The 72,089-nt window shown below is 42.8% G+C and overlaps 1 protein-coding gene, 1 non-coding gene and 1 pseudogene across 2 annotated transcripts; 1 reads left to right on the forward strand and 2 right to left on the reverse strand.

Moving 5' to 3' along the window:
* Positions 1 to 24,924: 24,924 nt before the first annotated feature.
* On the reverse strand, positions 24,925 to 25,110 carry LOC115893809. The gene has a single exon (XR_004053857.1). It is a non-coding gene; the product is annotated as a U2 spliceosomal RNA (small nuclear RNA).
* Positions 25,111 to 28,631: 3,521 nt separating this feature from the next.
* POU2AF1 (POU class 2 homeobox associating factor 1) lies at positions 28,632 to 54,211 on the forward strand. The gene is made up of 5 exons (XM_010382319.2): positions 28,632 to 29,046; positions 49,455 to 49,585; positions 50,389 to 50,431; positions 50,516 to 50,781; positions 53,632 to 54,211. The coding sequence occupies exons 1-5, from the start codon at positions 29,031 to 29,033 to the stop codon at positions 53,944 to 53,946; spliced, it is 771 nt and encodes a 256-aa protein (XP_010380621.1). The 5' UTR covers positions 28,632 to 29,030; the 3' UTR covers positions 53,947 to 54,211.
* Positions 39,619 to 39,716, reverse strand: LOC115893818 (annotated as a pseudogene).
* Positions 54,212 to 72,089: the final 17,878 nt, after the last annotated feature.

Consider the following 72,089-nt stretch of genomic DNA (forward strand, 5'->3'; position numbering starts at 1 on the left):
AGTGTCTTAGTCTGTTTGTGTTACTATAAAGGAATACCTTGAGATTAGGTAGTTTATAAAGAAAAGAATATTCTTTGGCTCATGGTTCTGCAGGCTGTAAAAGAAGCATGGTGCTGGTGTCTGCTTGGCTTCTGGTGAGGGCTTTAGTGCTGCATCGAGACAGGCAGAGAAGGTCAAAGAGGAAGTGGGCACGTGGGAAGACAGACCAAACCTCAGGGACATCCTGGCTTTATAAGAATCCACTCTCATGGGAACTAATCCATTTTCCCAAGAACTAATCCAGTTTCTCAAGAGCAAGAACTCACCCATTGCCTTGAGAATGGCATCAAGCCATCGCACCACAAGCGATTCCCCCATGACTCACCAGCTCCTATTAGGCCCTGCCTTCAACACCACCACAGTGGGGATGAAATTTCAACATGCATTTCAGTGGAGACAAACAAATTATATCTAAACCATAGCACCTAGCCAGCTCCTTTTCCAGCTCCCCTCATCTCCTAAAGGGGTGATTTTTAAATTTTTTCTCCTCTACCACGTCTTCTCTCCCTCTCAGAGGAAATATATGCAGTCAGATGGGAGCTTCTTTGATTTTCTTTAACCACAAACATCTGCATAAACACCATTCCTATCTCTTCCTCCTTCTGAAATGGCGTTATCCCACTTTTTCCCTTGGCTAACTCCAATTCTCACTTCTTCTTTTCAACTCGACTCAGAGGCCACTGCATCTGACCCACATCCACCCTCCATTAGCAGATTGGCTGCTGTCTTGTTTCTTCCCACAGCACCTTTCCATGGTGTTACTACAGAATATTGTATTAATAACTAATCATTTTCATAATAGCATATATATGTTAGATATGTTATATGCTACATATGTAGTATATTTATATACTATATACTTATACGGCATAACTAGATATAGTATATATGCTATATGGTATTATAGTATATACTATATATTTAATAGTCTATAATAATACTGTATGATAATTATAGTAATGATAACCTTTATTAAATGCTTACCATGTGCCAGACACTTTTTTATGAACTTTATATGCATTAATTCACTTAATCCTCTCAAGGTAAGTGTGATTGTTACCCAAATTTTATAGATAAGCAACTAAGGGACAGAGAAAGTAGGTAACTTGCCTAGTGATCTGTAGTAAGAGCAAGAGTAGGATGTGAAATGAGGTAGGCAGGCTCCAGCATTAGAGACTATTGTACACGGGACTTTGCTACCCACCCCTGGGATGTGAGTTTTATGAGGTGCACTGCCTGGGTCTGACTCATCCCACCAATGCCTTGTTCCAGGTCTGCAGTTACTTGTGGAATGCCTGTACGAAGGAGATGCCATCAGGAGAATGTACTAGCTTTTCAGTGGCTAATAGCCCCGGGAGGGAGGATGCCGGCTTCCCAGTGCCTCCTTCCCAAAGCCCTGGCCTCCAGCTCATTTCTGGTCCAACTAAGTGGGCTATATCTGAACCTGGCAGCAGTCAGGAGATGTTTTTTCCCCCAGGGAATAGTGCCTATAGTGTACAAGGCATACTGTGATGGGAAAAAATGATGACTAAGATGATTAAAACAAGAAAATTCGAGTCTCATTTTCCAAGGGATTCTTCTTGAAAAGTGAGCAGAGTTAAGACACTGGGCACAAGCATGGATTCAACTATTTGGTGGTCAGCCAGCAAAGAGAGATGGTGCTCAGTATCCTATCCAGTGGGCCAGCAGGGCCCTGCTGAGCCATCCACTCATCCCCCACTCCAGGCATGCAGAAGCTGACAGTCACCTGAAGGTCATCATAATCAAAAGACATTAGTGTGTAGCCAGGCACAGTGGTGTGTGCCTGTAGTCTCAGCTACTCAGGAGGCTGACATGGGAGAATGATCACTTGAGCCCAGTTTAGAGACCCTGTCTCTAAAACAAAAACAAAAGAACACTAGTGTGTAGTGAAATGGTCATATGATTGTTGGTTGTTAGCAAGTCACTTACGTCTTCTAATCTTAAATTACGTCTTCTCTGAAGTAAGGGCACTCATAAAACCTATTCCACAGATTTGTTGGGAGAAAGTAAAGCATCATACATTATGAAGGGCAGTAAAGATATGTTATATCTGCAGAATGCTGTAATAATAATTACTAAGTAAGGATGCTAGTAATAATAATATCTAATCTCTATATAGCACTTGCTATATGCCAGAAACTCTTCTAAGTGTTTTATACATATTTAATCCTTACAACAATCTTATAGGATAAGTACTATCATTTATTTTACAAGTGAAAAAACTAAGGCGCAGGGAGGTTCAGTAGATTGTCCAAAGTTACACAGCTAGCAAGTAGCATAGTCGACATTTGAAATCAGGCTTTGAGTCTGTGCTAACTGCCACGCTATACTCCCTCTTTATGAAGAATGTGAGCATGTACATTTTACGAAGCATCATTTCATGTAGCCCTCCCTCCCCACTCCCTCAACTCTCCGGCAGTGACAACATTGGCTTATTGTTCATACTGAGATCAATCCACCCCTGAAAAAGTATCTGGAGTCTGCTACACATTCCAAATCCTGCCAAAGCTTGTCTAGTGTTCCAGAAAATGATAAAAAGGGTCAGTTTTGTTCTCAGTGAGAGGCTAGGTAACCTCTGCAAACTCTCTGTGTTCTCATGGTTCTGACTTTTTTTTTTTTTTTTTTTTTTTTTGAGATGGAGTCTTGCTCTTGTCACCCAGGCTGGAGTAGCAATGGCATGATCTCGGCTCACCACACTCTCTGTTTCTCAGGTTCAAGCAATTCTCTTGCCTCAGCCTCCTGAGTAGCTGGGATTACAGGCACCCACCACCAGGCCCGGCTAATTTTTGCATTTTTAGTAGAGACGGGGTTTCGTCATGTTGACCTGGCTTGCCTTGAACTCCTGACCTCATGATCCACCCGCCTCGGCCTCCCAAAGTGCTGGGATTTACAGGCCTGAGCCACTGTGTCTGGCTGGTTCTGACATCTTAATATCCAGCAGAGTCCTCAGTAGCTGAATCTGACTGCAATGGAGGTGACTCCAGAAATCAGACTACAAATATGCATTAGGCACTCACACTATGACCAGCATAGTGCTGGGATGTGGGGGATGATGTATAGGAAGCAGGATTGTGGTGTGTATCCACAAAGAGTTAGCAATCCAGTTGGAAAGATCCAACAGATGAAACCACAGAATATGATAACAAGATAACATGAAGTGACAATGTGATGATTGAAACTGTTCAATATTGAGAATGAGACCATGAGAGATAAAGGGAACATGCTGCTAATTGTATACCATTCAGTTCCTGGTCTTTATATCAAAGCTCCAAGTTTTCATGTCTCCCAGCATGAATGACCTGTCCTTTCTTCCTAGAGAAACAATTCCAAGAAAAAGGACATTCTTCACTCAGCAGCTCCTGCCATATTCACTGAGATGTGTTTTTGTGTTTTCCTATGTATTTCTTCATCAGAGATGGTAGATAAGTCAATCTGGGGTCTGTTACCCTTCGAGTAATACCTGAATAAGTGAGGAGAGCAGAGGGCACTTGGGTCAAGTTGTTATGTCAGATGATTCCCTGCACCCTGTTTCGTGGTGTGCCCTCACCTCTCTAGGGACCTAGAAACTGCTTCCTAACCACAGATGCTTAGGTTGCTTCAGGTAAGGCATCATCTTAATTCTTTGACGGGCGGCAGCCCTTTCTCCTCTAGCTGGATGACATTGGGTAAGCTGCTTACTGTCTTTTGAATTTTAGTTTTCTTCATCTATAAAATGGATGTATTAGTCCATTTTCATGCTGCTGATAAAGACATACCTGAGGCTGGACAATTTACAAAAGAAAGAGGTTTAATGGACTCACAGCTCCATGTACTGGGGAGGTGTCACAATCATGGCAGAAGGTGAAAGGCACGTCTTACATGGTGGCAGACAAGAGAAGAGAACTTGTGCAGGGAAACTCCCCTTTATAAAATCATCAGATTTCATGAGACTTATTCACTATCATGAGAACACCATGGGAAAGACCTGCCCCCATGATTCAATTACCTCCCACTGGGTACCCTCCCACAACATGTGGGAATTCAAGATGAGATTTGGGTGGGGACACAGCCAAACCATATCAATGGATATATGAAAGTGTATGTGAGGACAAGCTGAAATAATCAATACAGATTCCTTACCATCCTGACTGGTACATAATAGTTTTTTCTAAAATGATATTTTTGTTATTAGTTCTACTACTAATATCCTCACATTGCTACCACCATTATCATCACCATCATCATTACCACCAACATCATCAACATCATCAATACCATCATCACTGTCATCATCTAACGAGTACATCCCATGTCCCATTTCCTTAGGACCTATTCAAATGACTTGTTGGTTAATCTGATAAATACCAAGCTCTCTTTGAGTGACAATGCCTTAATTTGTCACCCCACTCAGGAATATCTTTTTTTTTTTTTTTTTTGAGACGGAGTCTCGCTCTGCCACCCAGGCTGGAGTGCTGTGGCCAGATCTCAGCTCACTGCAAGCTCCGCCTCCCGGGTTCACGCCATTCTCCTGCCTCAGCCTCCCGAGTAGCTGGGACTACAGGCGCCCGCCACCTTGCCCGGCTAATTTTTTTGTATTTTTTAGTAGAGACGGGGTTTCACCGTGTTAGCCAGGATGGTCTCGATCTCCTGACCTCGTGATCCACCCGTCTCGGCCTCCCAAAGTGCTGGGATTACAGGCTTGAGCCACCGCGCCCGGCCAGGAATATCTTTATTCAAGTTTGCAGGGGGCAAGAGAGTGACTTACTGAAAATTAATGCTGACAATTGTAGGCCCCATGGTGGGAGAGAAAGGAAGTTAGTTTTGGCCAAATGGACTTTTGGATGCTTCCCAGATCCCCTCCTCTGCAGCTGTCAGTTCTGGCCCAGAGATAAATTGCTTCACTGGGTTTTCTCCATTGTCCCACAATGCAGGTAAAGGAGACCTTAGTCCACAAACAACATTTCCCCTTTCTCCATTAATTACAGTGTCATGGTGAAGGGAGAACTTCATTTTAATTTCAGTCCTACATAACGCAGTGCCTGGAGGAAAACAACAGAAGTGTTTGAGGTTGAGATTCTGAAGCATAAAAAGCACAGGTTAATTACCTTTGGCTTCACAGGCAGATTTCTGTGTACACAATTGTGTTTCATCTTTGTAACCTGAGGCTCTACTTTGAGGGTTTCTCAAATAGAGAAATTACCCATGCTCTGTCCAGAGTCATGCGCGAGTTAAGAGCTCACAGGATGATGGGCATAAATACCGCTGGAGCAGCCCTATGACTCTTGGGGCTCCCGTAAGAGAAGTCCTTCTCTGGAGAGAGATCGATTTGGCAATTCAGAAGGCTAAAGGGACTCATTCTGAAATTTTTGCTTTGGGGCTCCCACTTAATGTTCCACTCTGCAAAGTAGTGTTCAGTTCCACTGAAATTCTTCACCAAGTCAACACAAATTTCAATGTGGAAATGAGTGTGTAGAGACATTTCTGATGTATTATTATTATTATTATTATTATTATTATTATTATTATTTTGCTCTTGGCTGAAAACACAGTCAGACCTTTGTGCAGAATGTGGATTCTGAAAGGCCATTGAATGCCGGTTGGGAGAATCTTTAAGGCATCTCAGGGGAACAGTTAGCACAAATACAGCACATGCCAACTTGCCTTGAGGCTAGGAAGGCTGAAGCTTTCTCTGTAGCACTCCCACTCTTCCTACATACTAACCCTGAGAGGATCTGGAAGGCACATCCCCTTGGCTGGTACAGGAGGCTTATTCCATTCATCCGTCGAACAAATATTTGTTGAGCGTCTGTTAGTGCCAAACCTATTCTAGGTGCCAAGGATATAGCAGTGAACAAAAATAGGCAACAATCCTTCCTGACATAGAATTCCCTTTTCCTCAGGTTGGTTGAATATTGGTATTTTGTTCTCTCTGACTGTATGTGTGTGTGAATTATGTAAATGTATCTTAGATTTTATATATAGATCTTAGATTTCTTAGATTGATATAAAATAACATGTAATAAAATGTAAATATATTGACATATTGTATTAGTCTGTAATCACGCTGCTAATAAAGACATACCTGAGACTGGATAATTTATGAAGGAAAGATGTTTAATTGACTCACAGTTCCACATGGCTGGGGAGGCCTCACAATCATGGCAGAAGGTGAATGAGCAACAAAATCACATCTTATGTGGCAGCAGGCAAGAGGGCACGTGCAGGGGAACTCCCCTTTACAAAACCATTAGATCTCCTGAGACTTATTCACTATCACGAGAACAGCATGGGAAAAACCCGCCTCCGTGATTCCATTACTTCCCATCGGGTTCCTCCCAAGACATGTAGGGATTATTACAATTCAATGTGAGATTTTGGTGGAGACACAGAGCCAAACCATTATCACATATAAATAATATATGAATAAAAATATGTAATTATACATTCTTAGATTGTGTGTTCCAAGAAGGCAGGGGTTGAATTCATCCAATTATCTTTGTACAAGCCCAGAATGATACCATTCATTCATTCATTCACTCAATACATACTTTCTGAGTGCCTACTGTGAGTTAGGTGATGGCGATACAGTGATGGGCAGAAAACCCCTCACAGAGATTCTAGTCTAATTTAGTAAACATGAGAACAAAGATAGTGAGGCCATGGTATTTGTTGACATTTAATTTAAGTTTATGATGCACAAATCTTAAATCTTACATCCAAAGAGTCACGTTGTATTCATTGCTAGTTGACACATTTTTTTTGCATGAATGACATTGCCCACCCTATGTACAACCTGGTTTTTAAAAATCTTTTTCTTTTGAAATATTTTTAGGTTTGCAGAAGGGTTGCAAAAATAAAGCACAGAGGATTCATATGCTCCCTTCTCCCTGCTTTCTTCCCCCCCCTCCTTTTTTTTTTTTGAGACGGAGCCTCGCTCTGTCGCCCAGGCTGGAGTGCAGTGGCGCAATCTCGGCTCACTGCAAGCTCCGCCTCCCGGGTTTACGCCATTCTCCTGCCTCAACCTCCCGAGTAGCTGGGACTACAGGCGCCCGCCATCTCGCCCGGCTAGTTTTTTGTATTTTTTAGTAGAGACGGGGTTTCACCGTGTAGGCCAGGATGGTCTCGATCTCCTGACCTCGTGATCCACCCGTCTCGGCCTCCCAAAGTGCTGGGATGACAGGCTTGAGCCACCGCGCCCAGCCGGGCTATGGTTTTTTAGAAAGACTACTATAGAGGTGAAGAGGGCTTCTCACTACATCCTGCCAAGGCTATGTGATATGAACATGACTAGTCACAGGTGACGTTAACATTGGTCACTTGGTTAAGGTGGTGTCTGCTAGGTCTCTCCATGGTGAGGTTATTTCTTCCCCTTCATACACTCTTTGTTAGAAGCTAGTCATTAACCAGCCCGCATGGGAGTGGGAGAGATTAACCTCTATCTCCTAGAGGAATCCTTCTTTCTTCTTGAGTTTTCCTCACTTGTGTGTCTTGTCTTTGGGGATAAGGGCTTTAAGAATCATAAGATTATTTTCCTTTGAAGTGATGTTAAAGTTATGCTATATTAAAGTTTAGACATTTAATCTGTTTGTACTGCACTTTGTTTAAAACATTCTTCATCATTTAACATGAGCTTGTGCAATACAGACAAAGAAGGAGGGAGGGAGAGAGATGAATTTTCATTGGAGGGTTCTAAAGTTCTTGTTGTTTGTAAACTAACTCAAGTACTACAGATGCAATACCCTTTCCTCAGTTGAGAGCAGTTTTAGGAACTGCCTATTGTATTTTAAGATAAGAGACTCAATAGTAGTTCAATTCACATAACTGTAGAATCACAGAACATTAGGCCTGGGCACAATCATCTGCTCTGGTCTCCTCCCTTTACAGATGAGGAAACTGAGGCACAGAGAGGAAGCATGACTTTTCCGAGGTTGCCCAGCCAGTCAGTGGGAGGCTGGGTCTCCTGCTTCTCAGGGTTCTTTTGCTGTAAATTCCTGTCTGACCTCCCCAGTAACAGAGGGGATTTACACCGTCTCCCCTCACTCCACGCTCACCCCACCTTCACCCATCCCGCCTCTCTCCAGGGCCTCCCTTTTCTCTCGGTAGATCAGGAATAAGGCCTCTATCCAGACCATACTTAGGATAATGCAGGATTGCAAATACCGCCACACCTCAGTCCCACTCAGCTCACACCCACTACCCTGAGGGCAGAAGGACCTCTCAGGCTTCAGCCACTTCCCTGCATCCCATCCCACCAACCTCAGCTGTGGCCTGCAAGTCCCACACCTCTTCTAGCCAGGCTCTGGTATAGGATGGAGACGCTGTGGTTTAAAAGTGGAAGCTCTCTAGTAAATTTGGAGTTCACTCTCAGAGACTGCTGTCCCGGAAACAAGGAGGTCAATTTCCTTAGAAGACCACACCCGCTTAAAGCCATGGAGGGACTAAGCAAGTAGGTCTTACCTTCTCAGGAGGCAATATGACTCACAGTTTGCATTTGGGAGAGGAAACAGGAAAAACATTGCCCCCTTCCTCCTACCACCCACTTCCCCTGGGGCTAGAAAGTGAAGGGGTAAACATCTGGCTGAATTTGCCCTGCTCAGGAGATACGTCATTTCTCCCCATGAAAGGAATGAAGCTTAAAATCCCATTGGGCTCCTAGGTTCAAAGGGAGTCCAATGATCAAATTCACATGCGAATGCTTTCCAGTGCTTCCCTGGACAATGAAGTTTACAGGAGGTCAGGGGAAGAGCTTTCTCATGCCAGAGGCTAAGTGGTATCCAGAGGTTCAGTCAAAATATCTGACTGGAGTTTTCACATTGCCCATTTGGACAGTCTTGGCCACAGCTGGGGATCCTACAGGAAGCACAGCTAAAGGTAATAAAAGCCTCCAAGGAAGCGGCTGCAATTGCGGCTTCAAGGGCACCTCCTGCATGGGGCTTCCACAGATTGGGCGACCCACGTGGTGATGTGAGTAAAGGTGAGGTTTGGGTGCCTCAGTTTCCCTCTGGGGTTGTGCCTCATCTACATATCCCTCTTGGTGTAGGATCTTCAGTTTTCATGCCTTTTCGTCCCATTAAGATCTCTCAGGAAAGCTCAAGAACTCTTTTATGCTAGCATGTAAATCACTGGCTCTGCCTCAAAATATTAGACCTTTACAGGGATCATTGCTTTTAAACAGGGATAAACATGGTTCTCAACCTTGGCCTTGCAGCAATATCACTTATGATACATTTATCAAATACAAAAGACTGGGCCCCACTCAAACTCTATAATGTTAAAACAAAAACAAAACTCCACAGGTGAATCTCACTCACCACCAGGCCTCACAGCCATCCCTAGTTTAAGTGAGAAGGTGTCATTGTGTGATTCCCGACCAGCAGCATCACCTTCATCTGGAGCACAGAAATGCAAATTTTCACCCCGTCTCTACTAAAAATACAAAAAATTAGCTGGGTGTGCCCGCGGGCGCCTGTAGTCCTAGCTACTCGGGAGGCTGAGGTGGGAGAATGGCGTGAACCTGGGAGGCAGAGCTTGCAGTGAGCTGAGATGGCGCCACTGCACTCCAGCCTGGGCGACAGAGCGAGACTCTGTCTCAAAAAAAAAAAAAAAAAAGAAAAAGAAAAAAGAAAAAAAGTACGCAAATTTTCAGCCTGAACAAGACCTCCTGAATCAGAAACTCTGGAGGTGAGGCCTAGCAATCTGATGCATGCCAAAGTTTGAAAACCACTGCCTTAGGCTAAAGGACCAAGGTCTAACTGGGGCATTTTAGTTAAGATTTGGAGCAATGTGGTTGGAACGCAGGGGTGTCCTCTGAAACCACACTTGGTCAATGGTTGGCTGCTCTGCAAACACATAGAGCTATCTCTGATTGCTTGTCAATCTATTGAAGCTGTCTCAGACTTGCAGATGATCAGCGATGTTGGAACCTTTTCTTTCGGTAGGAAAGACAGTGATGATTGACCTAAAGCGGCAGCAACACAGTGGCTAATTAGTGGTGGTGATGGTGGTCATGACTACCCTCTTCTTTCCACTGATGCCCCACAAGCCACAGACTGTAAGTGACGGTGGTAGACAGGGCAGAAGCAGAGGATAAGGTGGTGGTAGGGGAAGTTAATGACTTTATTTAAGATAAATTATACTGAATTAGAGATCATGGAACTCTTGCACACAGTATTTCTTTAACTGTACATTTATCTTAAAAACAGTGATCCCAAAGCATCACTTGAAGTGTAGTATCTTTATGGCCTGAAAGCACCGTAAATAAGAAGGATTTCCTGAACGTTCGGCTGAAATGTGGTGACATTTCAATTCTATTCAATTAAGCACTATTCTTAGTATTGGGATACATCAATGAACAAGAGACACTGTCTATAACCTCAGGATGTAGGAGGGAAAACAAATCAGCGAGAAGATAACCCCCCTTACCGCCCCCTGCCCTTAAAGAGGAGACACAGATGCCCTGTCAACACCTACCACTTGGCTTGATCTGACATCTGGGGCTTAGATGAGTCCTTTCTGGGTAAGTGATGTTTAATCTGAAAACTGAAAATTGAACAGGAATCAGGCAAAGGGATGGAGGAAAGTAAAGGAAAAGGTGGGGAGAAGAACATTCTAGACAGAGAGAAGCGCTGGTGTGAAGGTCTGGAGTAGAGAGAAACCCTGGTGTGGAAATGTAAAGAACTGCAAGCTGAATATGCTGTATCCTAGAAAGTATGGGGGGAATATGTTAGGAAATGAGGTTAGAAAGGCAGCCATCCCAGCTCCCAGAGGGCCTAGGAAGTTAGATGAAGGATTTAGATTAGGGCCTAAGGGCAATTGGAAGGGCAATTGAAGGATTTAAAGCCATGGAAGAAGATGAGAGATTTGCATAAAATATAAATCTCTTGGCTGCATTTGGAAAGTGGATTGGGGGAGAAATTGTGGGTATTTGGAGACAGTCAGGAGACGGGTGTCATGCGGATTAAATTTACAAATGTTTGCTTAGGGAAAATATGAAATGAGCTAAGAAATTAGAAGATTAAAATATGTGCTTCATCTTATGCTCTTTTTCAGCCCTAGTTTCGTTTCTTTGAATGAAACAGCTCTATGAGAGCTCTCTTCAGAGTTCGTATGTTCTCAACACTGTTCCTAGCCAGCGGCATGAATAAATCAACCTATACTAATTGAAAATTAGCTGTGGGCAAACAGTTTGAAACACTGCTGGGCACCATGGGGGATTCCAGGAAGGCTTGGTCCTTGCCTGTGAGAAACTAACAATTGAGTAATGAAAATAAACAGAAACTCTTAACTCTTAACTGCTCATTGAAGATTCAAGCACCATGTGAATAATTATCAAAAAGTGAGGAACTGAATCCTAAACACTGTAAAAGGAGGATTAGAAATGATTTCAGGGAAGTGTAGGTATTGGGCACCTACATCCTTCCTTTGAAGGATGCTGGGAGGTGGGCGGACCCATATGATTGAGAACACACTGAGGGTGGGAGTAGTGTGAGCTTAGGCCTTGTGGTTGCATCCCCATTTGGGGTTACATTTGTCTTGATTTTCAGGGAAGGTTGACTGACCCTCAGACACCATAGAAAAGTACACTAGCTTTTGCCAAAAAACAAGGGGGTAGTGAAATGTTCTCATCTTAATTAGTGGTCACTTTTCTGCCACACCTGCTGGAACTGCAGCAGAATGGGGACATGTGGGTAGACTTGGTTGGGAAGGGAAATGGGGCTGACTTGGGAGAGGCCTGGAAAGGGCAGAGGGGACAGGTAGTGCTGTGGAAAGGGCAGAGGGGACAGGGAGTGCTGTGGGCCTTCCATAACCCTGGCTGATCACCCTGGAAATCAAGGTGACTGGGTTTCAGAATGTTACCTAGTGCCACGACAGTTTACAAGTTACATATAACAGGAGGGACCATCCTAAAAACTCTGTCCCCAAAGCCCCAACTCTTTGCCCCTTAGCATGGAGCCAATCTGTTCTTATGTAGGATTTCAACTGCTCTGAAGGGGACATTGGTTCTGAATTGCTCTCAAGTCTCAAGTATCATTTGCTACTTGATGGCCACCTGCCACCATCCTGGGCAGGGGCTGAGGAGAAGGTTGAAGGGCACAGGGACTGAAACTGTCCTGCAACAGCAGCGTCAGGTCTGGGCTGGGCTGGGAGAAGACAGGCATGCCTCCAGGGTGGCTTCTGCGAGATACCTGTACTGGCTGGGGGACCAGGTTGAGGGACTGTGCAAAGTGATCAAGGTGATGTAGGAGGCGTGCCTCTAAGTTTGGCTGGAAGACATTTGTCTGCAGGGTGAGTTCAAGGGGACATTGCCTAGGGCAGAGTATCTCCAACTCTGTATGTTCTCTGGAGATGCTTGTGCGGCTGCCTGGACTGAGGGCTACGGAAGCCAAAGGAGTGGGAAGACCCCAAAGACAGCCTATGGGCCCCACCTGCTCCCTTTTCACTGAAGTTGGGGCTTTTCTATCTGCTTTATATTTTGAAGAAATGCTTAATAATTTATTTGAAAAAGAAAAGGATGCTGGTGACAGAAACCAGTTGAAAATCTTTGTCATTTGAACAGCCTTTTCACAACATGCTCTTTTGGTCCCATGCCTACCATGCTTGAAGGTATGTCCCTAAAATAGGGGAGGTCCTTGATCTCTCGGACACCAACAGGGGTGACAGTACTGAACCCAGGGCCTGCTCAGTGTGTACATACTCTGCTGGAGTGCTGGGATGCAAGGCTCTGCTGGGGTTGCCGGGAGCAGGGATGGGAGCAGGAGCCAGTGAACTGCCAGCAAGAGGAAGAACAATGGGCTAGTGTGAGTGCTGCCTGAGGGGGCCTGTGGAGGTGACAGTCCACCGGGGCTGCGGAGGCGTGTTTGTCCAGGCAGGAAGCCACATGGGACCTCAGGCCGGTCTCCCCTGGCACAGCTCCTGACCACACCTGCAGCAGAGCCCCTGGGTGCCTTCAGGATGAAGAAGCTGTTGCTGGATGGCCAAACCCACCTGGCCTGGGCCAATTTCTTCCTTACTTCCTGGTTGTGGTCGAGGACTGCCCTCTCTGCTCCAGGAAAATTTCTCCACTATCTTCAGGCCATTTGGCCTTCCTCCTTAGTCACCTCATGGATTCACTATCCAGGAGCCAGATTCCCTGAGCTGAGAGGACTAAGTTCTAATGAAATGGCTTCTGAGGGGGAGAGGACTCATGGATAGGACACCTCATAGATTCTCCATCTATATACGTGGAATGAATGATTTTATGAGCATCTCAGGCTTTTCCACTCTATTGAGACTATTAGACCAACAAAGATAGGGCCATATCTTGGTAAGTGGCAGTCGTTTTTATCACCAGATGATGACTTTCTTGTGTCAGTTACTTGAAGACGAGGTCTGCCTCTCAAACCAGGCACAGGGCTGGCCACAAGTGTCTGAAGAGGAGGCCAAGGTGGGCCGATATAGAGATCAACAGTAGAAATGAGGAGGCTGTGGAGGTGGACCAGACATTAATTTTCACACTGGGTATGTGTATTAGTTTCATGCTGTTGATAAAGCTATACCCAAGACTGGGTATCTTATAAAGAAAAAGAGGTTTAATGGACTCACAGTTCCATATGACTGCAGGGGCCTCACAATCATGGTGGAGGGCAAAAGGCGTGTCTTACGTGGCAGCAGACAAGAGAGAATGAGAACCAAGCAAAAGGGATTTCCCCTAATAAAACCATCAGATCTTGTGAGACTTATTCAGTGCCACAAGAATAGTATGGGAGAAACTGCCCTCATGATTCAATTACCTCCCACCGGGTCTCTCCCACACCATGTGGGAATTATAGGAGCTTCAATTCATGATGAGATTTGGGTGGGGACACAGCCAAACCATATCAGTATGGAAAGGGCAAGAACTTTGAGCCACAGGAATGGGCTGGCTACAGCAAGTTCAGAAAGCTGGACTCATCAACTTAACCTCTTCCCCATGCCTAGTGTCCCCTGGGTTATACCTAGCATGCTCTCTCTTGTTCAGTGCTTAGTAATACAATGGCCGTTTCTTGGTGAGGCTTCATGTTGTGCCTTTTCATGCAGTATCTGAGTTGATCCTTGTGACAGCCTGGTGAGGAACTCTTGTATCTATATCGTACAGGTGATGAAATCAAGACACAAAACATTAAGTGCTTTTGCTCAAGGTAACAGTTTTAAGAGGTAGACCTGAGATTTGAACCCAGATCTATTTCATTCCAGAGATCAAAGTCTTCATTGCTGTTTGCTATGGAGTTTCTTAGACAGTACCAGTTTGTCTTAACTGTGCGGAGTATTTCTAAGAGCAGAGTTCGAGTTCACATTTGCATGAAGCTTCTCAAAGGGTAGTGGAGCTCCCAGAGTTCAATCAGCATAAAGTGGAGCTTGGGGACAGGTCATGTCACTTGGTCAGTCATCCTTCCCTCCTAGAGCATCTCCCTCTCCTCCTCACGCTAGACCTTCGACACTCTGGTTTTGCTTTAGTAACTGGGGAGTTTTTCCTCCTGGCTTTTCTCTGCAACCTCTTCCCATCTGTCCCCAAAGCTGAGAGTGGCTAAAGAGGAAATCATGATTGTGCATCCTGTATTTGGGTCTAGAGTAGTAGATATCAAAGTATACAGTTCTTTGGGCAACCAGCATCCTGGAGACCTGAACTCAGCTACCTCCGGGCTTCAGTGTGTCCTTCGCAGGCAACCGTGGGTTCTGTGCACCATAGTCAGCCGCTGCTGCTGCTGCTTGAGGGTGTGGAGGGCTGCAAGGAACAGGTGTTTCAATGCTGCCCTTTGCTTTGGTTGCTCTAATCAGTCCAAGCTGACATCCAAGCCTCTGAGAGATGAGTGAATATGACCATCTAGATTAGATAAAGTGATTCATTGTAATTTACAAACTGTGATTTAGTAATCTGGTTCCTCGACTCAGAGTAATAAGAGATCCATGATAACAGTGGATTTGGAGGAAACTTGGGGGAGATCCAGACAGCATCAGGCCGCAGTGCTATCCCTCCTAGCAATCTTTGCCCTCATTTTGATGTGTATGTTCGTGAATCTAGGTCATTACTCTGTGATGTATTCTCACACCTCTCTGTAGTTCAGGCAGTACCATAAGACTCCTCTCAGGGCCCAGGCTCAAGCCTATCCATGGGATTGCAAGAATGGCTATCCCTTTTGGGTGCTTACTATTTGCCAGGCACTGTTGTAGTGTTTTACACACACTCAATAATCTAACCCTCACAAGAATTCTATAACGTACATACTCAGAGAAGACAAGGTTGGTGAAGGCAGGATCAAACCCAAGCATTTGACTTGCAGGTCTGGGCTCTTAGCTAGCAAACTATGTTACCACTGTGCTGGCTGGAATGTCTATTCTCCCAAAAACTCAGAGCCAAGCAGTGAGGGATGAAGGAGCCAGCCGAGGTCCTGCTTTCTGAACAAGATAGCTAGGTGTTATAGAAGAGAACCAGATAAGGCAGTGGTTCTCACATGTGATCCCTGAACCGGCAGCCTCAGCCTCACCTCAGAATTTGTTAGAAATGCAAGTCCTCTGGTCCTGTCCTGGACCTACCAAATCAGAAACCCTGGGAATGGTGTTTTGGATGCATGACAAAGTTTGAAAATCACTAGAGGCCAGGCATGGTGGCTCACGCCTATAATTCTAGCACTTTGGGAGGCCAAGGCGGGCGGATCACAAGGTCAGGAGATCAAGACCGTTCTGGCTAACCTGGTGAAACCTCATCTCTACTAAGAATACAAAAAATTAGCTGGGCGTGGTGGCGGGCACCTGTAGTCCCAGATACTTGGGAGGCTGAGGCAGGAGAATGGCCTTAACCTGGGAGGCGGAGCTTGCGGTGAGCTGAGATCGTGCCACTGTACTCTAGCCTGGGTGACAGAGCAAGACTCTGTCTCAGAAAAGAAAAAAAAAAAAAAGAAAAGAAAAAGAAAATCACTGGAAAAGGGAAGCTGGAGGCTAGGTTCTAGGTCTATCTCTGCCCTTGCCTACCTAGGTAACCATAGGCAGGTAATTTCGTCTCTCTGGTCCTATTTCTTCATTTTAAAAATGAAGTGTTCACTCTAGATTTAGTCACTTTTCATTAATTCAGCAAACATTTATTGAGTGCTTACTGTGTGACTGATTCCGAGAATGCAGAGACATGAAGCTTTCAGAATGGAACAGAATGAGAGCCAGGTGGCTTGGGATCATCTGTGGTTACCACTCCAGGTTCAACCCTAGTTAATTCTTGCTGAAATAATTGTTAGAAAGACTCTCTCTAACCTCCCACCCTTTCTCCTAACTCTAATTTATCTTCACACTGTTGCCAAAGCCACTTTTAAAAGAAGCGTGACTCTGACCCTGTCACTCCTCAGTGAAAAACCTTCCACGGCTGCCTATTGCCCATATTTTCCCAATGGAACACAAATGGAACACAATTAGAAAGACATTTCCAAGGATCACAAGCAGCTTGGAACACCATTTCAAGGACCAGAGAGATGCAACACAATTCCAAACTACTTGTGATCCTTGGAAAGGCGAGAGGCATCAGACATAACTCTGCCTGTGCCACCCAGGCCTGTAGGATGGTGAGGAGAAAGAAGTCCTGGCCAGCAGAGGTTCTAGGTTCTGTGGAACCTGAGTCCAGTGGCTAAAAAAAGAAAATAAAGACTAGGATTCTCATGCAACATTTGGCAAAACTCTATACTTCCTTGAGGCTCCCACGACATTTCTCCTAGATAAACCTGGCTAAATTCCTGCCTGTATTTCAAAACCTATAAAAAATTTGGAGCAACAGAAAATGGGTATGTTGGCTCAAGACTCAAGACTCTCAAAAGTATGAGTTTGGAGTCTATTGAAGCAACTGGGGCCATTGTCTTCAACAATCACCATGAATAGGATCCCTGGGGCTTGATGACTGTAGTTAACCTAGGTGGGCTGGAGAACTTACTCTCCAAATTCAGATGCAGCCACTGATGTCTATATGGTTGTCTATCCCTGAAAAAGAGTAAAGGAGCTGTTGTCAACTAATCAATGAGACTTTATTGAGCATGTACTCTACTACTATCATTATGCCAAATTTGCTGGTTACAAAAGAAAGCTAAGTTGCCTCCTTGCACCAGAAGTCTGCCAAATTTTCTGCAATCCAGGGCTTGACATCATGTTATAAATTGGGCCATCCAAACTCTAGCTGAGGTGGGTCTGAGTCAGCTTAGCAATCTGCCTGGAACTTTGCTTTGGAGTCTGTGCATCTGCCTGTGAAGTCTACCTCGGCTGGTGTAAAATGGTTGCCTTGTTTTGGGAAGGTAAGTAGTCTGAGTTGCATCATGAGATGTTCAAGTGGGACTGGAAGGCTTCGAAGAAAGAGGGAGAGCCAAGATGCTCAGAGTCCTGTTGGACTCTTAAAAAACCTTCTGTCTCTGTTGCAGAGTCGAAAGCCCACCAGAGCCTTAGTGCCTACTTCCTGTGGCATGACTGTGCTTAAAGCTCCCTGAGCTCAGTTCCTACTTCATTATTGTGAGGGCAGTAGCTGGTGCTCAATTGATATTTCTTGAATTTGTTGCATGTAGAATATCTAGGTTGGATGCCATTGGTGGTTTTTATCTGTATCCCTTAGCTGGGTTTTTAGAAATGCTTTTCTGAATGTGCCCAAGATGTTGATTTTGAAAGATACTTTATGATCCACTGCTTTCCTTGTTCTGATGGGAAGATATTTGTTCTGGCTGCCTCTCCTCTACCTCTCCCCATTTCCACTGGAATGTAAGCTCTAAGAAGTCAGGAGGCTTACTTTCCTTGTTCACTGCTCCATCCTCAATGCCAAATACAGACTGGATGACAGTGGGATGACATTCAGCAAATATTTGCTGAATGAATGAATGAATGCATGAGTGAATGAATGGATGGATGGATGAATGAATGATCAGCTGTCTGTGTGTGTGTGTGTTGTGGGGAATAATGTGATGTGGTGATTATAAGTTATGGAGTCAGATTGCCCAGATTATAATCCTGGCTCTTTTCCTTAAAAACTGTGTCTTTTAGTCAAGTTTCTTAACCTCACTCTGTTTCCTCATATGTAAAATGAGGCTAATACTTCAAAGCATTGTTATGAGGATTAAATGAACTAATATGTGTAAAGTATTTGGAACAGTTCCTTGCATATGCTCAATGCTCCAGAAGTCTTAGCTATCATTGGCTCTGTGAGCTGGAAGACACACATGGAACTCCTGGAGTTGTTTTATCTCCCTTCTGCCTCCCTCCACTTTTGTTTTTTTATGGTGTGATTGTGTCTATTTATGGGACACATTAATTAAGAGAGAGTTTTTTAAAAGAAAAAAGTATTCATGCCAATCAGTTTATATTTATTGTGTGCCTGTTACATTTATTACTTTTTTCTAAAAAAAAATTAGTATTTTCTCCCACAGATAGTGATAGCAACACTGGGCTCAAGTCAAAATCTTTCACATTCCTTATTAATGAAAAAATAGTAATAACAGTACTAGCTACCATTTATAGAGTCTTTTTTATATTCTGGGCATTGTGCACTTTGGTGGACCAGGGATCATGGATACCCAGGTATTGATCGAATGTCAGACTTTGTCTCTGGGTTCACTGAGGCCAGGCTTAGCTTACATTGTTCTTTAGTCTCACTCCAGTGTTACTATGGCCAAAAAAACACCTCATGTAGAGTTAATCCTTAATTGAATTGACTGCTCTATCTTTGGAAGCAGATTTCTTTTTTTTCTTTTAGACCTTCAAAATGTCTAAAATTTTGAGTTGTCATTATCTCTTTCTCAACGTTTCCTCTTTTTTCTTCCTACACTGACATTTCTATTTATATCTCCTTTTCATTTTCTCTGTCTCTTCATTCATTCATTTATTCAAGTTGCTTTCCCACCAAATTATAGAAGTGGTAGTTGAAAAACAGCAGCACAGCTGCCAGCCCTATAGCTCCACCCGTGACCAAAAGTTGCCCAGGAGCATGGCATGCATGCAAATAGACTTGTCTTCACATGTTGGATCCTTTTTTCTTTTTATAGGAAACTATACCTTTGATTCATAAGGAAATGAACTTTGGTTTTATTGTAATTCCTATTTTCATGGTGTTTCAGCACAAATCATGAAATACACCTGGTGAAACTCCTGAGTCACTGGAGGGCTTGAAGTTTCAGGAAGAGGAAGAGGAGGAGGTTCCTGTGTGGCATCTTCAGAAAGAAGGATGTTTGGCAAGTATTACCTCGATCACTCGACAAACTCCTTTCACTTTACTTCTTTGAGCCTTTAGCTTAAGGGGAACAGGGCATGGTCAGTAATTGATTAAACTACCAGCATCCCCAATATATGGTTTTTGCAAGGCTCTGGCCCCTTGTGGGCTTTTAAATGCTGCACAGAGAAGAAGTGAGGCTGAGAGCTTTGAGTCCTGGACAGGCAGAGTGTGTGCCAGGTCATAGGGTCACTGGATCACTATTCCTTGGGAGAACCATAGGAATGCAATTGTTTCTGGGTGTGGAGCGTTCATGAAGCCAAGCTCCCTGTTGTGTGTGGGAAATGATGGTTATGTGTTTAGCTAGACAAAAGATGTTCCATGCTACTCTTAAGCTGGAGGCTTTTGTTTTTCTTGGTAGTCAGGGCGTTCTAGGGGCATTCCAATGAAGAATACTTGAAACGGGATAGATAGAAAAGGAGATCTTGAGAATAAAGGAAGGACTAATATTTGGTTGTCTAGTGTTGTGCTTCCAAAATCCCAAAGCAATGTCACCTGAATTTTTTTCTTTTTTTTAAAAACACCTCCAAACCAGTCAACGAACCAAGCAACCAAGCAACCAAGCAACCAAGCAACAGAGTCATGGCCACTCCAGATCTACTGAGTCAGGTTCTCTAGAGGTGGGGCCCAATGAATATCTCTTCATAGTAAGTGTCCCATGTAATTTAGATGGAAACCATTCTCTAGGAATTCTTGTGGGACTTTCAGTTATAAGAAAAATATATCAGGTTTTTCATACCAGCAATAACTTGCTTGAGCATAGGGACTTTCTTACCTTATCATCCCTAACATTATTTCCAGCACAAAGTTTGTGCTCAATAAGTATTTGTAGAAGTATCATGGAAAATATTTCTTGAAGGTGGCCACTGCCTGTGCAGGAAGTGGGGAAAAATAATGTTGGTAACATGGAGGCAAAACTGTCAAATAAAGCTCATTGTTCAGTGTGTGGTGCTAAGTAATGGTAAAGAAAAAAAAAAAGGTCTCTCTGCCTTGGACAGATCACATGGTGGGTAGAATAGCCCGGAAACATTTTCTTTTTGCAAAGACTATTTTTCCCCCAAACTCCATGGCATAATAGCACCAAAAGTAATAACTATCAGGCTTTCTTGATTATCTTCCAAGATCATTTATGGCAGTCTCAGGCCATAGATAATAATTAAAGCCACCTGGTCCTTGGTTTTCTCATCTGCAAAATAGGGCATGGACACTTGCCAGCTCCCTGTGTTAATGCAAGTTTGTCAGAGTGGCTAGAGGCCATCTGTCTAGTACCAGAGGGAGTTCAGGAATGGTCATAAAGAGAGTTGGGCACCTTCCAGCCTGCCGTGGAGGCCAGGCTGTCACACACAATAAAGCCCTGGCTTCTGAACACTGGCACTCATCCAGGCGCCACTTGGGTTGATGCAATCTCTATTTGATCAGATGAATATGATTTCCTTTTCATTGTGCCTAGTCACAATGTCTAATTATTGAAGGCACAATAAAGCTAAAATTCCAATGATTAGGCCTATTCCTAGATAAGAACCTGCCATCCAGCAGTCAGCCATATTTGCAGATGATGTCTGAGAACTTGGGATGAGAGGTGGTTTGGATCTTACTGTTTCTTCAGTATCAGAAGATTTTGTTTTTATAATAATGGGTAGCAGGGCCTGATCTTTTACGGGCCTGATCTTTTGCAGGCCTGATCTTTTCTCGGAAAACTTGAAATTGGCAAAGTTTGAAGGGCTCCCTAGTGTGCATGAATTTTGAGATCAAAGATCTGAAAGGGAATTCAGTGATATATTCTCTTGATCTGAATGGTACAATAAAATTAGTGTACGTAGAAAACTCTATACTAGGCTATCAATGCAACAATTATTATTATTATTTCAACTTGGAAGAGGAGGAAATTAAAGCTAGGAGAGTTTAAACAATGTGACCAAGGCCACATTGCTAGCACTGCAGCCAGATTCCAAACCAGGCTCTCTGACTCTAAATTAAATAATCTCTTCCCTATATCCTGCTGCCTAACCCAAAGGGAAATTATGCATAAGAATGAAATGATATACATTTGCCAGAGAAATGAGAAATGGGCTTATTTAGCTGAATCAGTATGTAAAGAATATGTGGGAAATTGCCTGAAGGCAACAGTGGACTTCGGTATTTTATCTGTGGATTACCCATTCTACCTTGGAGCCCATTACTGTCCTAACTGGACATAAAGCAACTTATCTTTTATGTATTTAAAAATTTGATATCATAGTATTTCTCTGTAATAAACAGTGGTTCTTAACTTTGAGACTCTCATGAACACTATGAACTGTCTTCCAAAGAAAATATGTATATACACACAGGATTCATGGCCCCCCTTTAAAATCACCCTGGTCCTCCCCTCTACTCCCATCTGTCAGGTCAAGAAATCCTCTACAGATCTGACTTTACAAATTGCCCTGAATTTCTGGGCCATAGAAAATCTTCATTGTTCAGAGGTTGTTGAGCCTCTAGGCCATCAATTTTTCTATGTACTAGTCCATGTCTGAGTTGATGACAAATCATTTATTGAAAGGTCATATGAATTTTCTTTCTATCCAACACTGGGTATCTAGCTATATGATACTAAACATTTCTGGTTTTTTCACTGCTATATCCCTAAAGCCTGGAATAGAACTTGGCACAATTACATGGTATAATTTATATGTTTTATTTTTTGTATTCTATATATAAAAAATTATGTGTAAAATTGTGTGTAAAAATGTTTGGAAATTAATTATGAAAATGCAATAAGACAGCTTGTTCTTTGTTGCTCAGGCTGGAATGCAGTGGCATGATCACAGCTCACCTTGACCTACTTGGCTCTAGTAATCCTCCAACCTGCACCTTCAAGTAGCTATAGGCACATGCCACCATGCCTGGCTAATTTTTAATTTTTTTTGTGGAAATAGGGTCTCACTATGTTGTCTAGGCTGGTCTTGAAATTTTGGGCTCAAGCAATCCTCCCACCTTGGCCTCCCAAAGTGCTGGGATTGCAGGTGTGAGCCAATGCACCGGGCCAGCAACTTGTTCTTAAAGGGAATTTGTTTACAATTTCTCTATTATGTATAACATCACTCTAGATTTTTGGCATATAAACTTTCTCAAGTTAAGGAAGTTTCCTTCTAGTCCTAAGTTTCTAAGAATTATTTTTCTTAAATTACAAATAGATGTTGTACTTTATCAAATGTTTAGATATTTGATTGAGATAATTTAATAATTTTTCCCCTAAAGTTTATCAATGTGGTGAATTACACTGATAGGTTTTCTAAGAATAAACCATCCTTGCATTCCTGGGATAAATCTTATATATTATAATGTATTATTATTATATCATGATGTATTAGTCCTTAATATACTATTGAATTCAGCAAGGAAATATTTTGCTCAGGATTTTTGAATCAATGTTCACAAATTAGATGGCCTATAATTTTCTTTTCTTATATTGACCTTATTTAGTTTTAGAATCAAGATTACACGATTGGATCTTTAAAGTAATTTAAATTTAATGCAGAAATCTGTCTTTTAATTGGTGAGTTTAATCTTCTTAAATTCATTATTGTTACTGATCTAGTAGAACCTATCCTGCCAACTTATTCCTGTTTTCCATTCATTGTAATTTTTAAATATATCCTTCCCGTTTTTCATAGAAAGATTCAGTTTCTCTCAGAATGCTCAAAAGTTAAATGTTTAAAATTTAAAAGCTAAACTTTTAAACATTAAAAGTTAAACAGAATGTTTAAAATTTCATTTATGAAAAAGTTAGAATGTTTAAAAGTTTAACTTTTTTGTTTTGTTCTGTTATAATTTTTTTGTTATAAATTTTTTTTTGTTTTTATAATAAGAACAAAAGTGGTGGTTGCCTCTTACTTCAGATCCATTTTTATGTTTATTTGTCCTTCAGATCCACTTTTATGTTTATTTGTCCCTATTGATTTCTTTCTCCTTAGAAAACAAAAGCACTAGTGCATTTTGATTTCTCTTTGATCTCCTCAAGGGTCACATTTTGGAAAATTAAATATAATATAATACAAATGGTATTTTCTGGACTTGCATAATCATGTTATTTTAAAGATATTTTGTTTTGTGTTGTTATGGATGAATTTTCGCCTTTTCCCAGCTTTAAGAAAATTCCTATAATATACTTTATCTAGTATTTGATTACCTTTTGCTCTCATATTTCTTGCAACATCCTCCTGGGTCACTCTTTTCATTTGAATGCTTTCTCTAAGAGCAATTTTAATGGGAGTCTTGTAGGGTTGAAGATGTTTTCATTATGCTACAATATTTGAATGGAAATTTGGCTAGATTTAAAATTATAGGTTCAGTGTTCATTTTCTTAAATACTTTAAAAATATTTCTTCATGATCTGCTTGCATCTAGTTTTGCTGTGGAGAAGTATACTGTCATTTTGATTCTTGTTCCTTAGCTATAAATATATTCTTTTTCTCAGTAAGCTTTTAGAATGTCCTCTTTGTACTGGTTGTTTTAAAGTTTCATTATAATGTATCCAAGTGTTTGTTTTACCTTACCTCTATTGTTGTCCATGAGGCCTTTCAATCAAAGATTTTTCATCTTTTTTTTTTTTTTTTTCAATTTTAGAAATTTGCCATTTCTGTAAGACAAGGACAAGGCAAGAATAACCACTATTTCCGTTGTTACTTATCATAGTACTGGCCAACACTATAGGAAAGGAAAAAAATAAGAGATGGAAGAATTGGAAGGGAAAAAATAAAACTGCCATTCCTTTCAGAAGAGATCACCTTCTACCTAGAAAGACTATGATAACCAACAAACTATTAGAATACATAAAATAGTTCAGCAAGGTTTCTAGAAATAAGATGAACTCTCAAATATTAGAATTTTTCTATAGCATCACTAACCAACTAGAAAATTATATAAAAAACAAGATGCCATTCACAATGTCAACAGAAACTGTAGCATAATTGAGAACTAGTTTATTTAAGAATATACTATGCTCCTGTGGAGAAAATTTTAAAACTCTAATAATAAAAGACATGGAATATGATCTAAAGAGATGGAGAGCTGTTCCATGCTCAGCTGGGCCAAATTAATTTTATAGTGACATCACTCTTGCTTGAAGTAATCTATAAATTCAATGAAAACCAATACAAATTTCAGTTTTTTTTGTTGTTGTTTGTTTTTTTTGGGCACAGGGGGAGTCTCTCCCTGTTTCCCAGGCTGGAGTGCAGTGGCGCGATCTTGGCTCACTGCAACTTCCATCTCCCGGGTTCAAGCTATTCTCCTGCCTCAGCCTCCTATGTAGCTGGGATTATAGGTGCTCACCACCATGCCCAGCTGATTTTTGTATTTTTAGTAGAGACGGGGTTTCGCCATGTTGGCCAGGCTGGTCTCGAACTCCTGACCTCAGGTGATCCATCTGCCTCGGCCTCCCAAAGTGCTGGGATTACAGGCATGAGCCACGGTGCTGGCTGGGATTTTTTGAGGAACTTGATAAACTTATTTGAAAAATTTAAGCTGTACTATAATAACAATAAAAACTATAAGGTACAAGAACAATGAGACCAGTAAAATAAAATAGGTCCATGTACATAAAGTATGTATTTATATTAAAAAAGAAGCATACTATGAATAAAGTTAGCAGATGACAAGAGTGAAGAAATTTGTGTTAAGTAAAACTGAAAATATCTAGAATTGTACATCTAGAATACAGATGTGCCAAGAATTTCTGCTGATCAACAAGAAAAAGGGCAATCCCAGTATAGAAATTGGCAGAGGAATGAACAGACATTTTAAATTGGCAAGAACAGATACTACACTTGATCTTAGCCAAAAGGCCAAGAAGTGATTGAAGGCGTATTTTGGAGACGAGAAACTCCATAGGGTTAACATGCATAGGAAGACATGCTTACATTTATTAGTATTAGTAATGTGAAATAAACCACTATGCTATCACTACACTATTACACTAAAAAAAAAAAAAAAAAAAAAAAAACCACTACACTGTTGCTATCACTACATCTACCACACTGGCAACATTTAGACCTTGGATAATGGCAAATTTGGTGGTAAAGTGGAAATATGAGAAGCTGGTGGAAGAATGAACTGCTGGTGGAAGTCTTGGACAGCAATTTGTTTGTATTCAGTCAGATTAAACATATGCCTATTCTTTGGCCCAGTAATTCCACCTCTGGGTATATAACCTCAAGGAAATTTTCACATGCCTCTGAAAAAAGATGCATATAAGAATGTTCATCGATGCTTTGTTTGTGGAAGAGGAAGCTGGAGACAATCTGCTTAAGTGAAATGCAGTGCTCGCACACCATAGAATACTTTGCAGGTGTTAGAAGTGATGCACGGAATGTCTACATCGATGTGGATAGATCTTACAACACTGTGCTGAATTAAAAAAATAAGAAACCATGTGAAATGCATAATATAACATCATCTACATGAACTAAAAATCTAGACATGCCAAACAATACATATCTTATAAGAACAGGCACAAATGTCTACAAATAAAAGCTTCAACATCAACCACTGAAAAGAGTTGCCCTGATTGGAATGGTGGGTGGGTGGTGGGGGTATGAGGGGACAGGAAAAAGAATAGACATGGAAAGTAAAGGGGAAAGTAGATGAATGAATAAATAAATTACGGAGCAAAATAAGATGGGGCTTTCAGAAATCAAAAATGATGAGAATGAAGATGATTAAAGGCTAAATGAAAAGAAAAGATTAAGACTTGGCAGAGGTAATGGCATATAATAAGCACTCTGTAAATATTTATTAAATGATGGAAGAAATGAAGTCGATGGTGAATCTTTTTGCAAAGCTAAAATTTCTTTTGCAGTATGAATCAGTGCTCTTTAATAAATTATTTTAGAAGTTTTGATCTTGGCATATCAAATTCCTTAAAAATGTGAGCACACCTGTATTTGGAGACATCTGGATCATGTTCACAGATCTTTTTTCTTTTCTTCCACTTCTTGAGACACTGTATAAACATAGTCGCCTCTTTTGAACTATGCCACGCAGTTTGACTTTTGATTCTAAGTCACAGAATATGTTTTCCTGGAAAATATTTGCTGTTTTGATCAAGTCTTGATTCCAAAGCACCTGCCTATATGTGGTCACTGATATGCAGGGTATTTGCTGGAAGAAATGAGCTGGAATCTGCCTCATGAGCTTTGAGGGCATAAGAATGGATGGGTTTATTGCTGGCCATGATGGTGGGCTTGCCTACTGACATTTTGTTTTCTGCCACTGTACAAGATCTGATTTGTCAGAGTAGCTGTGGGTCTCACCTTTTCCTTCGCTCTTTCCAACGGACAGAAATTTATGTCATGAGATATAGCTTCTATTGATCTGCTTCAGGTTTTAATAATAATGATCCTACATTACTACTAACAAATATGGCTGACACTTGGCATTTACTGCTTTCAACTTAATAAATATCTTTTAGTGTAATTATTTAGAGCTCTGACTCTAGTCAGATGAACTTGGGTCTGGCATCAACCTATAACCTGATAGCTTGGTGACATTAGACAGATGAAATTCCCTAAGCATTTGTTTGTTTCTCTGAACAATACAGATAGAAGTTCCCTTACAGCGTTGTTGTGGTGACTAGATTAGGTAACGTATTTAAGGCTTAACATGGAGCCTCCTGCACAGTAAGTGGTTATTATTACTTTGTGGAAATCATTGTGCTGGGCCTGTGGGGAGAAACTGAGATGAACAGGAAAAAGTTTTGAATTTCACGGACTTGGAGAGAATAAGACATGACCAAAACAGACAAAAGACAGACCCATGGGAGAGAGGACCAGCAAGGTCACATATCCTCCTAAGAACCTATGAGACACTCACAGAACTGGTTCTTCATTTTATAAATGAGGAAACTGAGGCTAGATGAGTTATGTGACTTGTTGAAGGGGACACAGCGAGTGAGTGTCAGAGCCTTCATGGGAACCCACAACTCCTGTGACTGAGGCAGGCCTGAGGGATGTGCCTCTGTTTCTCATGGAAACTCCTCGGTGCAGCCTAAAGCCTTGTGATGCTGCCTCCTGCCAGGCCAGGGTGTGGACTGCCAGCCACCACAGCATGGGGGCCTCTGCTGTCCTGAACTTCAGAGGCTTTGCAGGGAGGGCTTAGAGCCAGCCAGGAGACAGCCTTCCCTGGCTTTTGAGTGAGTCATTTATGAAATGTGGACAGCAATTCTCCTCAAGACCTGCCCTCAAATCAACAACCTATTAGAGACAGTAATTCCTAACTTCATCAGATGAATTTTTACTGGGGGTCAGTATGCTCCAGTTTTTGTGTGGGGCACTGGAGAGGCAAATATAAAACCTCCTTGAGAAACTGACAGAGTCACGTGACAATTCACCATCACTTAATGAAGGAAGTGCTCTAAGATCTGAGAAGAGGGACAAATATTTTCTGGGCTAGGGGATTTGCCCTTCCGGCAAGAGAGGACAGCAAGGTCAAAGGCAGGGAATTGCATGAGTGTTTGGTGGTGCTTAGAGGGCACTGGGACCAGTGGTAGGCGGGCAGTGGGTGGTGAGGCTGGAAAGGAAGGCAAAGGCTCGATTGTGGGAGGCCTTCTAGGCCTCCAGCTCTGTGGCCGAAGGGAGAAGGTGAATGCTTGGTAGGCCAGATGACAGCATGATCAGCTCTAGGGGGTGCAAGATGGCTCTGAGGCAGTATGGACGGCAGAGCAGCAAGGCCCCACACCAGCTCTAGGGGTCATAGCCAAGGAGTCTTGACCCCAAACTGACTGAGTCCCTGGAGCCTGAGCATGTGGACCTCAGATATGCAGTGGCAGAAGGCTTCCAAACTGGGAAGGAGCCAGTAGCCAACACCCCCTACACTTCCAGATGGGGAGCCCATGACTTTTACTTCAAGAAGCTTCCTGTTATCAGTGGCTGGGCACTCGCAGAGAGGCCCTGTTCATCCTGTGCCTACAAGCCCAGCTCCAGTCAAAGAGCACGGGCACGTTCTCCTTTCTTCCCTGAGGGTTGGCCTCCTTCTCCGTGGGCATAGCCGCCATCAGAACCAGCGCCCCCATATTTCAGCATGATTAAGCCTTGCCATTTTGGGGGTGGCTGGGGGCGAGGGGAGGGGCTATTGTGTTTCAAAATGGAATAAACAGAAAAGCAATATTAAAAGAATGAGGAGGTTGTTTACTGAGGCTTGAAGAGATGACAGGTGTTTCCTCCCAGTTGAGAACCAGTGACCCCTGGGAATCGCATTTCCCGCTGTGCAGGCCCCATGGCGGGCTGAGTCCTGCCCATGCCCTGGTGGCCTGGAAGCCTGCATGGGCGCCGTGCAAAGACCAAGGTTTTCCAGAGGAGCTTTTGGGCTCATCACTGGCCTGGGGAGGGCTTGACACGGGGTTCCCACAGCTTGCTCCACACCACCTTCACACCCACACCCAGCAGGTCCCCGTGGGGCCGGTGCAGGCCATGGCTGCCCGCGCTGCGCTGTTGCTCTGTCCCAGCTGGCTGGCTCCGGGTGTGGAGCACTCTGGGCTGGGGCCTCTGGGGCGCGCACAGTGGGGTGACAGGCAGCCTGGCTGCAGAAACGTTGCACCCGTGCCTGAGGTGGGAGGATGTGATGACGCGGCCCACGCAGCGGGAACCCAGGCCTTTAAAAAGCCCAGGAAACAGCCTCAGCGCAAGCGGTGGCTCCACTGGAGGAAAACACACCCCGGTCTCACATTAAAGAAGCCAAACTGTCGGCTTCAAAGAGAAAAGGCAACATCCTGTCACAGGCCATGCTCTGGCAAAAACGTAAGTGGTTTGGCTGTGGCTGTCAGACCCAAGCCAGCGCCAGCAGGGCCGGGCGATCACAGCTTGGCCTGGAATTGGGGAGCTGGTGGTGGAGGAGATGGGGTCACGGGGGAGTGAGGAGGGGTTCTAGGTTCCAAGCCCGGGAGTGGGGAGCGGGGAGGTGGGCGGGATGGAGCCTGGTGGAGAAACCAGCCTGTCAGAGGTGATGCTGATTTTCCAGGCTGGAGGGGAACGAACTAGTGTTCCAAGGTGGGACGGCTCAGGGTACCTCCGCTTCTGTGCATGAATCACTGTGGTGAAGAAAGGGCAATTTATGATTCACACAACAAAAGCCAGATGTGGGATGGGTTTGGTGTTTGGAGGGAAAAGCCATGCAGTTCTTTACAGGAGGGGCTTTATTTCCATAAGTAGTGGCTCTTCAGCCTGCTGTTGAATTCCCTGGGCCTGTTTCTAGCTGAGTGACTTAGCTTTCTGCCAGTGCCTGACTTGTTCCTGTGGATACCCTGGGAGGAGTGGAGACCTGGCTTGGTGAAGCGTGTCCTCACTCGCTCCACTGTCTTGCCTTTCGTCATTCTCTTTCCCCTTCTGTGACAAGGCTTGTCTATCCCACTGCAAAAGGAGCAGTGGGTTTATCTTTGGCCTTGATTTTTATCCCTGGAGTTGGATGGAACAACTGTGAACTTTGTTTTTCTTTATGTGGACCAAACAGTGACTTACCTTACTAATAACTGAAATAATACAGATTATTTACAACATTCTTTTCATAAGGTAAACGAAGTCAACTCATCAGCCTCTGAGAGTTGAACCTTATTGGGGCTTAGTTCTATACTTCCTCAAGCAAGAAGAATAACCAAAAATTACTCTTTCTCTTAAAGATTCTTAGTTCCTTAAAATGCCTTTTAATTAACTTAAGTACGCCGTGCCTCAAGCAAACTTAATATAAGAGAATCTAGATTTACAGAAAAAGATAAATTAGGGAGTACTTTTATTCTATGGAAAGATACTCAATTGGATCCATTAAAGTTCTGAAAATATAACTTCATTGATTAAAATGTTACACTGTCACCTTATCACCAATTTACTCTCTGCTTTATATCTTATGTAAATTTCTCCAGAATTAAACTGATTAACAAGTAACACAGAAGAGTGATTTCAAAATTTCTCAGATTGTGAAGACCCACCATTGTTGGGTATCAGTAAGATCCATTTTTTAAAAAATAAAGGGAAATGAACTTTAATTTGGGTTTGAGAGTTATGGACTCCTTCCAAGATAACTAGGAATATTCAAGAATGGTTGGCATGCGACTCTTACCAACAGGCAATGGGGCAGCGGCAGCCTATCCTTCCTGGGACCATGGCAGCTGGCCCTATTGTGAATGCTCTGTGGATGAGAGCAGGTGGGCATTCATCTCCTTATTGGGAGCTCCTAAGCATCTGTGTGTCCTTACACTTAGGGCTGAATCATTTGATTTTTGTGTGAGCCCCTGGAGGGAGTTTTGCCTCAGCTCCTGCCTTCTATGAGCAAGTCACTTTCCTTTTTCTCAATCCTTAAATTTTTTGTATGTAAAGTGGGGGTAAAAATCATACCCACTCTGAGGAGCTACCCTTAGTAAGTGAGGTGCCACCGAAGCCATGTTCATTGCTCTGTCTGCATCAGCCTCTTAGCCTCTGAGATATGAGTTGCTTCCCTGCATTCACAATCTGCCATATTCTCCCCTCTTGGTTCCGTACTACATTTTTTCATTTCTAAGAGATGAACAGACTTTTTCTTTGTTTTTTTTTTTTTTTTTTTTTTTTGAGGCAGAGTCTTGCTCTGTTGCCCAGGTTGGAGTGCAGTGGTGTGATCTCGGCTCACTGCAACCTCTGCCTCCTGGGTTCAAGTGATTCTCTCGCTTCAGCCTCCCTAGTAACTGGGACTACAGGTGCCTGCCACCACACCCAGGTAATTTTTTTTGTATTTTTAGTAGAGATGATGTTTTACTATGTTGTCCAGGCTGGACTCAAGTGATCCACTCGCTTCGGCGAGTGCTGGGATAACAGGTGTGAGTCACCGTGCCTATCCCCCAATTTTTTTAAAGGGGATGCTAGAGGGCATGTTTCCTGCTCACACTCTGGAGACCAGTCAGATACAGCAAAACTCCATTGTAAGGGAGACCACATTGTAAGCTCATCAATGGAATAACTGGGGTGAATGTTTCCCCATGTTCAGATGAACACAAATCAAAATTATCTTGAATTGTCCTTTAAGCCTTAAAGGAAAAGTAGGAGAGACCCTGGGCTCTGGACCCGTCCCCTTAGCCCGAACCCAAGTATGTGGTATAGAGGGCACCTGGGTGACTAAACCCTGTGGGAAAATCAGTAAAAACAGGGCAGCATGTCAGCCCACTTAGAATCACCCGGTGGAAGGGCAGGGTTTGAAATCAGACACCAAGAGTGCTGAAAGGGCACTTTCTTTTTTCAGAAAACACCCTCGAGGCATGAGCTGAAATGACTGTACTATGGGGTTCTGGAAAGGGTTAAGAAAACATTCACTTTGAGAATGTTACCTCCTCGCTACCTAGCCCATGACCCTAGTTTGTGGACTAAATGTGAACCCTGGCTTTTGGTTAAGATTAGAGCAAAGCCCAGAACTGCTGGCACAGAGAAGTAGAAATCTTCAAGCCTCAACCAATGCGTGTGAGATTTGCTTGATGGGCCAGTTGGATGATGAAGTCACTCCATCTGTAGATTCTTTCCCTGGGTTCTGGACTTGGACCTGCTGGTCCAGTGTAGATGTGAAGAATTACCATCCCTCCCCAACTAGTAGTGGAAATAGCAGGAACCTTGGAGGGAGACGGGCCTGGGTTTGAAAATTGACTGTGCAACTTAGTTCTTTCTTTGTGAGAAGGAAATTTCCACTCATTTCCTCATCTGGGAAGCGGGAATTCTAACTCTGCCTCCCAAGGTTTTTGTGAGAATTAAAGTAGAGAATGTAGGTAAAATGATAGCAAGTTTCCTGATAAGTAGTGATAGTGGTGAGTTAGTACCTTCCGTCCTGGAAACCTCCTGTGGGCCCATCTTGAGTGATCAGTGTTATGTTAAATTCATATATCCTTTTCCACACTTTAATTAGAATAGTTAAAAAGCCACAGTCTATGGGCGCCTGTAGTTCCAGCTACTCGGGAGGCTGAGGCAGGAGAAAGACATGAACCCGGGAGGCGGAGCTTGCAGTGAGCCGAGATGGTGACACTGCACTCCAGCCTGGGAGATGGAGTGAGACTCCGTCTCCAAAAAAAATAAAAAATAAAAAAATAAAAAAGCCACAGTCTAAATATTCTTGGGTGATAGGATATTGCAAAGTTTTCCAAGGGTCTAAAATAGGGGTCTGCAAACTATGGCCTCTCTGCCAAATCAGGCCTGTCACCCCATTTGTAAATAAAGTTTTATCGGAACACAGCGTAAATGAAGTTTTATCGGAACACAGCTATGTTTATCATTTGAATATTGTCTAGGGCTGCTTTTGCTACACGGCAGAGTAGTGTAGTTGTGACAGAGACTGTGCAGCATACAAAGCCTAAAATATTTACTCTCTGGCTTATTATAGAAAAACATTGCCAACCTCTGGTCTGAGATGATTTGCTTGGTTCTTCAGGCATTCATTTCCTTAAGATACTCAGTATCCTGGAGTTGTGCAATGCCAACACCAATGGAAATAAAGCTTGCAGCCAATTCATTAAATAATTTGCACAATGCCCCAAATTGATTTAATTGAATTTCTTCCTTAAAAGTGATAGGACTGTGTATAATAAACTGAACTCCATTTGTTAGAAAGTGAAGCAAATTGGACAGTTGCTTTTTATTGTTGTTGTTTGTATTAGGGAACGATCTACATGCTAATCAAAGGCAGGCTTGACTGATTTTCTTTGGACTGGCTCATTGTCTTGGTGTCCTGTAGACTTGACCTTGAAACAGGAAATAAATTGTATCCAATTATTATGTCATGGATATGCCTTTGCTTTCAGACAACTTGAACAGAGCAGAGATTTAGCAAACAGAAAAATTAAGGCCTTAAAATTCTCATCAACATAGAACTCTGCTCTTCAGATTTACTCTAGGGTTCCACTAAAGAGCCAACATTTTTTGGGAGGCAGTTAAAGATAAGTAAAATGTGTACTATACATATAATTTTTGGAAGCCTATCTCCCACATAAATTTAAGCACAAGATATAATGAGAAGTAATTTAGGTTTCTGGACAACCTCTAATATTTCTATTCTATGTTACAACCTTTGCTTATTTAATAAGCCTAGTGAGCACCTTTACTTCTTACCAAGTTGATTCCATTGATTCAGCAGTTCTTTTTTTGAGATGGAGTCTTGCTCTGTCGCCCAGGCTGGAGTGCAATGGTGCAATATCAGCTCACTGCAACCTCTGCCTCCGAATTCAAGCGATTCTCCTGCCTCAGCCTCCTGTGTAGCTGGGATTACAGGCACATGCCACAATGCCTGGCTAATTTTGCATTTTTATTGGAGATGGGGTTTCACCATGTTGGCCAGGCTGGTCTCGAACTCCTGACCTTGAGTGATCCATCTGTCTTGGCCTCCCAAAGTGCTGGGATTACAGGTGTGAACCACCACACCTGGCCAATTAATCAGTTCTTGCTGTTAAGGGCAAGTAGAATCCAAAAGAGAGATACGAATTCACATGCACCTTCTGGAGGTGAAATAAAGGACAAACATCAACCAAACACACAGATTTAATTGGTAGAAGAGCAGATGATGCTCTTGATGGATATTTTACTTACTGCCCCTTACATTTATTTACTAAAGAAAGTGCCAGATTTGTCCTCAAAGTTACTGACTCAGAAGTTTTGAAAGCTCTCTTCCAATTCACACTTGAGATTCTGTTCTTTCATGAGGAACCAAAAAAAAAAAAAAAAAAAAAAATCAAATTTGCCTACACTTGTTCATTAAATGTGTGGACCTTTAATTCATAAGGAAGTCTTGTAAATGTTTGCTTTTAACTTTCCCATACAAAGTAAGTGTTTTTTCCCCTTTTGACATCTTTCTAAAGTAGTTTATTTTCCCTCTCAATGAGGATGTCCACCAATTTCTTATTCTGAGCCAACCAAACCAAAGTTGGCTAACTGATTATGAGCATTAACATAATTCTCACCTTTATGAAATGCTTAGTAACACTCTAGTTTTCTCGTGTTTGTAGAACTGCTTGACAAAAGTGAGCCTACCTGGGATGGGGAGGCCTTCTCTGAAACACTCTTGTCCTGCTTGTGTGACGCTGGGGACAAAGCACTGTCCTTGAAGGCAGGAGCCAGGGTTCTACTTTCCATTCTAAAGATAATTAGGTGGGAGACCTTAAGCAAGCCACCTAACCACTTTGGGTCTCAGATGTTCTAGTGTTGGAATGGACTTGCCTTTTCCTGGCTAATTTTCCTAGAGATTGAACTTGATTGAGGTTCTTTTCCAGCTCTAATTGCTGAGTTTTCCTGAGTGTTTATAAAAAAAATAAATACACGTTTTAAATCAGAAGTCCTTAATTTAATAGATGGGATTCTTATATCTGCTTAGGGTAGTGTTTTTCCACCTTGGCCACACTGGAATTCTCTGAGGAGATTTAAGAAATACAGATGCCTGGATCTCAACCTAGAGCTTCTGATTAAATTGTCCTGGGCATTGGAGGGGAGCTGCAAAAGGGGAAGGCTGAGAACTGCTGAGCTGGAGGTTGAAATGGATGGCTTCTAATAAACCTTTGGGCATTACTAAGAGCAGAAGAAGGCTCAATACTTTTATCAGTGATAAACAAACATCTTTGGGGGATGGAGAATTTATTTGGTGCTATGCAGTATACAAAATGTTTTGTTGGATCAGTCTGGATTACATTTGATTGCTGGTGAAGAGACCTGAAATAACATAGATTTCAGTAAGACAGTGGTGTCCTTTCTCTCACATAAAAGAAGCCCACAGTACGGTGTTCAGGATTGTGTGGAGTCTCACGGTGCCAACATCATCCCACACTCCTTCTGTCTTTCTAATCTGCTGTCCCTGGCATGTGGCTCTTGTCCTCAAGGTTTTTTTCACTGTTGCCATTGTAACTCCAGCCATCACATCTGTGACATCACATCTTCGGACAAGAAAGAAGAAGAAAAGGGAACAGCAAAAGATCATGCCTCCCAAACGCTGCCCCTTCTCCCTCCTCAACACACAACTTCTGCTGACATCTGATGCCATTTCTATCTACAAGGGAGAACAGCATAATTGTTTAACTGGGCACCTTGCCACCCTCCATAATGCAGGGGTTGTTAGAAAGGAAGGGAAGGCAGATGTTGAGTGTAAAAACTGCCAGTCTTCACTATGCGTTGAGTGCATTATCTCATGTAATCCTCATGAAAACTCCATGAAGCAGATTCTGTTGTAAGGTCCATTTTATAGATGAGGAAACTGAATCATGAAGATTAAGTTAGTAACTCTCCCACAAAGCAAAATTCAACTGAACAGACCTCACGTGTTGGCCTGCTAAGCTGTCCTGTCTCCCTGCCACAGTGCCTGTCTCTCTCACAGTGCTTAGGAGCTACTCCTGGTAAAAGCACAGGCCTTCCATGTCAGATAAGGGACCAATGGCAAAATGAGGCCTGCAAATGGTAGTTCATACCATGAGAACCCATTTTGATTGTTTAACATTTACTTCAGCTTACTTGTTGAAGAAAACAAGGTCTCTGCTTGCTGCTGTGCCTCCTCTGGGGGACTCTTTGAAGACATTTTAGCTACAATAAAAGGTTCAGAGAAGGACCTAGAGTTTGCCCCCAAATAACCCAGCCCTACTGTTTTCTGGGCAGTTTTAGTAGAGAGCCTGATGTGGCAGGCAGCCTTTGCTGGGAGCCAAGGGTTCTGTCTCCTTGGCATTTCTTTCACTCTGAACTTTCTAGACTTTGGAAAAGTCAGACTGCTCCTTCATATCTGCGTGTCTGTGTGTGTGTGTGTGTATGTTTAGGTGGGGTATGGAGAGTAAGATGTAGAGTATAGGGTTTAATTTTGAGTTAGAGAGTGACACTTCTGTTCTTTCTTCGCCTTTAGTAGTTACAGTTTAGCTTCTGGGGCAGGTGGATCTGAGTTTGAGTCCTAGGTTTATGCCTTTCTGGTTGTGTGACGCTTTCCTCCTTCTGCCACCATTTCTTTATAGGTATGCACCAGGGGTGTGACTCTTACTTTACAGGATTATGGTAGGGGTTTTCTGCTGTGCTTGGCATTAAGTAAACACTCAATAAATATTAGTTGCTGTTATTATTTTCCCATTCTGTCACAATCTACCTTTGAAGGCAAAGGTTATGCCGGCTAATTTTAGATTAAAATTTGTATGTCTTCTGAGTTCTGCATTTCTTGTGAAATGGCAGGCCACATATCTCCAGTCTTATAACTTGTAGTGGGTTAGTGATCAGGGTTACTTCTGATGATTAATCTGACCATTCTGTGATCAAACTTGGAACTCGGGTCACAATTTTCCTACCAACCTTGTAAGGTAGGGTGGCGGCAAGGCTTGTACTGACTGGCAAACTTGTGTTTGTTTTTTTAATTCACAAGATTGGACTGAGTGTTTGTAATCTAGTTGTGAGCAGAATGACACTTGAAATATGCAAGAAATAGATACCGAAAATTGAAACAACAATGTGTGGCCTCCTTTTCTTAGTAACAGTTTCATTAGTACCACTTTCTGGGAAGAGCTGGTCACCAAAAAATTATAAACCAGAATCATTCTCAGACCAGGTGCTGGGACAAAAAAGGATTTGACCAGTCTTAAATTGAATTACTTTTGAATCCACTAAAAAGAGCCATACGTTTCACTGGAAGAGAGCAAGCATACAGGACATTGTTAAAACTTTCCAGGACTAGGAAATGCTGAGGTGACAGAAAGGGAAGGAAAGAAGAGAGGCAAGAGAGTTGACAATAGGAGCAAGTCTTAATGTTAGATGAAGGGCACACCAATTCAGGAAGGAAAGGAATAGAAGGAAAATCAACCATCTCTTCATCATCCCATGCAGGTATGCATCCCTCTAGGCATCCATCCAATAATGGAATTATTTCCAGCTAGAGAAACGAACCAATGAAATAAATGATCTTCAGCAGAAGGTGGGGACGATGGAATCAGGGAAAGTGTCATGGAACATATAGAATGGGTTTGGATCTTGAAGAATAGATGGTAATCAGACTTCTGGCTTAGATCCTGGGGTATGCAGATGTATCTTAGGACATAAAATATTAGCACTGGTCAGTTTTTTAGGAATTTAGCCCCTCCTTATTCACAAGAGACCCACAAAGACTGAACACATAGTTTTCACAGCTTCAAAGTTTGATGAAGACCAATGCAACATGTTTCACAGCCACTCACTGCCACTCTCTGTAACCAGCTAGCAGGGATCTTGCTAAAAAGAGGGGTAGATTGGCCAGGTCAGGGGGATCCAGCTGTGATCTGAAGAACCCTGGAATATAGTTGTGGTGTGTGCAGGTGCCAACAGAGTGAGAACGGCAGGGAAATGTGAGGGAACATGAGCAATCAGAGCTCCAGATAGTCTCCCAAAACTGCACCATTTTTATTCTTATACTGAAGTTCTACACTAGATTTGAATAAGGAAGTTTGTAACAAAAATGTTATAGATATTAGCCTAGATATCTTTGGATTTTCTTCCCAGTGCTAATATTTCAGACCTAAAAAATTGACCAAGTGACTTCTTTCTCAGGCTTGATACTAACAACCACTCCCCTTCTCCTATGTCCATCCTAAAGGAATCCCTTGCATCATGAGAGCCATTGGCTAGTAAAGCTGAACATTATCCAGAAAGCTCCTCTTGACCGGCCGTGTTGTCTCTCATGAATCCATTGTTAGGGCTACTCTCACTCACGTAGGCTGCACCCCAAGCCACCATGAGCCTTGGAGCTTGGGCAGTTGGGTCTGACTCCAAATACAAAACTAATGCTGAGGTCTGAAGAGTCCATCCTCCAAGGAAGTGGTCCTTACGTGATGGTCTCAGGAAAAGTTAATTTTTTTTCAATAAAGCTCTCTTTGGTCTTGAAAAGCCAAAATGAGATATTGTTTGAATCAAGGAACAAAAAATCGGATATCCATCTGCCTCCTCCAGCTGCTTAACCACAGGTTATTCCTATCCTAGCTCGGTGGACAATTCTAGATTCAAGCCTTGATCTAATAAGGAAAGAGCCAGCCCTTTCCTTTGCTCCATCCCTCACTGGGGTGCTGCCTTGTTATAGAATTGGGGTGGCCACTGGGGTGGGTGGACTCTCCTCATTCACCTTCTGATCTGGGACGGTAGGTCTGGAGCTCTGTTCAGGCCCTTTCTCTCCCCTTCTGATGCCCCACTCTCAGCAAAGCTGAGGCAATGCCAAATATGTAATCCAGGAATCTGCTTTGCTCTACAAGGTGATCAAACTCCCATCTATGGGCACTGAAGAGCCCTCCCTTGCCCATTGCCACATTTCTATTCCATATGCGATATGTGCTCCTAGGTTTCTAGCCCCCTTGAAGGAGTATCTACAACACAGCCTCAGCCACGGCTGTCTCTGGCCTTTAGGCGATACGTATAGGTTCCTTAAGGGGCTGCATCTGAGGTCAGGACAAGGGAATGCCATCGTATTCTGTCTGCAGCCTAATCACTGCCATTCAAAAATATCCAAGGTTTTCATTTCTAGTCAGCCTTTAAAAACTCAAATCTGCTGCAAACCTAATCTTCTCATGACTGCTGAAGAAAGAAGTCTTCTGCTCAGCTCATGGTATTTTTTATAAAAGGCCATCTCCAGGGTTTGGCATCTCCTGTCTAGGATTGCTGTATGAAAGTGAGGTCTTTGACCAGCCCCTCTGCAGCATCATTGGCCTCCCTGTCTCCTAAGTAGGGGTATCTTGCTGCCTGGGGATTCTAGGTACCTGAGAGATGAATTCCAGGAGCATAGTGAAGGCAGGTAGAGACAGGCCTTGCAGGCAGCAGAAGGCCCTGGGTATGCTGAAGACAGAGACATTCAGTATCAGGATGTAGCTGAATGGGGGCAAATTAGGTCACTGTGCCAAGGCTACTTCTCCGATGACAGATGGGCCATGGATTGTTGGCTGAGATCAAAGGAGAAAAGCCTGTTTGTTGGGAGCGCATTATGCACCAGGTGTTTCATTGTGTTAATCTCCTACAGTTCTCATGATAACCCTTTGAGATGGATATTATTATTTTCATTTTGCAGATGGGGAAACCGAGGCACACACTGGTTAAGTGATTTGCCAAGAGTCACACAGGTGATAAACAACAGAGTAGACTTTCTTTTTTTTTTTTTTTTTTTTTTTTTTTTTTTGAGACGGAGTCTTGCTCTGTCGCCCGGGCTGGAGTGCAGTGGCCGGATCTCAGCTCACTGCAAGCTCCGCCTCCCGGGTTTACGCCATTCTCCTGCCTCAGCCTCCCGAGTAGCTGGGACTACAGGCGCCCGCCACCTCGCCCGGCTAGTTTTTTGTATTTTTTTAGTAGAGACGGGGTTTCACCATGTTAGCCAGGATGGTCTCGATCTCCTGACCTCGTGATCCGCCCGTCTCGGCCTCCCAAAGTGCTGGGATTACAGGCTTGAGCCACCGCGCCCGGCCACATAGTAGACTTTCTAAACAAACTATAGAAATGATCCCTGAAAGTATAGTCTTCATAGCAGATTTTCTAAACTAGGTCTAGTCCCAAACTATACCACACTGCTTCTCAATGACAAGGATTTTAGTGTTGCACTGCGTCCTTCTTCTCCTCCCACTTGAAGAGTGCCCTCAATTAGATGGAGGCAAGTTATGACTTCATCAAGGGTAGCTCTAGCCCGGCACAAAAAGCCTCTGCAAAGTTGAATCGTAGCAAGTCACGCTCGAGACTCAGCATGGAAGCTATGAAACCTGCTGATTTCCATCTTAGAATCTGAGTTCCCTGGACTCCTCTTCTCTTGGTGGGCCAATCAGCCAAGATAGGATAGGACCAGCTAGTGACACACCCTTAGGATTCACTCAGGACCTGTCACTTAGAGTGTCTGGGACAAGGGTCTGCTCATGGTGTGGCCTGAGCCTCTGGCCCCAGACCAGCCCCTCTGCATTGGAGACAGAACAGTCATATCTCTTGCACTCTCCTCTCTACAGTCTCTACAGACTTGGGCCCCCAATTTGCTGCTTGTTCAAGCCTTACTAAACCAGGTGTAGGTGGAAACTATCCAAACAAGCCAGAACCACTTCAGTTCTGAGGCAGATGCAACTCTGTCACAGTTTGTAATTCTAAATTTGTTTGTGCAATGATTTGATTAAAGTCTATGTACCCCACTAGGCTACACTGTAAGCTCCAAGAGGGAAAGAACCTCATCTGTTCTGCTCAGCAAGTACTTGCTCAGTGAATGCTCTGCCAGGGGTCTCTTGGTCTTGTCCCCTACCCTGGGACATAGTGTATCTGCGATGGGAACCCTTTCTGCTCTGGTGACCCCAGTTTCTGTAAAAGGCAGGCAGATGCAGCTGCTTTCTCAGGTGGACCTGTCTGCTGTCATTTCAGTCGAAAAATACCAAAAATAAAACTTTGCGGGGAATTGTTTGGGTCTCTCAGTTCTCGTCACTCCTCATGTGAGAAGGCTGCTGACAAGGTTCTCGTGGACTGATCTTTCCTCTCTTGGCTGGGCAACAGCATTTCTTGGGGAAATTGGCAATTGAGGGAGACTGGATCAGGGTAGTCCAAGCCCAGACTTTAACTGGAGCAAGGAGGGTTAGGACGGGGCCAGGAATCATTTGATGATTGACCTGCAGTGTCACTCAGAGAAATAAACGGGACTTGCCCGGGCGGGGACGAGGCAGGCAGTGAGGCAGAAGTGGACTGCACTTGGAATCACAGGTCCTGGGCTTGGTTGAGGACACTGTTACTTACAAGTGTAGTCCTCAGGCAAGTCACTGAACATCTCTGGGCATCACTTTCCTTCTCGGTAAAGGAAGGGAGGGGAAGAGGAATACGTTGTAGTGAGGCCCCATCTGCAATCATTAGCGTCAAAATCGCTATGGAACATCATGCAAATAGGAGTGTGGTGATTTCAGAATTCCCGAGAGTTAAGAATGTGACCAGGAAACACATGGACCTTTGCCACCCATTCATTCAGCAGACCTGAGTCCCCGGGAACAGAGAATGGGTACAAACAGCCTTTTGTGCTTGACCTGATCTGCGGGAGGCTCAGAGGAAGGGAGGTGTGGTGTGGAAGGTACAGAGAGTGCAGGGGAAAGGATCCCTGGGAGTCATGCTGTAAGGGAAGGGTTAGAGGGCCGCTGCCACGTGGAAACCTCTTGCACTTGAGGCCTTTGGCTGCCCCCACCCAGAAGTTTAGGGACAATCCAGGTAATCCTGAGGCCTCAGGGTGTAAATGCTCAGGTCTGAGCTTGGTGGAGATGGGTGGTCTTCTGTGGGTCAGTGGGCTCTTGACTTCAGCCTAACACAACCTAGAGGGATCTCTGTGTGACTGCCCCGGGGGTCCATTCCCTGCTGGCTATGACGTCCATTCAGTAGGAATCACTCGGCCCCTAGACCACTTTGGTCTGGGGCTCTGTGGCTCTAAGACTGAACAACCCTCTGCTGTCACCCCCAACATACCTTAAGAGTGTCCCCTGGGTCCCATTGTCAGGGCTGCTCTTTCTAGGTCCTGGTGGCTTGCCTAGGTCTGGGGAAATTCTCGATGACCATGGCCCCTGGTTCAGCCTTTCCCAGGGGACCTTCCTATGGTTAATGAGTGAGCTCTTTGGGGCTGATGGGAAGGAATAATCTTTTAGAATGGGGACACAGGGAGGGCACATGCCACTGTCTGTTCCTTTATCTTCTCCACCCAGACCAGAGAATGTGAGGTCAGCCACCATCTTTGTGATCTGATAAAGGCATCCCAGCCTACCAAGCAAGACATTACAACTTATTCCTTGGCTGTCCAGCAGCCTTGCAGGCAACATCAAATTGTACTTCAATCGTGGTTCCCCTTTCTCTCATGTCTTCCAGTCACCTTTAAAGCTACCATTTTCCCCCTGCTGTCTTTTTCTCCTCTGTCCTGGGTATCATCCAGATTGCAGGATATATGAGTGATGTGTTTGTATTTCCTGGCTGCAGGGTCCTCTCAGCTCAAATGTTAGTGAATGGAAGGCCTGCGTTTACATGCATATGGGATTTCTTTGTTGGCCTACATTAAAAAACAACAACAACAAAAGGTAAACTACAATGTAGTGTAAATGAGTGGGAAAGCCTTTCTGTAGTGTGTCAAGTTCAGCCTTTAACCAAAACCCAACTTCTTTCTTCCTGTTTGGAAAAATATCAGCCATTGTCCATGAATGGAAGGAACAAATTTGAAAACTTTGACTCAGACCGTCACCGTAAGAAAGGCGTCCACATCAGTGTTTCAGTTAAAGATGTGAATAATCCTTTAGCCAACTGGAGTTAATGCTCTCTAGAAGTCCTTGGACCACAAGCACAAACAAAATTCTTTACATGAAAATGTAAACAAACTTTTTTTTTTTGAGACAAGAGTTTCACTTCTGTCGCCCAGGCTGCACTGGTGCGATCTCGGCTCACTGCAACCTCTGCCTCCTGGGTTCCAGTGATTCTTTTGCCTCAGCCTCCCGAGTAGCTGAGAGTACAGGCTCCTGTCACAGCACCCAGCTAATTCTTCTATGAAATGTAAAGAATTCTTTATATGAAAGTGACAGGTGCCAGCAACTATTATGACTTGATTTTCAGTTAGAAGCCAGGGCAAGTTTGTTGGCAATAGTCTTGAATTCCTATTGTTCAATTAGTTTTGCTACAAATAAAGAGAAAATTGTATTTCTTCTCAGTGGGTCTTTTTTTTTTAAGCAAAAACAAAAACAAAAACAAACAAACCCTGAAGATTCAATAGCAGAAGATATTTCCAGTGGTTACTTAGAGTGATCAATAGTGTGTCACTATTAACAGTGTGTCACATGTCCTTCTGGGCTAGGAGTTTTTATCTTTCAAAATGGCCTTGTGTGGCTACAAGGTTTACCTGTTTTTTAGGTAAGTTCCTAAAAAATTGACCAAGTGACTTCTTTCTCAGGCTTGATACTAACAACCACTTCCTTTCTCCAATGTCCTTCATAAAGGAATCCCTTGTATCATGAGGGCCACTGGTTAGTAAAGGTGAGAATTATCCAGAAAGCTCCTCTTGACTGTCCGTGATGTCTCTCATGAACCCATTGTTAGGGCTACTCTCACTCATGTAGGCTGTATTCCAGGCTACCATGAGCCTTGGAACTCGGGCAGTTGGGTCTGACCCCAAATACAAAACTAATGCTGGGGTCTGAAGAGTCCATCCTCCAAGAAAGTGGTTCTTACATGATGGTCTCAGGAAAAGTTATTTTTTTCATAAGGCTCTCTTTGGTCTTGAAAAGCCCAAATTAGATAATGCTTAAATCAAGGAACAAACAACTGGATATCCAGCTGCCTCCTCCAGCTGCTTAACTACAGATTATTCCCATGTTATTCCTATCCTAGATCAGATGGGCAGTTCCAGATTCAAGCCCTGATCTAATAAGGAAAGATACATTCCTCTCCTCTGCTCCATCCCTCACTGTGGTGCTGCCTTGCCGATTCAAGGTTCAACCAGTCAGTTGTGAATGGAGAGTACTCTCAGTAGGTGAGATGGTGGGACGGAAATGCATGCTTATCCTGCAGCCCACCTCACCATTAGAGCAACTGTCTTAACTGTTGTCCACCCTAGTGCCTGGCCCTGGGATGTCACAAGAGGACAATGGCAGGGAGAAGGGCCTTCTCTCAAGGGTGCCTTGGAGGCTGTTTTAGGGAATGACTGGCTTCCGACATGGGTGTCTTAAAGTTGCCCCAGAAGAGAAGTTACCATTGACCAGGCCCCAGGCGTTTGCTTAGCTCAGAGCCATCAGGAGGGACTTACCTCCTTAGATGAGTAGCTCCTGCACTGTGGTGTGAATGTGGTTTGCAAGGTGTCATTAAATAAACAAGTGCTGACAATTTTGCGTATTTCCTGGGTGATATTTTATTATACTTTCATCAAGGAACTGGAGAACCATATTTATTTAAATCAGGACACTCCATATGTTCCTAGCTTGGTGCAAAGCAGGCACAAATGTCCACATGCGGCCAGGTTGCTGGCTGAGGTGACCAGTTTGCTTGAGTTTTCATGCTCTGCACTCTCCAGCAGAAGAGCAGCTGCAGGACTCTTATTTTTGTGATGTAGAGCATGTCTGGGTGCGTGGCAGGGGGAACTGAAATAGTCTCTGCTGACCTTTTATACCTACAGATTTTGTTTCATTGCTCATTTTGGAAAAGGGAAGCCCTTATAGGGGCCAAATTGATGGTTTTTCTGTAAATGATTTTTTCCCCCTCAAACTCCATTGGTTTGACTTCCAGTGGTATAGAAAGGCAACATGGTGAACTTCTCAGCCCGAAAAAGGAGATTTCCAATCAGGGCCGAGAGGCTCATGCTAAGGTGGAAAAATTTTCCTCCGTGATGGACTCTTGGATACCCACAGGAGACTTAAAAGGCCCTCAGACCACAGGATTCATGGTGAGAAAGCTTCAGGCTTTGAGGTTATATTACCTGGAGTTACAAGTTAATCGGGGACTTAACTCGACTTTGGGAAATTGGGCTTCTATCTTATTATTTCAATCTCCTGGTTTATTTTCTTTGGATGTATTATTATTATTTTAAGAAATTTACTGAAAAAGTTAAAAATATTTCTTTTACGTATTACAATTTAGTTGTTTTAAAGTTAATTCAGGGATCCGGTCACCCCAAGGTGAGGCAATCGTGATTTTAGACACACTTTTTTCCTCTCCCAAATTTGTATTTGTGGGCTCAGTTCTCATGCTGGTGGCAGTAGGGAGCTCAGTGTTTACTGTGGAATTAAAAATGTTTATTGTTGCTGCACATAGATTGGTGTGAAAGGTACCAACTACAGGTTTCAACTTGCAAAAACACTTGGGTGTTGGGCTCCTTCGGAATCGTCTTGAGGCTTTAGATTCTGATATTTCGTGAGCACTTTACAAAGTCACTCTGAGAAGCACCCTCCCTCTTACCTGCTCAGTTGGAGTCAGTTACAGGTTTCCTTGGCAGCTGACTGTGGACACATGCCGGGCAGTCAGGAGACCCTTGGGAGCTGTGGGAGTCCTGCAACGGCAATAGGAAGAGGTGGGGACTTAGAGATTGCTCCACATATGGTCTGTTGTGCCAGGGCACACCTGTTGACACTGCGTTCCAAGGAAGTCCAGACATTAGAGGGTGATACTCTCTGTCCACAGCACCTCTGCCAAGCGCTCTTTGTTAATTGATTTAGAAACAGTAGGAGGCAGGAAGCCCTCTCTTGACAAGATCCTGGAAGTGCCCAGCTGGTCCCTTTCTAGCCAAGTGTGTGGTGTGTCCACTTTCTGGGAGGGACTGGGACCAGCAGGTCTCTGAGCCCTTCCTCAGAAGTGTACATGCAAACGAGAGGGGGCTGAGCCATACACCTGTCTCTGAGATGGTCTGAGCTATGTGCATATGAGATTGAGCCCTTCTTGTCCCTCAGCTGAATTAAGAGGGTGACCACAGTGCTCAGACCCCCAAGTAACCCCATTTCCCAAATTTCTTTCGAGTACACAATGCCTCAGACTGTACTTTATGCCTAAGGAATAGCTGGGAACCCAACTGAAGACAAGTGTGAATTGCAGGATATGACTGAACAGAACTGATATATGCAACAGCATGGATGGAACTGGAGGACGTTATGTGAAGGGAATAAACCAGGAACAGAAAGACACAATTCTCATACTCTCACTTGTATGTGGGAACTAAAAATTCACACAGTTGAACTCATGGAGATAGAGAGTAGAATGATGGCTACCAGAAGCTGGGAAGGGCAGCAGAGGGAGTGGGAGTGGGGATGATTAATGGGTACAAAAATATAGTTAGATAGAATGAATATGATCTAGTATTTGATAGCACAACAGGGTGACTATAGTCAACAATAATTCATGGTACACTTAAAAATAACTGAAAGCGTAATTGGATTGTTTATAACACAAAGAAGTGACAAATGCTTGAGGGGACGGGTGCTTTATCTACCCGGATGTGATGAGTATGCATTGCATGCCCGTATCCAAATATCTCGTGTACCCCATAAATACATACACTGACTATGTACTCACAAAGATTAAAACCAAAAATGCTGATGTGCCCATGGGGTGAGCCTGAGAAAGAGTGAGCAGAGTGTGGGAGGGCAGGTGCCCTGTTTGCTGACAAGTCAGATCGTACCTGGGGCCTGTGGTCATCCCTGGGCACCACCCAGCAGTAGGGAAAGTGGCAAATGCAACTTGTGCAAGAGTGACTCACCCAGAAGGAAGGTGGGGGGACTAAAACCATGTCATTTAGAAATAGCTGAAGGAATGAGAAATCCCTTCAGACCTGGGGGCACCTGGTATCTCTCCTCAGATGTGGGAAAGGAATATTACTACTAATACTCATGATAATAGGAGCGTACATGTATTAAATGCTCTGTGCCAAACTCTATTCCAAACACTTCACATGCATTTCTTAAATTACCCTACAACATACATACCATTATGATCCTCACTTTATAGATGAGACAGCTGTAAATGGATTAAGAATTGTGAGTTTCATTAGAAGGTAGTGGAGGGAAATATGACGCGTGTTACCATAAGTTAGTCTCAGTAGGAGGAAGAGCTGTCTGACATAATATCTCCCCAAAAGGAAGGTGGAAAAGGCCAGAGGGAAGAGAATTAAAACCACATATATCGAGCATCTACCCTGTGCCAAACATGGCCTTTGGAGCTCCCCATGTATTATTTCGGTTAATCCTCACAACCACTGTGTGAGAGAAGAATTATTATTCCCGTTTTACAAATGAGGAAATTGAAGTCTAGAGACATTAAATAAATCTAAGAACTTTCCACCAGTAAGTGACAGCCCAGATTTGAATACAGGTAGGTGTGGCTCTCAAGTCTATTGTCATTGGTGTTCAGAGCAAAGGTGGAGGTGCACTGGTGGCCCCGGGGCACAGAACCAGGCTGGTTCCCTGGCTAGACACTCCCATGGCAGCCAGAATTTCACAAGTTGTGACACATTCATCTGCTGGTAACTTTTGTTGCTTGTCTTCCCCATTAGACTGCAAGATCCGCGTGGGGGGGAACTGCATGGGTCCTGCTCAGCGCTGTACTCTTAGGCACTAGAAATATTTGAAAGAATGAATGAACACCAGCAGAGATCTCTTGTTCAGACAGGAGAAGTTAAAATAAGGATAATGAAACTGCTATTGGGATGTTATCGGGAGATGCTTATGTTAAATTAGGAATGAATTATCAACGGTTGTAATCCCAGTATATTTTCAGAATTACCTGAGAGATTTTTTTTTTGAGACAGAGTCTCACTCTGTTGCCAGGCTGGAGTGCAATGGTGCAATCTCAGCTCACTGCAACCTCACCTCCCAGGTTCAAGTGATTCCCCTGAGTCAGCCTCCCAAGTAACTAGGATTATAGGCATCTGCCACAACATCCGGCTAATTTTTTGTATTTTAGTAGAGACGGGCTTTCAGCATGTTGGTCAGGATGGTCTTAATCTCCTGACCTTGTGATCACCCACCTCAGCCTTCCAAGAGAGGTTTTTATACATACAGATTCCTAGGCCCATATCAGCCCCCTAGAATCAGACTCTCCCAGAGCAGGACCTGTACCTGCATATTGCATCATTTCCTGGTTGATTTGCTACCTGGCCAGCTGAGGGACCTTGGAGGATGGGTCTGAAGTCCACCTGAGATACTGCGATTCCTGACCCCCATCATCTGCCCCTGGGGCTCACTTCCCACTTCCTGTTGCCCAAGCTTCTCTCTGCCTTCTGGGCTTCAAGGCCAGGCCTTGCTCGTGGCTGGAGCCTGGAGGAAGGTCTGGTGCCGAGTCAGGCATGGGACCTTATCAGCTGGGTATTTACTGAGCAAAGTTCAACCAGGGCAGCACTGGAGATCCGGGTTTAACAGATACCTAGGCTTCCGGGACTTTGATTCAGAGCCCAGGTCCCTGGGGCCCTTATCGGTGGATAATAATGGGCTCCCTGTGGAAGTCCTAAGGGCTAGTATTTCTTGGCTTACCCAGGCCTGCTCTCTGAGAGCCCAGGGCCCCTAGGCCACAGGCTGTCTAGGTGGACAGCTTGTCGCTTCCCAGCCACGGCTGCTTTTCAATTGCTCTCCCAGGCCAGGAAGGGCCCTATGCACTGGTTCTTACTTGGGTCAATGCTTTGGTCTCCTGGCTTTGACAGCAAGAGGGGAAGGAAACCTTCCCTCAGCAGCAGGTGGACACTCTCTGGCCCCAGGGCACATGGATCACCCTTGGGTAATTGTCCCATGCCGTGGAAGTCACCGAGAACCTGGGAGCCACTTGCCTTCATCCTAAAGGTGTAGGAGAGGTGAAGGGAAGACAAATGGCAGCATGTCTTAAAGAATCACCCAATCGATTAATCAATAAGTATCAACTGAGCTTAAAATGGATGGGCATGCCACTGGGAAGATATGGAGAAATAAGGTACAAGAACTCCCTTGAGATGTTTATAATCTAGTTGTGGGTATAAGACACTTCCATCAAAAAGAATAACTGTTACATAACTGAATTTTTTTGAATGTCTATGCTGTGTTTATTTGAGGCATATACTGTTCTACCAATATGCCACATTAGGTGACTTCTCTCAATATTCCTTTGACAAAGAAACTGAAGATTAAGAGACGCAGAGAGGTTTAGTACTTGCCCAGGAACACACAGAGAGGTGGCGGCAGGGGCAGGATTTGAGGCCTGTGCCATCTGGCTCAGAGTCCCTGCCCTTCCCGCTGTCCCCTACTGCCATCTGATGAATACCAATCAGATCTGGAAATGTTTGAGAGGCTGTAGAATGTGGAAATTCCTCAGGCTGCAGGGGTCAGGCAGGAGGGCTGCACTTGGGTTGGGTCAGCAAGAATCAAGAGGTTGGAAGAAGTGAGAGGGAATTCTGACCGTGGAAAACCTCAACCACAGATGAGGAGGTGAGACATGCAGGAACACGTAGAGAACACAGACAGACCTTCTGGCTGGAGTCAGGGTTTGTGTAGTAGAGAGCGTGCAAAGTGGTGAGAAAAATGGGTTCGGATCTCATTCTGAAGGCTGCCCAATTCTAGAATAAGGAGCTGGGCCTTCGTTGTCTGGGTGCAGGGGGCCTACAGAAGGTTTGGGAGTAGGAGGAGTGACAATACTGGGAGAAGCATTCTAGGAAATGTCACGTGGTTCTCTGTGTTCAAGCACGACTTAGGGGAGCAGGCAGATCCATGAGGAAATGAGCACTTTGGGGTGCGGGCTCGTCTGAGAAGGACCATGGGCTCCAGGGACATTGCTTTTCACAGCCACAGCTCCAGAGCAAGCCCCCGCCCCGGCCCGGCCATACCAGGGCGTCCGCGTGAAGGAGCCAGTGAAGGAACTGCTGAGGAGGAAGCGAGGCCACGCCAGCAGCGGGGCGGCGCCTACACCTACGGCGGTGAGTGTGTGTGTGTGTGAGAGGGTGAGTGTGTGAGAGAGAATGTGTGTGTTAGAGATAGTGTGAGAGTGTATGTGTGTGTGAGGGAGTGTGTGGGTGTGTGTGAGAGTGTGTGAGTGCGTATGTGTGACAGTGTGTGAGAGTGTGTGTGTGTGAGTGTGACAGAATAGTGTGTGTGAGTGTGAGAGAGAATGCGAGTGTGTGTCAGAATGTGTGAGAGTGTATGTGTGTATGAGGGAGTGTGTGAGAGTGTGTAGGAGAGTATGTGTGTGAGTGTGAGAGAATGTATGTGTGAGCGTGTGTGAGTGTGTGCATGTGAGAGTGTGTGTGTTTGTGTGTGAGAGAGTGTGTGTGTGTGCGCGCATGCAGGCAGACGAGTTGGGAGGTGACCAAGGGGATCAGGCAGGAAGGAGTGCAGGTCGCATGGTGGAGGCTGCCAGGGATAGAGCCAGGGTGGAGCAACTGGGATGAGGGATTGGGACTGGCTCAGTTGGCCCACTGAACACAGCTACTGTCAAGGCCTGAGTAAGCGAATGACTCACATACCCTGGTGTGAGTTGGGGGCTCACCCTGAGATGAGGAAGACACCAGCTCCCTGAGCACACAGACTTCCTGCTAAACGGAAATACAAATCCCTCAAGTGTAGGTGGTGATGGTTGGGATACCGGGTGGGGTGTTTTGTTCTAACCAGAGAGTTTCCTACCTTCTACTCTCCTGCCCTGAGGTCCTCTGGGCAAGTTCCCTGCACAGGGCCAGTTGGCAATGGCTAAACACTGACCCTGGTCTTCTCCTCTCCCCTCTAGGTGGTGCTGCCCCATCAGCCCCTGGCGACCTACACCACAGTGGGTAAGAGTGCCCCGTAGCCCTGGTGGCCCCCAGGCCTCTCATCTGGGTGGCATCTGCAGTTCTGAAATTTCCTTCTTCCCACAGGTCCTTCCTGCCTGGACATGGAAGGCTCTGTGTCTGCAGTGACGGAGGAGGGTGCTCTGTGTGCCGGCTGGCTCTCCCAGCCCACCCCGGCCACCCTCCAGCCCCTGGCCCCATGGACACCTTACACCGAGTATGTGCCCCATGAAGCCGTCAGCTGTCCCTACTCAGCTGACATGTATGTGCAGCCCGTGTGCCCCAGCTACACGGTGGTGGGGCCCTCCTCAGTGTTGACCTATGCCTCTCCGCCACTCATCACCAATGTCACGGTATGTCACACAAAGGCAGAACTGCACCCGCCCATGCTGAGTGCACCCTTTGAGAACCAGAGCTGACTTCCCGACCCTGATCTTCCTTGCTATTGATTCTCAGGATAATCAGGTCATCAAAGCTTGCCTTATCCTCCACGGAGGCCTGCTCTGATTCTCATTTGCTGAAATATCTTTCACAAAGATGTCTCACAGCCTCTCTTGTCATCCTTTCTGCTCCTCAGGACTGGGGAGGTCTTCTCTGATTCCCTGTTCTAAATCTCCCCAGCTTCCTTGCAAGCAGTGAGTCTTGGTTTTGAGTTGAAGTTTTTAGTGAATGGGGTACCATGTGAGATCTACATGGGGTCTTGTGTTGGAACCAGCCTTTCATTTCTATTCAGATAACTTAGGGAGTGATCGTTCACTTAATAATGGGACTTAACAGAAGATTTCTAGGCTGAGCAACAGGTGATATTTTTGATGGCATCAGACCCACTTGTGGGGTAATTTTTTAAAGTTCTGTCTCTATTGTCAGATTGCCTGTGTTCAAATCCCTGCCCCTTCACTTATTAGCTATGTGACTCTGGGTTTAGTGACTTAAAACTCTCTGAACCTCAGTGTCTTCATCTGTAAAATGGGAACACCAAGAAAAGGGTCATTGTCAGGATCAAATGAAATAATGCATGTGGAGGGCTTAGCACAGTGTCTGGCATACAGAAATCACTAATATATATTAGTTATTATCATATATCAAAATCTGCTAACATTAACTAAGGGCCTGATGGGAAAGGAAGAGCCTCTTCCCCCAGGAGTGAAGGAAGGAGAGGAAATAGATTTATATTAATGGTGCCTATTTGACTAAAGGAATGGGAATTTTGCAAGTGTTCAAGGGCAAAAAGACCTGTGGTTACAGCTGTATTCAGCTCCAGTCCAGGGAAACCGTGGGAAGTACAGCCGGGCCTTGAGCTGTCCCAGAGCCCACCTTCGATGGTGGAGCTTGCTTTGGTCCACCTTGTCTCCTCCATTTCCCTCCAGGGTCCAGTGTCATCCTGATGCACCTGCCCCTGCCTCCAAGTACCTTCTATGAAAGGCCTGCAGGAGCCCTTCCATCCCAGGTCCACCTGCTACCCAGCAAACCAATTTTGGAGGCTGGATGATGATAGATAAGAAGGAGTTAATCCAACTCCCTCTCCCAGGCACCTCATTTCCATGTCAGGGAGCCTGGGGAGAGGGTGGCGGGTGGCGGACTCATGGTTTCCAGCCATTTCATTACCAAGGATTCCTTTCGTTGTTTATCCCCTTTCATCATCCCCACCTTTTGCTTTGAAAAGGCCTGTGTATCAAACAAATGGTATTTATTAAGAATTAATTTATTTGTTTTGCCATTTTGTGAATTAACTCATCAAAGCTGTCTAGAGCTGTAAGTCCACACTCCTGATCAGCAGAGATAAGACCTGCTGTGGTGCTGAGTGGATGTAATTCTATTCCCCAGCAAATAAACCTATAGTTGCAATAGATTTGTACAGGTTTATGACTGGGAAATGTAGAATTTCCATCTGGATTTTTGAAAAGCTGGGAATAATGAGGCTTTCCCGGATTCTGTCTGGTTTCAGGACACTGGGATAGGGACCACTGGCTTATACCTCAGCCCGGATTTTGGAAGGCTGGAAGGCCTCTGAGACCATTTCCAGCTCTACCATTCTATGCAAAAACACCCTAAAGTCTTGCTACTCAAACTCTGGTCCCTGGACTGGCCACATTGGAGTCCCCTGAGATCTGATTAGATATGCAAAATCCCAGACTTCTTGTACCAGAAGCTGCATTGTAACAAGATCTGCAGGAGGTTAAGAAAAGCCTTGCCCTAAATGATTCTAACAGTTTGCTATCAAGACACAGTGACAATAGGAGGAATATGTGACAGGAGAGACAGGGATGGTAGGGAGAGATTTTGGCCTCTCTCTCATGAATCCATGCAAAGAGCATCCTCTTCTATCTGCTTTCCTCAAGTGTGAAAGAGAAGTAAGAATCCAGGCCTCGCCTCTGTTACAGGCCTGACCTGAGGTTTGTGAGGGAAGTCGCCTGTGCAGGTGAGAGGTGTGACTCGTAGAGCAGGCAGGAGAAGGACTCTAACCCTTGAAGGGTCATGGTGGGTGCCCATAAGTGGGATGGCGATGGAGATCAGCTCAGAGACAGAGGAGGATGAGGATGTGGAAGGCACCAGGCAGCAGCAGGAAGGAAGGCCAAGTTTGCTGACAAAGCAGTGCTTCCCCCACCTGGGGATGGCCGGGCTTCCCCATGCTGGCCATTACTAGAGGCGACAGAACTGTGTTGGCTCATGGGGACCTCCAAAGCTGTTGTGTGGAGCCTGGACTATCTTTGTGTCTGGGCAGGATAGTGGCCACCTTCCAGATACAGCTGCCAGGCTATGGTTTAACATGTATTTTCACAGATTTTAAGGTGCATTTATTTTTCACATTTTAAGATCTCTGAAATAGAAATGAATTTTGTATTCCATGAAACCTGGAAAATCCTCTCTAATTGGCTTAACCCAATGAGTTCATTACTATTTGTATTCTATTTTGTAGATGAGAAAAATGAGCCTTCCAAACAGGAAGTGGCCTGAGCAAAGACATATAGCTAGGAAGGGTCAGGGTTGGGGCTGCGGTTGAAGTCTGCCTGGCTTCTCCCTTGGGGGTCTGCCTGGCTTCTCCCTTGGGGGAGACTTTGAGCAGGAGGAGGTGGAGTCCCATGAAGTAAGAAGCCAGGAAAGGAAAGAGTTGAAGGGGGAGATGGAGACCCCTCTAAGGGCAAGGATGGGTGGGTGGGTCACCTGGGGCTGCTAACCCTCTGTCCCATGTTTCCCTGTCACAGACAAGAAGCTCCGCCACGCCCGCAGTGGGGCCTCCGCTGGAGGGCCCAGAGCACCAGGCACCCCTCACCTATTTCCCGTGGCCTCAGCCCCTTTCCACGCTACCCACCTCCACCCTGCAGTACCAGCCTCCGGCCCCAGCCCTACCTGGGCCCCAGTTTGTCCAGCTCCCCATCTCTATCCCAGAGCCAGTCCTTCAGGACATGGAAGATCCCAGGAGAGCCACCAGCTCACTGACCATCGACAAGCTGCTTTTGGAGGAAGAGGATAGCGACGCCTACGCGCTCAACCACACCCTCTCTGTGGAAGGCTTTTAGGGGTGGCTCCCACCTGAGTCCTGTTCCCTGAAACTGGGATTTGAAAATGAGCCTGGAATTGAGCCCCAAATTCAAGCTTGTTTGGAGTAGTTATTTCATAACTACACTTTCTACACACAGCTAGAATTGTAGACCTGTAAACCTTCCTTCCCTTCTGCCTTCCCCTCCTTCCCTCCCTCACTTTCTCCCTCTTTCCTTCCCTTCTTCCTTCCCCTCCCTCCCTCACTTCCTTCCTCTCCCCCTCTTCGTCCCTTCTTCCCCTCCCTCCCTCTTTCCTTCCCAACACCTTCCTTCCTTTTCCTCCCTTCGTCCCTCCCTTCCCTCCTTCCTTCTCCCTTTCCTTCCCTCCCTCCCTCCCTTCCTCCCTCACTCCCTCCCTTCCTCCCTCCCCCTCCTCCCTCGCTTCTTCTCTCTTCCTTACTTCTTTTTTCGATTCTGTCCCATTTTGGGAGGTAATTATAGGGATTTTAGCAATAACGTTTTATGTCAAATGTTGCCAAGTCTGTGGTCCATGGGCTTTCATTTCTGTCACATTTCATTTCTTGGAAAAGGCTCCCTTTCTCCAGTGCCTGCTGAAACTTCTTAGGGCCACTGACACCCTCTGTCATTTTAAGATGTATGCGGTGGCCAGCAGGAAGATCAGCCCTGACAGCACCTCCTGAGAAAGGCAGCCAAGGGCCTACCCTTATGCCAGAGTCCTTGAGCTGTCAGTTCCCACAGTTGCTCCTTTGTTTGCTCTTCTCAGCATTAGCCAGATTTACAGTTTGGGCAGCAAAATCGCAAGGCCTGGGGCTCAGGGTAGTAAGGGGTGGGGAGTGGGTGGGAGGGAAAAAAGAACATTAGGGTGGGTGGGGACAGGCCAGTGACGAAGAGAGGGACAGAGGAGGGATGGGAACAGGCTGTGCGTCTTAGTTGGAGAGAGGGGTGTGGGAGGAAGCTTGAGTTTGATGCAGGGAGGAGGAAGGCTGAGGAATGACTTGGCTCCAGATTACTTGGTTATTAAGAAGAACAATAAACTGAAGGAAAGCATTGCTTGAAGTGGTGGTTTTGCTGCTCTCCTTGAGGGTATATGCAAGGGAAGTTGGGCTGTTGTAAACAGGGCGAAGGATGTGTTTGACCATTTCTGTCTCACCTCTAGACCCTCTGCTTGTGCTGTGGAGGCCAAGACCCCATGAAGCCTAAAGGTGATAGGTCCTTGCCTAGGCTTAGTGCTACCGTGTGGGTTTCTTTTCTTTTCTTTCTTTCTTTCTTTTTTTTTTTTTTTTGTTTTTTTTCTTGAGATGGAGTCTCACTCTATTGTCCAGGCTGGAGTGCAATGGCATGATCTTGGCTCACTGCAACCTCTGTCTCCCAGGTTCAAGTGATTCTACTGCCTCAGCCTTCTGAATAGCTAGGATTACAGGTGCATGCCACCATGCCTAGCTAATTTTTGTATTTTTAGTAGAGATGGAGTTTCACCATGTTGGCTAGGCTGGTCTTGAACTCCTGACCTTGTGATCTGCCCGCCTTGGTCTCTCAAAGTGCTGGGATTACAGGCGTGAGCCACCGCACTCGGCCTTTTACCATGTGGGTTTCTTTAGTGTCTTAAAAGCATCCATAACCCACCATTTTGTGGAGCCAAGGCCCCCTCTATCCAAATACCCTCCCTCCTGCGGACTTCTAGAGCCTCAGCCAGAAGTACCATTAGGTTTAATTTTAATTTGTTTTGCTGAAGAAACATCAGGTTTGTAGGAGACTGAGTTGTTAGCAGGGATGCTTAGCTCCTGATAGTGAACGTGTACCTTGGGAACTGGCACATTCACCTGCTAATAGCACCATCGTCACTATTAAGCAGACACTTCAGCTGGTAGAATCCATGTAGAAGTCATGGACTTTTTTGGGAAATGATAGTTTCGTTGACACATTTTCTTTGCCCACTTTAAATAAAAACTCTGGAGAAAGTTGCCTGTTTTGGATTTTTTTTTCTACTTAGGATTAGTTTTGACCCAGATTTCTCTGTGTCTGCCTAAAATCCCACTACACAAATCTTGAATTGTTTTTATTCAGGTATTTTTTAGATTTAAAAGCTCAAGACAGTGTTTGAGACGCTACATTTACATCTTTTTTGGTAGTGATGGTAAGTAGGTGGGTGGGAGTTTCCGTTCAGTTTGATTAAAAGCCCTGGTTTTTCATAAGAAAAGACACTATGCAAGATTTTTCAGTGTACTATTTGAGAGGGTGCAGAAGCAACCTCCATAAAGGAGTTAAAGTTGGTAAAAACCAGCAAAGAAATAAAGTACTTAACATATTTGCTAAGATAAATGGTCTATTTTTTCTTTTATCTTGAGGTCAAATGTCTGGTAGTAGTACATCTGGGTTTCTTCCCGAGTTACTCTGCTAAGATGGAAACATTTTCATAAAGATTTGTAGAGACTTTTCTGTGCCAAAGTGTTTCATTTCTTATCAAGTTAATCCCCCTAAGCTTTCAGTCACATGTTAGATAGCATGATTAGAGGAAGGAACTTAACACTAGTCTTGTTGACTTTGCAAATTGATCTGTTGCAGAAGAAGATAAAACCAGTCCCTACTGTGCCTGCAGTCTACTTCTCCCAAGCAGAACACACGCATGGCTAGTGGACTTGTTGTCCAGGAGAGTGGGGAACTGAGGAGAGAAAGGAAATCTTTTAACTTGATGGCTCTTCCTGTTATTCATGCCATCATGAGTAACTTCTCATGATGCTGAGTGTTCAGGGATAAGTTCTACCATGGGCATTTCCACAGCAGGCTCTAAAAATCCATCAATCAGGATCCAGGAGCATGTGACATCAGGCGGGAACCGTGACCTAAGGAAGCCATCTCATAGGGCCAGACATCACCACGGAATGAAAATTCCAGCAGCCAATTAGTCTTCTCCAAGATCAGTCCATGGAGTGAGTTACAGTTTGGAAGGGGTCTCCTTTTCCTGGTGATTTTCTGAGTTTCTAAAGTCCTCTGAGCTCACTGCCTTCATTGTTAATCTTTGTTGGAGTAATTGTTTAAAAATTATCCACATTTTTCTGCTATGTGTCTTATTTCCAGATTTTGGAGGATGAGAGCACATCCAGTGATTTAGCCCTCTTTATATTACCAGCACCATTGTCTTTTTGGCTTATTCTCCCTGAAAACCAGAACCTAGAAAAATGACATGGAAGGAAAGAGTTTTGAGGTTTTATCTTCAGCTTTAGTGAGGCTCAAGTGAAAGGGAAGATCTATTAAAAATGCATTTGCCTTACTCTCTTTTGAGGTAGAGGCTTGAACAACTTGATCTGCAACTTGAAGAAGAGTGTGGCCAGTGCGATGTAGACTACTGCTTTACAAGATTCTGATCCATGAGGCTGTCCAATTCCAGCATAAAACAGGGTAGCAAGGAGACAAGTATGTGGCTAAGATGAAGAAGGTAGACATCTGGAAAGGAACAAAATCACATGACCAAGTGTCTTAAATTCTCTGAATATCAGGCTGCACTCATCTCTAAGTGGAAATCTGAAGACATGTTCTAAAGCTAAACACAAATTTCTTGAAATCAGAAACCACAGATAACTTACTTTGCATTAACTTACTTCATTTGAGTGTCAAATATGAGACTCTCTCAATAATTTCCTGTTGAATTGAATTAAATGGGGGGGATTCCCTATCCACTACTTCTAAATATTGATATAGATGATTGCAAGTTGATTATAATGAAGTCTTCTTTATTGGATGGACAGAGACATGATGCTTGGCAGATGTTTTTCTGAAATCTTGAGTAGAAACATCCATAAGCTGGTGCTATTAATCTGTTTGTCAGTTCTTCTACAGCTGTGGCTGCTGTGGAAGGTGTTTCAAATTCATTCATTCAACACAGATTTAAAAAATTTTATTTTATTGAAAATTGACAATTTATGTATGTTTGTGGAGTATGAATATAATATAATATATTACGGGATGCAATTTACAGATTGATGTTATAACTTATGAATACAATGTGAAATACTTAAATCAAGCTAACATATCCATTATCTCCAATACTTATTTTTTGTGGTAAGAACATTTGCAGTTTACTCTCTTAGAAAATTTGAAATGTACAATACATTATTATTAATTATATTCACCATGCTGTGCAATAGATCTCAAAAAAAAAAAAAAAAACCAACAAACTTGTTCCTCCTTTCTAACTAAGACTCTGTACCATTTGAACATATCTCCATTCCCCCGTACCCCAGCCTCTATAACTACCATTCTACTCTCTGCTTCTATGTGTTCGATTCTTTTAGATTCCACATATAAGGGAAAACATGCAGTATCTGTCTTTCTGTGTCTGGCTTGTTTCACTCAGCATAATGTTCTCCATTCATCCACGTTGTTGCCAATGGTAGAATTCCCTTAGTTTTAAAGGCTGAATAGTATTCTATTATGTATATATGCCACATTTTCTCTATCCGTTCATTGCTTGAGGACACTTAGGTCGATTTCATAACTTGGTTATTGTGAATAGTGCTGTAATGAACATTGGAATGCAGACGTCTTTTTGATACACGGATTTAAAATCTTTTGGGTAAGTACCCAGAAGTGGGATTGCTGGATCATACGGTAATTCCAGTTGAAGCTTTTCGAGGAATGTCCATACAGTTTTCCATAATGGCTGTACTAATTTACATTCCCACCAACAGTGTACAGGCGTTTCCTTTTCTCTACATCCTTGCCAACACTTGCTATCTTTTCTTTTTGATAACAGCCATTCTGACAGGTGTGAAATGATATCTCATTGTTTTAATTTGCATTTCTCCAATGATTAGTGATGTTGAACATTTTTTTCATAAATATGTTAGCCATCAACACATATTTATTGAGTGCCAACTCTGGGCTAGGCAGGCATCATGGATTATTATAGCTCTCTGCTTTGAAATAGTTTTCTAGCTTTAGTGATCCCTTTTCAGTATGAGTGTCCATTCTTATATATGTATATTTAGTTATTTATAAATTGTATTCTTGAGCTATTTGTACCCCACAGACATATAGCTAATTGTATGAACTATAAAACGTTCACAATAACAGGAATTTTAAAAGATGAGGTAAATATAAAAATAAGTACTTTATTTTATTTATTGATTACAGCAATTCATTTGACCTCATTAACTGTAAATAATATCTAGAAGGAGCATCTTTGTGATATAATGATTTGAAGATCTGGGTTTAGCTTCAATTGATTTCGGTGTTTTGTCATAGCTGAAAAAGATACCACACAAAGATATTTAGATCCAAATAAAAAGAGTATATCATTGGCTGTGCTAAACGAATTACAAAACTTATTTTAAAATTTCTTCCATCAATCATGCAAAGGTGTTATTTTAAAATTTAGTCAGTAAATTTCCATCTTAGCTGATGTCAACTGGTCTTACACACTTATTGAAGGAGTTGCCTTTTTAGCCCATTGAGTTAAATCCACTCAAACTCTTTATTTGGAAAAATTTTCAGCAACCTAAAAAATTCTGCTTCTACGTCTTTTTTAAAAAGACTGAAGATGTGGAAGTTTTTATGGGTGACACACACCTGTATTGTTGTTAGCAGCAATATCACATGATGGAAACATTCCTAGATATCTACTAAATTTTCACTTGCTAAATGTTCCCCTCATTGCATGAATTTCAAAAAGCATGAATGTTATCTTGATCTTGATGGGCTGGATTAAGTACAAATTGTGTTTACTACTTAAAAAATATCTGCAGGTAACATATTTTGGACAACCAACTTATCAACCAAAAAAGATCAGCAAATTTAGTGTGCTTGTATTTGTATTAAGTAAATATATATTTAATATATATATTATTAATTAATTTAATTGAATTATATATAATTCACTAATTTAATTATATGATTAACTTAATTATATGTAATTCATTAATTTAATTATATATGTGATTCATTTTTAAGTTTCACAGTTCTTTGGGTGTCTTTAGTCATGAGATTATCAGTGACTCTTTTTGTGGCACAAAAGGGTCTCATATCATTATAAAGACTGTACATTTAGAGATGTTGGGTCTATAAAATTAACCACACTGATACCATCCTTAAATCTCAATATGTTGCAATATGATGAGAGTGAATTAACTGAGGGCATCACTGTTACCCCCCATTTCCATGCATAACTTCCTCTTGTACCTGAGGACACTCTCAGAACCATGAGTCACACATAACTAAAGTGTGGAGAGCACTAGCACTATGGTGACCAACTTGTCTTGGTTTGCCTGGGAATTTCATGGCTTTAGCATTGAAAGTCCTATTCTAATATATCCTTCAGTCTGGGGCAAACCTGGACATTTGGTCACACCAGTCCACATTAATATTGTCTGGTCCATGTTAATGTGGACTGGTGTGACCGAATGTCCAAGTTTATTATTTATATATATTATTCAAATATAAATAAATCTTAATTTCCTTTTCCTTTGCTTATTTTTTCTTTTACTTCTTTTTCTTTTTTCTTTTTCTTCTTCTTCTTCTTTTTTTCTTAAATAAATTAGGAGTTTCTTTTTGCATTCCAATGGATTGCCTCATGTGGTCCCTAAGACACATGCGTCCCACTTTGGTCTCTTTGGAGCTTGTAAAAGCAATTCTTGCTTAACAGATTTCTCACTCAGATCCCCTCTGGACACCACAGGAGAGAAGTTGGCTCTGGCCTGAGGAACACTGACGTTATTTGTTCTAAGATGGGACTGGGTCCAGGGGCATCAGTGGTTCTGCCAGGGGGTGATCATGGTGTTTGTCAGGAGTGGAGTAGCATGGGATACACCATCTTTATATGCTTTCCTGCAACTAAAATCCACTTCTCATTAAAAGTTTTCTTTATCCAACCTATCCTAAAGTGACACTCATATTAATATGATAATGTTTAACGCATCTGGGAAAACCTTAGGAGGAAGAAAACACACTTTTCATAAGATCCAGATGTTGTCTTACTCCACCCAAGCCAATTAGGTGGAAATCTATAACAGCAGTTCTCAACCTTGGCCGCACATTAGAATCACTTGGGAATTTGAAAAATCCCTGTGTCCAGACTGTGCCTTTGGCTGATTAAAATGGACTTGCTGGGGGTGGATGCAGGCATCAGGAATTTTTAAAGCTCTTCCAGGCGTTTCCAATGTGTGGTGACAGCTGAGAACCACCACGCATCTACCTTTCCCCTCCTGTGGGGGGTGGGACTGTGGTTGAGTCTGAATGCTAAGAAAGAGTTCTCAGAGGCAACTTGTGTGTGGCATGTAGCATGGATACTGTCCTATTCAATTAGAGGTTTTTCCCCCCTTACTAAACCAGGCAGGGTTAGGGTAATGCGTACTCTCTTCATTAGAGAGTGAAAGCCCAGTGGTCTTAGCAGTCACTATAGAAGGTCTTTAGAGTAGACTGACTCAGCAAGAAGGTATCAGCTAAAGTGATGTTAAATGTCTTTTATCTGGCAGCATGACGATTTCCTTTTCATGTGTGCAGACCCATAAGCAAATGCAAGAATGAAACATAAAGAAAATAGCAAGATGTCAGAGGCGTCTACCCCTTAAACCTCAGTAGTAGATTGACATATTCAAATATGGGGCAAGGTGGGTCAGGTGAAAAGATAATGGAGACAGCAAGTATGGTAGAACCCCACATTTAAGCCTTTATTTGAAGTCTGCTCAGTGCCTCCCTGGGCAAAGGGCTTTATGACATTCAAGTCAAACCAAAATTTAAAGAATGAACCATATAGGACTGATAAATCTGCTTTTCCTAATAAGAACTAGTGTTCCACAACTAGTGTAGTTCCACAACTAGTGTCCTTGTTTCCTATTTTTGATTCTATCTATTTCAGTGGAGAAAGGTTTTGGTGTCCGTAGTAGCTGAAAGAGCTGGAGGACTTGGGGCTCAGGAGCCTGAAGAAGATTGTCACCAACTTCTGGTAGATGAGAATGGAGACTCTTGCTTCCTTTACAATGTGCTATAGCATTTATGTGCTGGATACTGTGCTACCTGCTAAGGAATTCAAAGAAAAGTCAGGTGCATCCTTGATCACAAGAAACTCAGAGTTTTTGGGGCAAATGCAAGGTTATAATACAGTAAAACAGGTAGAGTGGTAGATATAAACACAGGTGCTGTTCATCTCACATTTGCTAAGGAGATGTTACCATGATCTCACTTAAGCCTCTCAGAAAGCAAATAAGGGATGCACTACTTTAATTCCCATGTACAGGAGGGAGAAACAGACTTCAAGAGGTTAAGTCACTCGTCCAAGTTTACACAGTCAGTCAATGGCAGTGCTGGTGTTCAAATCCAACATGTTCAATATTTGTTCTTTTAATCCTGTAGCCACATAGCTACCGACATTACTGGTGGCCATTTGGATGACTACTATTTTTATTTTATCAAGCCTTAGCTCACATCAATACATCAAGTGTTTATTGAGTGTCTTTCTGTCGTGGCAGACAGTATGGATGAAGAGGACTGGATGGTTGGAATGTTCCCACCTGGAGTGCCTCAGATTGTGGTAACTCAGCGGCTTATATAATGGGAGAATTCACATGAGAGGAGCAGACAGAGAGAAGTGGACATGAAAGTTTCATGCTTGTGCTCTGGGACATCTAGCCAGTTCTGAATTCAGAGTAGACATGCAGAGAGAAGGGCAATATTTTCTGCCAGCATGTTGGTTGCTCTGTGCCCCTGTGATCTAGAATCTAGATGGTTAGTGGTGCTTTTCTTCAAAATCATATATAGGTTCTAGTAGCCTAATGGCATCCTAAACTTTCATCTTACCATGCTGATTGCCTATGTATTAATTTCCAAACCTCATGGTTTGGAAATGAATGAAGTAACCAAGTGAAGTAATTTTATTTTAAATCCACAGTGTACATACTTAGGAGACAGAGGAATAAATATGAATCTACATAAATAGACATATATAATGGATACACACAAATTATAGCTGGAATTCTTACGTTCTGGTACTTTTGTGGTCTCTGTTGAACTTTGTCCCTCAGTTGACTTACAGCCAATGAATAGGTCAGCAGAGGCAGCAGCATTGCTGTGTGCAGGGGCTTTTTTTTGGGTGTTCTGATCTTGCAAGTTGCAATTAAAATTCCGAGTCTGCCATGTCTTCTTGGGCTCAGATTCTTTTTCTCCATCAATCGAAGAGAGTATCATTTGCCCATTTCTTAGAGAATGAGGCATTTTGAGATTGTGTCTGCAAAAGTACTTGATGCAAGTTGATGCTTTGGTGCTTTATGAAATTAAGGGGCCCGATTGTGGCAGCTTTATTTTCATTATGCTCCTTTTTTAGGCCTTTTTAAGGAATATATTATTTACCGATTCAACAAATGCTTAGTGAGCAACTACTATGTCCAGCCTAGAGCTTGGACACTTTACACATCAAGAAGGTTGCCTTACTTCTTTGTTTCCTGACATATTTAACACAAGTCAGAATATTTAAAAGACTAAAAGTAAATGTATTAAGCATTTTGGTCAGTTTTAACACAAAATACAGTTCTGATAAGTTATCTATCAAAATTTTCCAATCTGTAGATTTGGTTTAAAATGCCTTTCAGAAGACGGAAAGATGTGATCAATGTGATGTTTTTTACAGAGAAAATTCTAAATAGATATTTCTCTTTATTCTAAAAGTGATTGTCTTTTGTTTTTCCAAATGACTCAGACTTACATATCCATGTTCTCACCTTGTAAACTGAAATCAGCAAGCCATCTTACTAAACAAAAATAGTATAATCCTTTGTGTATACACAAACACAGAGTCCCAGGGCCTTGGGGGAAAAGATGCAACAAAAATGCCTAAATAATATGGCTGACTTGATTTCTATAGAAATTCTCTCTGCCTTGGGAAAGTAAGTTAGAGGAACGCTTTTTCAGGGTTGCATCATTTGGCCCTATTCACCTCTCAGGAACAGTGACTTCCTGGTCTGTGTACTTGAAGACCAAGAGGCAGGCCAGAGATCCTAGTGAGGCTCAGGGGTTTTGAGGAGGCTTGCCAGATCCCAGCAGTGACTTAGCACCAATACACAGGGAAGAATTCAGACTGCTATGCATCTGTTCACTGCTGTGTTCCATTATTATATGGTTACATACACAAAATGTCCACTGATGACATATCATAAGCAGAAGATTAGGCCTTGCATCTTAAACTTTTAAAATTTAAAAACAGTTGGCCAGGCTCAGTGGCTCATGCCTATAATCCCAGCGCTTTGGGAGGCCAAGGTGGGTGGATCACCTGAAGTCATGAGTTCTAGACCAGCCTGGCCAACATGGTGAAACCCCATCTCTACTAAATACAAAAAAAAAAAAAAAGTTAGCCAGGCAAACCAGGCATGGTGGCAGGTACCTATAGTCCCAGGTATTCAGGAGGCTAAGGCAGGAGAATCCCTTGAACCCATGAGGAGGAGGTTGCAGTGAGCCAAGATTGCACCACTGCACTCCAGCCTGGACAACAGAGCGAGACTCCATCTCAAAAAAAAAAAAAAAAAAAAATTTAAAAACAGCTCACAGGTATGATAGAAATACTTTATAAACAAAATTTAAATATAAATTATTTTTCTTATGGATATAGAATCTCCTGGCTGGAAAATAATTACTTTCTTCCATATCGCAGTCATTTTTCACCAGTTTTCAGTCTGAAGTAAAAGTACCTTTTATATACTTAAATTATGTGATTGTCAGAAGCTTTATCATACTAGTAATTGCAGTTATTAAAATTAGAATGTACACACAGTCTTACTGAAAACGCTGCATATTCTTCTGCTTTGAAAATGCAATGCAATAGTCCAGGTTGATCAGAAGCTTGGGTGTTGGATAATCCATTCAAGACACAAGTGGGCTAGTAAGCAGCTGGGAGAGGTATATCTAACGGGGCTCGATTCCTTAGGTTTAGGCCCTGAGGTTACCATAGAGAGTTTTGATACTTCACATCAGCGTTACTTTTTTTTCTTCTATCAATCATTTTATTATGAAAATTTTTAAACATGCAGAAAAGTTTAAAGAATTGTGCGGTGAATGCCTGTAATCACCTAGATTCTACAATGAGCATTTAGCACTAGATGACCAGAAATCTATCAATACATCTATTGACCCTGTCTTTTTCTGTTAGATGCATTTCAGAGTAAGCTAAGCCATCAGTGCACTCACCCTAAAGACTTTAGGATGTATATATTAAACTGATATTAACCTAAGGCTCTTTCTTTTTTTTATTGTGAGGTCAAATTTACATAGAGCAAAACATACAAATCTTAAGGATATCATTCAATGAGTTTTGGAAAATACGTACAGAGGTGTAACCCAAATCTCTATTAATATACAAAACAATACTATTAATCCCCAAATTTCCTCATGCTCCTTATCAATCTGTCTCCACTTCTATCTCCTTGGAGGCAACCACCAATTTCTTTTCACCGTAGATTAGCATTGCTTGTAGAATAAGTGTGAATGGAATTACACAGCATGCACTCTTTGTGTAGCTCTTCTTTCACTTAGCATAATGTTTTTTCATACTCATCCATATGTTGTTGCATGTATAGGCAGTTCCTTTTCTGCTGAATAGTATTCCATTGCATGAATCTACCGTACTTTGGTTATTTATTCTTCTATTGATCTATACCTGGGCTGTTTCCAGTTTTCGGCTATCATGAATATAGCTGCTAAGAACATTCTTATACAGTTTTTTTTTTGCATATTTTTATTTCTTTTGGGTAAATACTTAAGAATGAATCACTGGCTCGTATAGTAGATATATGTTTAGTTTTACAAGATAACCATCAGACTTTTTCCAAAGTGGTTGTGCCATGTTTTACTCTCACCACCAACAAATAAGAACTCTGGTTATTCCACATCTTCGACAATATTTGGGGTATTTCACCTAACATTTGGGGTATAATTTGCATTTCTTTGATGACTAATGGAAGACATTTTGTCATAAATGTATTTGATGTTTATTTATCTTCCATTGTGAAGTGTCGGTTTAAATCTTTTGACCACTTTTTAATAGGGCGACTTGTCTTTTTATTATTGAATTATAGTCCTTTATCCATTCTGAATACAATTCTTTCATCAGATATACGTTCTGTGAACATTTTTTCCCAGGCTACAGCTTGCCTATTCATTTTCCTACTGGTGTATTTTGTGAAGTTTTAAAGCTCAATGCAGTACAATTCATCATTTTTAATGGGTTTGTATTTCTGTTTCCTATCTAAGAAATCTTTGCCTGCCCCTCAAATTGTGAAGACAGCTTATTTTCTTCTAGAATATTGATAGTTTTATGTTTACGATTAAATTTATAATTCATTGTGCGTGTGTGGGTGTGTGTGTGTGTATGTGTGGTATGAGGCAGGAGTCAAGGTTTTCTTTTGTTTTCTACATGGATATTTCGTTGTCTAGCACATTGTTGTTGAAAACCCTTTTCTTTCTTTTTTAGATTGCTCTGATGCTTTTGTTGAAAATTAAATTATATGTGTGATTCTATTTCTAGACTGTTTTCTGATCTATTGATTTATTTATCTATCCTACGTCAGTACCATACTGTCTTAATATAGCTCTATAAGAAGTTTTAAAATCAAATATGTAAGTTCTCCAACTTTGTTTTTTTTTCAAGATTACTTTAAATATTTTAGATCCTCTGTAGTTTCATATAAATTTTAGAATCAGCTTGTCAATTCCTACAAAGAAAACCTGTTGAAATTGTAATTGGGATTGTAATAAATCTTTAGATCAATTTTTAGATAATTGACATCTTAAAACATTGTATCTTCCAACCCAAAAACATGGTATGTCTCTTCACAGATTTAGATCTTTTAAACTTTTTCTCAGCAAGGTTTTGTAGTCTTCAGTGCGTAAGTCATGCACATGTTTTTAAAATTTAGTCCTAAGTATTTTATGTTTTCGTAAAAGGAATTTTTTAAAATTTTATTTTCTAATTGCTGCTAGTAGATACAAATATCATTAATTTTTGTGGATTGACGTTGTATCCTGCAATCTTGCTAAGCACACTTGTTGGTTCTAGTAGCTATTTTATTGTATTTTATTTCATTTTATTTTATTTTTGAGACAAAGTCTCACTCTTGTCCCCCAGGCAGGAGTGCAATGGAGTGATCTCAGCTCACCACAACCTCCACCTCCCAGGTTCAAGTGATCTTCCTTCCTTAGCCCCTGAGTAGCTGGGATTACAGGCATGTGCCACCACACTGGCTAATTTTGTATTTTTAGTAGAGATGGGATTTCTCCATGTGGGTCAGGCTGGTCTTGAACTCTCGACATCAGGTGGTCTGCCTGCCTCAGCCTCCTAAAGTGCTGGGATCTCAGGAGTGAGCCACCGCACCTGGCCGCTCTTTTTTTATTCCTTAGGTTTTTATATGTAAACATTTCATATCTCAGTTGAGGTTTTCCTTCTTTGTTTTCCTTCCAATTGGTATTCTTTTTAAAAAAATTGTATTGCATTGGCTACGATCTCCAGTACAATGATGAATAGAAGCAGTGAGAGACAACATTGTTGCTTTGTTTCCAGTCTTACAGAGAAAGCACTCAGTATTTCACCATTATGTGTGATATTAGTTGTAGATTTTTTTATGGGTGCCCTTCATCAGCTTGAAAAAGTACCCTTTTATTTCCAATTTACAGAAAAGAAAATTATAAGTGGCGTTGAATTTGTCATATGACTTTTTTGATCCATTGGGATGATCATGCTGATTTTCTCCCTCATTCACCATTAATATAGTGAATTGCATTGATAGATTATTTTGAAAGTTAAATTAACCTTGTATTCCTGGGATAAATTTGACTTAGCCACAGCATATTGTTTTTCTGGTAAAGATTTTTTGTCTACGTTCATGAGGACTATTTGTCTGTAATTTTTTTCTCATAATGTCTTTATCAGATTTTTGTATAGCTGCATAAACTGAATTAAGAAGCATTCTTTTTCTGTTTTCTGCAAATAGGTCATAAAAGTTTGGTGTTACTTTTTCCCTGAAATGTTGACATAATTCACCAGTGAAATTATCTGGGCCTAGAATTTTCTTTGTCGAAATGTTTTTGATGGCAAGTTCAATTTCTTTAGTAGATAAATGACTACTTAGATTTCTAAAAAAACAGTGTCATTTGTGGTAATTTTTATTTTTCAAGGACTTTGTTCATTTCATCAAAGTTGTCAAATTTATTGGCATAAAGTTGTTAACAATATGTTATTGTTGTGCTTTTAGTGACTGTAGAATCTGTAGTGATGTCTTTCATTCCTGATATTGGCAACTTGAACTCCCTTTCTTTCTTTTTTTCCTCAACTTATCTAGCTAGGGTTTATTAATTTTCTTGATCTTTCTTGATTTTTCCAAAGAATCAACTTCGGCTTTGTAAATGTTATCTATTGTTTTTCAGTGTTGTATGTCATTGATTTCTACTCTCTTTTATTATTTCTTCCTTCTACTTAATTTGGTTTTACTTCACTCTTCTTCAACTAGATCAGTGTTTCTCAACCTCGGCACTATTGACATTTTTGATTGGACAGTTCTTTGTTGTAAGGAACTAGCCTACATATTGTAGGGTGTTCAGCATCAACCCTGGCCTCTACCCGTTAGATGCCAATAGCTCTTCCCCACCCAGTTGTGAAAACATAAATGTCTCTAGATATTGGTGAACAAAGTAACTTCTGGTTGAGAATCATTGATCTATATTTTAAAGATATAGCTTAAAGTCATTGATTTTTCTTTTAGTATCTTTTTTCTTTCCTAATATACATATTCAATCTATACATTTCTTTTAATACTATCTTAGCTGCATTTAAGTTTTAATATTTTTTATTTTATTATTCAATTAGAAATATTTTCTAATTTTCTTTATGCTTTCTTGTATGGCCCATAATTTATTTAGATATGTTCTGTTTAATTTCCAAGTATTTTGGCATTTTTCTAGATACATTATTACTTCTTTGTAATTTAATTCCTTTGTGAGAAAATATACTCTGTAAGACTTCAGTCTTTTTAAATGTATTGAGACTTGTTTTATGAACAAACATTTAGTGTTTCTTGGGGAATATACCATGTTATCTTGAAAAAAAAGTAAATTCTGTAATGGTTGGGTGTAGTGTGCTTAATAACAATTAACTAATAAACATTAATTTAGTCAAGGTGATAGTGTTGTTCACGACTTCTATGTATTTATTGATTATTTTGGTTGAAAGTGTTAAAATCTCTAGTTATTATTTTAAATTTATTTCTCCATTTAATTCTGCTGACTTTTGATTCATGTGTTTTGAATCTCTGTTATTTGAGATATACACATTTATGATTGTTATGCATTTCTCATGAATAGGCTGTCTTATCATTGTAAAATATCCCTTTTTATCTCTGCTGATACTGATTGTCTTGAAATCTACTTTATTTGATAAAATATAGACACATAATCTCCTTATGCTTACTGTTTGCTCAGTGGCACTTGTGTTACTTTTGTAAGTAGAAATAATATTGTAAAATTTTATATTTATATGGTACATTATTGATGAAGAGATTGGCTTCTATGCTTTCCTTTGATATTCTCAGCAATCTTCGAGATAAATAATATTGTTATCTCCATTTTACAGAGATTAAACTGAGTCCACAGGAATTCTGTGACTGTCCCAAGATCACAGTGGTGAGTGAGCACCGGCCTGGTCGCTGTTTTACCCTGATTCCTGGACTCTTGACCATTATGCTATGCCATTCTCTATAGATTAAGTGGAAGGAGAATTGGAGAGAACCTGTGTGGCAAATCACAGGATAGGAGAGAGCAAAGGTAGGAAGTGTATATGGAGAAGGTGTCTTCTAAAGACACAGTGTTCATAGTTCCACTCCAGGGCTCAAGGAACAGTGGCTCATGCCTGTAATCACAGCACTTTGGGAGACAGAGGTGTGCAGATCGCTTGAGCCCAGTTCAAGATGAACCTAGGCAACAAGGCAGAACCCTGTCTCTACAAAAAATAAAAAAATTAGCTGGGCATGTTGGTGGCACGTGCCTGTTGTCCCAGCTACTTGGTGAGCTGAGGTGGGAGGATGGCTTGAGCCTGGGACGTTGAGGATGCAATGAGCTGTGTTCATCCCATTGCACTTTAGCCTTATTGACAATGCGAGACCCTGCTTCAAAAGAAAAAAAAAAAAAGATTGGCTGTAAAGAAGAAACTTTTGGTTATAAAGTTGGTGAGGCATTGTCAGGAGTACTGGAGTGAATGGAATCAGCAAGATCTGTCAGTGTCAAAGGAGGGGCTCTAAAAGTCACTGTCACAACATACACACATAATGGCCATCATCCAATTACCTTCATTATGTTGCATGTATTATAGTTTGGCCTTGAGGCAGAGGGCAGGATAAGATGATCTCTGCTGGGCTACCTACCCTAAGATTCCATGACTCCTTCTTAAGGGAGCCACAAGAGAAGTTGATGACTTGAGGTTCCAGTCAGATGAAGAAACTTACTTTCCTTGCAGGAGCCCTTCCTTGCTACTCATCTGGCAATCTATGTCCCAAGTGGCCAAGCTGTGGGCGCCCCCAGGCCAGGCTGTTCCAGCTGGACCCAGGAGCTCAGCTATGCAAATACCCATTATGAGTTTGTATTTGTGGCAACTTCACCTCTTGTTTTTAAATCTCCAATGCCCACTAGAAGAGATTCTGTCTAGAAAATCTGAACAGTAGTTTTTAATTAGTTTGTTTTTTGTTCAAATGGTGAGTTTCTTAACTTGTAGGCGTGGACTCGTGATTTTATTAGCTATTCCTAGCTTCATTCTGGTGATTTATCTAACAAAATTTTATTTTGCTTTCATTTGCCACCTAATCCAATGCTATAATCTACACTTCTGCAATTTGCTGTTCCTAAGATAAGCTGTGACCTTCCATGCCTATGTTTTCGACATGCCCTTTTTCTCCTCATTAACTCACATCTAATGCCCAGTTCAGATATTCAAATCTCACCTTACCTGAGAGCTCCCCACTGACCCAATATGGCCAGAGTAAATGACTGTAAACTCCCAAAGCCTGTTGAAGACATCCTTCCCCTTCCAGCGAACCTTGAACATCTCCAGGAGGAAACTCACTCCCCTTCAGAAGGTGTGCATAGACAGGAGCTGGGATTCAGACCCCGTGGGGCAAGGACAAACCTGCTGGGTGAGGTGTGCACCGGTCACACCAGTCCTGAGTGGTCACTCTCCACTCATCAAGTTATCAGAGAGCTTCGGGATCTTCTTCACAAAGAGGGCTTCTCATGGTAGAGAGCACTCCAGCTAAGGAGGGGCAAATGTTCAGATGTTCAGAAGGGTGATGAGCTTAGGCCCTTTTAACTCCCTCTGCAGGCATAAGCCAAGGTTTCTGCTGGTTATGTCACTCTCCACTCATCAAGTTGTCGTGTCTGGGGAAGACTCTTTGCATTGACCAGTGGTGTCTACTTTTGCTCTATAGCTAGATAGAAAGGGTTAAGCAGTTAGGCAATCCCCCTGTGGCTCAGTAATTTCTGGAGAATTAGCGCAAGTAACTTGGATAATGCAGACTTATCTCCTGGATGATGCAGTGCCCTGCAATCCCAATGCAAATGAGCTCCAGCTGTGTTAACCTTGGCGGCTAAGGAGTCTGGCTGGGCCATTCCTGGGAGCCTTTGCAGATAACTCTTGGGAGTTCTTGCAGATCCTCCAGCCCAGGGAACAGACAGCAAAAGTCCTGACAGAACTTCCTATGTTGGGGGTAAGAATTATGCTACAGGTGACTATCACCACCTTCTCACCAGAAAGGGTTAGCAGTAAGGTCAGGAGTAAGGCACAAAGGGCTGAGGGGCTCTTCAGTTTTGCCCCATTCTATTTCTTTTCATAGGGCTTACCCCAGTCACACAGGTGTGCAAAGTCATCTGTTGTCCCACAAAACCTCTAATTATTTAGTAAGCACTTATATAGGACTTACTATGTGTTAAGCACTGTTGAAAGTACTTAACAGATATTAACTCATTCCCTCCTATAGCAACCTCAGCATTCTGGCTAGGAGTCTGTGACTGGCTATGGTGAGCATGACCTGTGAGGTCAGACAGATCTGAGCTTCAAAGCCTGGTTCTATCACTTCGTAGATCTGTGACCAAGAGCAAGTTCCTTGGTGCCCGTCTGCCCCAGTTTTCCCATTTATAAGATGGGTCCTCAA

The sequence above is a fragment of the Rhinopithecus roxellana genome, chromosome 15 (assembly GCF_007565055.1).
Source record: "Rhinopithecus roxellana isolate Shanxi Qingling chromosome 15, ASM756505v1, whole genome shotgun sequence".
NCBI lineage: Eukaryota > Metazoa > Chordata > Mammalia > Primates > Cercopithecidae > Rhinopithecus > Rhinopithecus roxellana.

What these genes read in the sequence shown, in the direction of transcription:
- POU2AF1 (XM_010382319.2), top strand. An exon ending in GGCGACCTACACCACAGTGG is followed by an intron (nt 50,432 to 50,515) that starts GTAAGAGTGCCC and finishes TTCTTCCCACAG; the next exon opens with GTCCTTCCTGCCTGGACATG. An exon ending in CACTCATCACCAATGTCACG is followed by an intron (nt 50,782 to 53,631) that starts GTATGTCACACA and finishes TCCCTGTCACAG; the next exon opens with ACAAGAAGCTCCGCCACGCC.